Source organism: Lepisma saccharinum, chromosome 4, assembly GCF_977018435.1.
Source record: "Lepisma saccharinum chromosome 4, izLepSacc3.1, whole genome shotgun sequence".
Classification (NCBI taxonomy): Eukaryota; Metazoa; Arthropoda; class Insecta; order Zygentoma; family Lepismatidae; genus Lepisma; species Lepisma saccharinum.
In genome coordinates this window covers 52,648,316-52,709,439 of record NC_139232.1, presented here as the reverse complement: position 1 = coordinate 52,709,439, position 61,124 = coordinate 52,648,316, and the positions used below count along the sequence as shown (strand labels likewise).

The window sequence follows — 61,124 nt, the reverse complement described above, 5'->3', positions numbered from 1 at the left end:
GCCAACCCAGCAAATGCTCTGTCAGTTTTTGCCACGCAGCTTCAAGAGATTGTGCAACAATACAAAAAACTTGCTGTGCACATAAGAATCAAACCAGGCCACGACGAGATTGTTAGGACTATCAACGAGCATCTTGCATCTGTAATAAGTACAGGGTAAGTCAAAATGATGGACCCGATTACAGAAATTTATTCTGTGAAATCTAATAAATATATGTTATTGTGAGACATGCGCTTTGAAAGGTTAACTTTCAAAGTTTAGTTTCCACGCAGTGTTTCCACTTTCTATTACTAGGAGTCAGCAGGGAGCAGGAAAATGGCGTTGACTGGAGAACAGAGATCTTTCTGTGTGCTTGATTATCATGTGAACAAGTCTGTGATTAGTGTGCAACGGCATTTCCGTACCAAATATCGGAGAGAACCACCTACGTGGAAGGCCATTCGTAAGTTTTATGAACATTTCAGAGATTCGGGCTGCATCTGTAAACGAAAATAGACTGGGGAAGAGACAGTGGAACGAGTGTGCACATGTTTCGTGCGGAGTCCACAGAAGTCCACCTACCAGGCAGCGAGAGAACTTCAACTTCCACAGAAAACTGTCTGGCAGGACCATCTCAATGGGGCATTGGAACAACGTTGGATAGGCCGTGCATCTCCGGAGGATCGACCCCTCCTTCATTGGCCACCTTGTTCCCCAGACTTGACCCATGTGATTTCTTCTTCTGGGGTTTTGTCAAGGATCATGTTTACGTACCACCACTTCCAACAACATTGGATGACCTGCGTGCCTGCATCACAGCAGCCATTGCTGATATTGACCGCAACATGCTACACAACGTTTGGCAGGAGATGGACTCTCAGCTTGATATGTGCCGTGTTACGCGAGGTGCTCACATAGAACACTTGTGATTTGTTTGAAAAAAACTTTGACAGTTGACCTTTCTTAGCACATGTCTCACAATAACATTTGTTTATTATATATCACAGAATAAATGTCTGAAATCGGGTCCATCATTTTGACTTACCCTGTAGATTGCTTACAGCAGAAAAAGAAATAACTGGCCTAATCGAGAATACTAAACACACAGTAATCTTCGAATTGTACAGTATGCCCAACAAAGAATACGAATCACCGTTTACACCCGGTGGCAAACTGTATATGTTGTCCCCTGCACAATTTTATTATCAGTTCTTCGTAAGGGGCACACTCAAACCGGTCAAGATCAAATACTGGTTACAACCGTAGGCTCAGCACTACCCTACTTTGTCAATAGCCAATGCTGACAACATACCAAAAATCACCAGTGTGGAGTTGGAGGATTTTACAAATCCCGATACACTAGAAACAGCCTATGCTGAAGATGATGGTTCTTTGGAGTTTGACATACAAATAGGGGATAAGCTGTATTTAGAAAATCCTGTAGTATCAGCTGCTGAACACCCCATAGTTGCAATATTCTTGTTTACGTACTATGTCTAGACAAACCATAGTTAACGAGCTACACAGACCAGCCAGACGTAACTATAAGCGACTGCCAGTGGTCACAAAAGGCATAGACGATTTGTGGCAGATGGCAAGTGGACAGCTGAAAAACATACACAAGATCAACAAGGGCTACAAGTATCTACTTACTGTCATAGATACATTTTCGAAATATGCCTGGGCTGTGCCACTCAAATCCAAGACTGGAGCATGTGTTACAGAAGCTTTTAGAACAATCATCAATCAGAGTGGCAGATTACTACGCTATCTACAAACAGATAACGGTAAGAATTCTATAATTTGATGTTTCAACAATTTGTTAAGAGCCAGACAATACCACATTACTCAAGTTACAGCGATCTCAAAGCCTCTATTGTAGAAAGATTCAACAGGACCCTAAGAAGTCATATGTATAAGCAATTTACGCTTCAAGGTAATTATAAATGGGTTGCTATGATACCAGAACTTCTAGATCAGTATAACAACTCGGTCCACACCACAATTAATAAGAAGCCATCTGACGTAACCAAATCTGACGAGCAGCGATTGATCAACACTGTTTACTATCAGAGATATCAGCCAACAACCAAAAGACCTAAATACAAGGTAGGTGATCAAGTAAGGATTAGTAAATATAAACACATATTCAAAAGAGGCTTTACTAGAAACTGGAGCACTGACTTATTTACAGTGGTTCAAGTTATACCTGGGACCCGTAACACATATATAATAAAAGACCATCACAACGAAATCCTCAAGGGTCGATTCTATGAAGAAGAACTCAGTAAAACTAAACAGCCTGACACATATCTCATAGAAAAAGTCATCCGCAAAAAAAGGCAACAAGCTACTGGTCAAATGGCTAGGTCATCCGGAAAACAGCTGGATCAAAGCAGACAAAGTGATACTATGAACAGCTGGGATGTTATAAAGCGACTACCAGGTCCCGAACAGCAGACTAAGAAAAATGGCAATCTGCTACCTGATAATATTCGTTGTCTTATTGTTGGGCCGTCGGGTTGCGGTAAGACTACGCTACTGGTTGATAATTTTTTACTGGCACCTAACTGGTTAGACTGGAAAAACAGGCTCTTGTACGTTTCTTCTAAGAGCTTAGAACAATTAAAATATCAGCAGCTGATGAAGCTATACAATGGACTGGATATAACCACTTTTGAATCAGATGTTAAGCCACTCGATGACTGTCTCGATAACTCTGTTGTTGCGTTTGATGACATTATATTAGATAATCAATACGAGTTTCGAAATTTTTTTACACAGGGGCGGCACAAAGAGATAGATTGCTTCTACCTGGCGCAGACCTTTTCTAAAATACCAAAACAGCTGCTACGAGACAACAGCAATTTCATATGTGCGTTCGTCAAGATCATACTAACCTCAAACACATACATGACGAGTATGTAGGTGTAGACTTAAGCTACAACGATTTTTCTAAGTTTTGTGGTAGGTTCTGGAACCAGGACAGCTACGGTTTGTCACAATCGATATGACAAGGAAGCCCAATAGTGGTAAATATAGGAGTAAAATCAACGATTTTCTAGACGTAGAGACGTATATAAACAGCCATGAAATGACCAATCGTTGACGATCTTAAATTAAGAGACTATCTTGTAAACGATTCAAGGGATGGAAATCAGAGAACCGAGGTTTTTATGAACAACACAAGCGCACAGAACAGCCTATTATTGATGCTATTAGTGAACTGGGTAAAAATATCAAAACTGTTACAGAGCAGAATCAAAATTTGATCACAGAGCTTGTGCCGGTAGCTGCTCGGAACATATTAGATTATCCAATCACCCCCTTTCTTGTATTCATACACCTAGTCCTGATCGTCCTCAAAGAATCGAAGCTAGTCAGGATCCTATTGAATTGGGCCTTCTTGCTCAAAAATATTTAAGCACACCTAAAGACAACAAAGACGAGGTCTTCGGTTTATACGCTGACACAGAGCTTGACGGTGGCATCATACATAAAATTGGCAATTTTAGGGTAACGTTTATGGGCGATGATCTGATTGTATATTCAGAATCACATCTTGGAGAAAGAGGTGGTTTTGTTAAGTATCCTGGAACACCTGGATTGTGGGAACTGATGACTCGTAAACGGCCTGACAACTATACAGATCCAGACTATGAGTACTACAAAGAAATACTAATAAAATCGGATGCCCTGTACCTTCGCAACATCTTATTTGACCGCCCTGAAAAATTTCAAAGTCCGGAATTCGTAAATTTGGCAGCATAGCGCTTCAGAGCCAACTAAGAGTAGCCAACTTTGCAACATGTCTTCTTCCTGAATGAAGACGCTCGTCATTTTTTTTCATTCTTCACATTCCATAAAGTAAAGATACCCTAAAGCAGTAATAAAATATATGAGTAGACAAAAAAAATGTTAAGTAGAAATACGAATGTTGAAAATATTTCAAGATTCTTCGTTCTGAATTTGAAAATAGGAAAATGTATGTGCATTGTGAAACACTGAACAGGTTCTCATCCACCTGAAAAGAATTGCGGTCACATTTGAATGCAAGAAGGCAAATTTATGATGATTTTATGCGGAATGTTTAGTAAAGATACCTTGCACAACACCAGACGATTCTGCAAAGTGTGTATTTTCCTTGGTTCTTGGCGAAAAATGGTTCGAAACTCCGACACAATGTTGCTTCAACTGAGATTAACGTGTTTTACTGAGATTTTTGTTAGCAATCTCCTGGAGTAGTTGGTTAGATAACAGCATTTTCGTTTTTTTACTGTTTTCGTCAAGATCGAAACATCGTAGGTTCAAATCCCACCCTTTCCGTATTATTTTTTCCTTTTTGTTTACCGAGTACGAAGTGTTCTAATAACGTAACATAATATTATATGATATTACTGTAAATATTTATGCGATGCATGCTCAGTGGCGGCGATTGGGTTTCAAAACTGATGTGGCAAGTTGGGGGGAGGGGGGAGGGCAAAGACAGTTTATTTCCCTTGGTAGATAATGTTAAGCGTAGTGCGGGGTCATCTGCCCCTCCACACTCCATAATCGTCGCCACTGTGCATGCCTCAAGTAATGCTTCTACTAATGTTTTTAATCTTTCAGTGATTGGCAGGATTTTAGGAAATACTTTTCCTTTCATTCAGCTGTTATAAGTTAACACATATTAAGAACTTACATGTCAACTTTCTGCATCCGGAAATGCTGGTCATAAATCGCATAAATATCAACGAAAATATTCAAGAAACGTAGATAAGCATTCTCGTCCAAAGCCGTTTCCTTCCCGAAAAAGATTTTGCAAAGAAGTAGGTTTGAACCCATGACCTTCCATTCCATAAGCAAACGATCCCCCTATGCACTCGGTTTTTTTATTTTTTTTTATTACTATTATTACAAATTACATTTTATATGAACATGGTTAAAAATAAGATACCTTCTTTTTATTCATATACAACCTTTAGGAAATTTGCATAATTCTTTCTATTATAAACAATAGTGTTTTGCATTAATTCTTGTTGTAAGAAATCTTTAAAATTACATGCGTACTTAATATTTGTGCAGTTTAAAATATAGTAAATAGAATTGCTAATAAGCCATTGTACTGCATTCCATTTGGTTTTAGGATAATACTTAAAATCTGGTATTATTACAATCTGTGTCGTATAATTGGCTGTTGATGTACGACATATTCTACTTAACATGTTTCGTAATTGTTGCCACATGGTACTTGCGTGACTACATTTAGATATTCTGTGTTCTATTGTATCTTCCTCATTGCACACATTACATAATGACGTGTCACTGAATTGAAGTCGATGTCTTTTACTTTTGGTATCATATTTATCATGTACTAATATGTACCATAAGGATTGAACCTTGTTAGTTAAATATTTCGCCCAAACATTCGTCCACACTAGGTTCCATTCCTTATTGGGAGTTTGTTGCTCTACTTTCGTTGACTGCGTATTTAGGTCAAGTTCCTGGCGATACAAGTCATTGACTTGTAGGTTCGCTATCGTACTTCCTGCTCCCAGTCTGTACACACATTCTGCAATAGAAGGTAACAGATAAGCAAAGTTTTTCGGGATAGCTGCTGTGTGCATTGGCAAGGTCAAGGGGATTTTATCGAGGATCGATCGTAGCACTATCGCTGTGTAGCTATCTGGTCGTTGTATAAGCATCTGTAGATTACGCGTGTTGAACAATGCCGCTGCTTTCCATTCCACGTGCATTAGTCCCAATCCACCTGCCGTTCGCTGTTGCACTGCAGTGTTATAAGACACTCTGAAAACCTGACCTTGCCACAAGAAATACGTAGCTAGCGATCGTAAACGTGTTGCAAAAATTCTTGACAAAGGGAAGAGTGCTGCAACAAACCAAACTTTTGCGAATATGTATCTGTTTAAATAATGCACTCGTGATATAAGCGATAAATTTCTTAACACATTGGTTTTAATCAAACCTTGTATGTTATTTATTATTGTTTCAAAATTTATATTGATCGTCGATTGTAATTTATTCTGAAAAACTATCCCCAATATTCTTACTTTATCTTTAGTTACAATTTCACGTCCATATGTTAAGTTTGTTTGCTTTCCCAGTGGCAACAAATACGATTTTTTATAATTAATTTTTGCACCTGATATTTGCATGTATTCATTTAGACAGACTATAACTTCCTCATAATCAGTCTTCGAGTTAATGAAGGCTGTTACATCGTCCATATACCCATATACATGTAAATTATTTTCGCAATATCTCAGAGATGACAATTTTGTTTGAATTATGTTCAGAAAAGGTGATAACGATAACATGAATAGATATGAACTTAACGGGGATCCTTGTAAGACTCCTCTTTTCACCTGTATTGTCGATGTTAGGAACCCATTAACAAGTACCTTAATATATATATTTCTAGTTAATAGTTGTACCCAACTAATAAATTTGTCACCAAATCCAAGTTTTTGTAAAACTAATTTTAAGTATTTATGGCTAACACAATCATATGCAGATGCAAAGTGAAGCGCGAAAATCGCTGCTTCAGTGTCATTCTTCTCTTCATATGTTGCTATTATATCTCTAGTTATCATTAATGCTTGGTGTATAGTGCCAACACTTGGCATTCCATATTGTGTGTTACCTACTAACAATGACATATATGGTTCTAACCTATTTGATATTATTTTTGTTAAGATTTTATACTCAACATTCATTAGATTAATTGGTCTGTATTCATTAATTGTTATCGGTCTCTTTACCTTAGGTATTAAAACAGTCACTCCAGTACTACAATTTTTTCCTATCTTAATTTTGTGAAATACCTCTTGAACCCACTTGGTTACTGTGGGTCCTATAGTAGGCCATATCTTTTTGTAACCTTCACTTGTAATACCATCGATACCTGGTGATACATTTCCACGTAAACTGAAAACCGCTTTCGTTATTTCATCCTGAGTAAACTCTTTTTCTAATATATTTCTATCTTCATCCTGAAGTATTGTGGGTATATTATTTATTATTATGTTTCCCTCTATTATGTCGATCGTTTCTGTTTCAATTTTTTGTTGAAAATGTTCCTTTATTACTTGTTGTATTTCAGATTGCATTATAATTTCTTTCCCATGTTTGTTTTTAATTTTGTTTATAATTTTTCTCTGACCTCTATTTCGTTCTTGTTTTATATGATATAATGTGGTTGTTTCTCCGTAATCAAAAGGCTGTACCTTACTTCTTACTTGAATACCTTTTATTTTATTTCTATGGAATCCTAATAATATCGCCTGAACATGCTTAATTTTATCTTGTACTGAATTACCTTTCAATACTTGATATTTTAATTCATGCAAAACACTATAGTAAAAATTGTACATACTATTTCTGTCTTGATATTTTTGTTTTCCATAGTTTTTACAAAGTTTTTGGAATTCTACTTTAAAGCAACTCTCCCACCACTCCACAAGATTTGTCTTATAAGTAGTTTTTGTTGACCACGTCTTCCATTTTTCTTGAAAAAATACTATGAATTCCTTGTCTTGAATCAATGCATTATTTAAATGCCAGAAACCTGGTCCTCTACCAATATTATCTGAATCTATTTTGATCCTAACTATATATGCAAAATGGTCTGTAAAGCAAATTGGGAAAGTTTGCACGTTAGAAACATGGTGCTTAATATTATTAGATACATAAATTGTATCAATACGCGAGGCATGATTTGGTTTGATGTACGTATAACCTTCTTCATTTCCTTTAAGATATTCCCATGTATCAACTAATTGTAATCCATCTATTAATGCCTTTAAAGTTGGGGAGTAGTTGTAACCTGGTTTTTGATCAGTGGTTCTTAGAACTGAATTAAAATCACCTCCTAAGATGATAGATTTAATATTACCACTTAATTCCGCCGCCACGTCTTCTAGAAAGAAGTGGTTCCGCTGTGTTCTGTTTTGTGAACCAGAAGGTGCGTAAAGATTACAAAGTTTTATTCCATTTAATATTGCTGTTATTATTCTTCCTGAATAGTAACATTGTACCTGTTGTATCGGTATTCCTTTACGAATATAGAGAGCTGTACCATGATTTTGTGGAGTAAAATTATTATACACATCATATATGTTACCGTCTTCTAAATATGGAGTTCCAATTTCTTGCAAAAAGGCTATATCCACATATGCTTTTTTAAGGAAGTCTTGTGTGTTACGCCCTCCCTTGCCCGGGAAAGCAAATGCAACCACTACCTAGATAGAGGCGGCAAAATCTCCCTCGGACAAGCGAAATAGCGTTACGGTCCAGGTTAAGTTCGTGTGTAGGAACCGGTGACCGACAGTGCATAGTGATAAGCCATATCGAACAAACACAAAGACATATGCAGTTTCAGATTACCACCTCTTTACCTGTAGCCGGGAAGCGGCTAGCTGCCTACCTGAAAATCACGGGTAGCGACATGCATACGAAAATGATATAGCCCAAAATTAACATGAAAATAAAAAGTATATTCTATTCATAACCAACAAAAATGGAATCATTACAGGTCCCCACACTTGCACTCTCACATTCTCTCTCAGATTCAATCCTCATGGGGTCATCGACACAAGAAATTATACATGACATGTACAGGTTTTATGGCGACAAGCCCTAATTATTGCATTCTCAATTAATTTTATCTTACTTTTTGTCTAATCAGGTCATTTGTGATTTTTTGCTCCAGTGCTACTTAAATCCTAGCCAGCCCTTACTTAAGTTCACCTTTAGTTTTTAAAAAGAAACTAGTCGGCGCGGTGACAATACATTACTTGACCAGTATAAACAAAGGCGTCTCAACGGCAATTACATTCACGTGGGCGGACGCTTTCCTTTTACAAGACCTCACGTGGTTCCAAACATAACAAATAACCTCCGTTGAGCGACGCAAACATATACTCTCTAGCAGGCGGGACTTAAACACTTCGCCGCGACGAGCAATTCACATTACCAGGCAAATACTTTTACTAAATGATCACACATGCGGCCTGACATAGCTAGCATTGACACATAAAAATGAACAAACCTCAAGTAGATTATGCAATTAAGCGGGCGGCGCTTTACTCTAATAGTACACACTTTAAACAAATACAAAGGAGCACAAACAACAATGAATTTAAGATCATAAAAAAAATATCACAAGGAATAAGAAAAATTGACCTGAGACGAACAAATTACAAATGACAAGCGCGACGGGAGTTTGATATAAAATTTCGAGTTGAGTGGGCGTTTTCAAAATGTCGACGAATTTCAAGGGCGTTCTCTAAATCAATCGGGCCGTCACGTGCTGACAATCACACGGATGAATACATTACCAACTCTCAGCTTCCGAGGTGCATCCTGGCGTCGTTATGGGCGATTGAAAACACATAGTATCCACGCGAAAGGTTTCTTTGGTCGCGACGATGAAGATGCGAAAAGGATTCAAACACCTAGTTCCCCGGCTCCTCTTCCTCTCGGGATCGGTGGATCTTCGTGGTATGGCGCGGTTCGGACGTCGCATCTGAGCGGTCGTTGTAGGCGTCGTCGGCGTCGTCGGGGCGTCAACATCTCTCTGTCGCGGCTGGTAGGCGTCGTCGGGGCGTCAACATCTCTCTCTACGTCTCTCTGTCGCGGCTGGTAGGCGTCGTCGGCGTCGTCGGGGCGTCAACGTGGCGGATGGTAGCCGTCATCGGCGTATCAATAGGGCGGCGTTCGACGTTCTCTCTCTCTCCATGGCGGCGGATAGGCATCATCGGCGTAGTTTCTTCTGACATCTGGCGAATCGACGTAACGCCCTCATCTCTCTTCTTCTAGCCCGCCATAGTTTCCGGTGTTCCTCGTTTCTCAAAAATTATAAATGGCGTAAGGTAATCACGGAAACACGGTTTCGCTTCAACTTCCCCCAGCGGTTGAGGTAGGCGCACTCGTGTAGACTTACTGCCTATCACACACACTGGTGTTCGCACAACACAACAAAGTCCACTGTACACGAAAGGTAGCGCGAAGGTGCTCTCGTTCCAAGAATCGCGGCAAAACTGTATATGGAGAGTTAGCACGGAGCTGCTCTCACTACAAGGATCGCGGTAAGACTGTGTATCGAAAAACCATGTCCTTCGTTTTATTTGGATTTTGAAAAAGGACGCTAGGCGCACGTTGGAGCGACGCTTCAGGAGAGGTTATTCCACCACGCTCTATTGTCTCCAAACTAGGACGGACCGTGTCCGAAGTTTACTCAGACGGATTAAGCTTCCGCCTGGCTGTCGCCCATAGCTCAATTGCAATCGCTGCCCACAAACTGATCAATTAGAACCGATTTGATCTGGCGTCCGTAATTGTCGCTTGATCGTGACGAAACTCCACACATCTGTCCTTGCACACATGCCGCTGCGCTGGTATAAGTTTCACATGAATCTGACCGTTGGAAACCGAGATATTTAAATGTTTGTCATTACGGTCGAATTTCCTAAGCTTTACACGCATAGCGTGACCCTTCAGGTGCTCACCCTTAACATAAGCGAATGTCTCGTTCCTCCCGTCGGCTTGGCAAAAATCAAATATGTAATCTTACAAATTAAAACTCTCAACGCTTTGAATCAACGGGTCTTTTTACCGCTACATACATGAATAATAAGGATAATAATAATGACGGTAAATCTGACTGTCACAGTCTAGTAAAGCTTCTTGCTTAATTTTACTACACGACTTATTACAATTAATAGTAGCTACTGTATAGGTCATCATATTATGAATGTATAATGAAAAACTAAGGATTACATGTATATATATATAAATATATATAGAATGATAAGAAAATACTCTTTTCCAGTTCATTTTAACTTAATCTTATTCTGGCTATATATGCAATATTTCACACCAATTATCAAGGCCAAACTATCTGTTAAATTATTGTTTTGATTTACTTAAATCGCCTACCCTGCGCCTAGATCTTCTTTTCGCTAAGTTCATGTCGCTCACTTTCGCCGCACTTTTAGTCCGTTTTTTTGTACCAGTTACATTTTCCACTACCATTTTCATATTTACACTACTACTCTCACTATCTTCATCAGTAATCAACTCACTATCCACATCGTCTCCCATTGCGTTTTGTTGTTCTTCCTGTCTTTCTGCTGTCGTCTGATCCTTAATGTCATTGGTGCGTACCACGCCATCCTCTACGACTACTTCTCTCACTGATTCCGGGTTGGAGTTTTCTTCCTTAGTTACCAAGCATGGTGTACCATCTTCCTCTGAGATCTTTGAAGCCGCCACTGCCACTTCTGCTTCTTTCGTGGTGTCTTCTACGGGGTTGGTAGTTGTTCCGTCCTTCTGGGGGTTAGGGTGTCTTTCTGTGTGTATTTCAGTTGATTCCAGCCGATTCTCAAGGCTAGTAGAAGGTGTTTCACTGGATGGAACTTCTTGGTATGGTCCTTCTCGTTGTTGCACCACTTGACTGTAGTTTCGTCCTTGCCTGAGCGGAACTCTCAGGACAGTGGGTTGACGAAGGTCGCACATCCTACGTTCGTGACCAGGCTGGTGACAAATCTGGCACGTCCGTTGCTGTCCATCATAGATAACGTGACACTGAAACGAGCGTATTACTAGAAACGAAGGGATTAGTTTTGTGACTTCCATTTTAGCCACTCGCACTCCATTATACACTGGGTATCGAAAGTTGCCCGACCATTGTTCTTTGTCTACACTATCGACAGTTCCAAATTCTCGCAGTTTTTCTTTCACGCTATCATCGTCCATTTCCAATGGGAGATTAAAGACACGCACAAATTTCACTTCCCTTCCCGCATCTTCTAATGACACTTTCACACTATTGCCATCAGCGTAACGAAACTCCATGTCAGGCCCATGTTGTTCTAATAGTTTTCTCATTGTCGCTTCTCTCACAAATTTAATATACACACAACGCAAAATTGTCGGGAGTTGTATTCCCATCAATTCGTCAACATGCAGACGGAATTGTCCGTGAATAAATTCATGTATATCCGTTGCCCTCGGTTTAGGAGCATTCACTGGAAAGCTTATCTTTATCGTATTGAACCTATTCATTTTGTTATTCTTATTTGCCACTATAGTACTTACAAGTTTATCGATTTGTCTTCTATTTTACAAGTCCAATTTTTCAGACGTAGTTAACTCACTAGCTGCACTCGGGGAAACGCACTACCAGAGAACGATATCAGCACGTCCAACACCCACGGCGTCTACCGAGGAACTCACACTCGGTTCGGATCCCATTTTAAACTGTAGGTCCAGTCCCGATTAGCCTTACTATGCATAAAGTTGACTTAAAACACCAAATCAACCAATTCATCTCCTTTCAGAGTGGGCCCTCTATGATACTGTAGTCGGCCAGCATCCGAAAATACAGTTCTGCTTCGCGTATACCAGAGTGTAATTGCATTTAATATTGTGACTAATTTTACTTTAAAACTACAGATTAAAGCGATAATAGTGTCCAGAAAAAGAACCTCAAAGTAGATCTTTACACAATGTATTTTAATCCATTGCCAAACATTTCAGTTAAGAATAATATTATGCTTTTCCATTGACCGTATTTTCGATTCATGGTGAATTTGCTAAAAGGACCATGTCAAGAAATGTAAATATGTAAGTTTTACTAGTAAATGCATTTAAAATGCACAAAACAACAGGGGAGGAGAAAAATAAACTTCAAAAATAAGTAAAAATGCAACAAAAACTGTCAAATATACTGACAAATAAACTAAAAGCCAAAAAAGGCCGAAAAAAGCAAAACAAATTGTAAAATAGAAAGTGTTTTCCGGCTCTAACTAAAGGGATATGGACATGATATCAGGTTTAGCATTGTTTTAAGGGTCAGAAAAAAAGTTGGTCTTTCATCAACTTCCGGACCCTAATTAGTAATTATGACCATTGAAAAAGTTGGAGGTAGCTTACTTAAAATTTTGTTGCTGAGGGATCGTATCGTCCCATATCTCCACTTCATAATAAAGAAAAACGTCAAGTTCATATTTCAAAAATGACTTGGAGTTTTCCACCACGAAAATATGTTTTTCATAGTTTCATGTTCGTTAGTATTATCTTTCAAAGTTTCCATTGTTTTAATTTCACACATATTTTATATTTCATACGTTCCTATCGCTTTTCATAGAGTCCTTGGAAAAAAGCTGAAGTTTCTTGTCAAACGGGGTCTGGTTCAAATGACTCCTTTTCGCTCTCCTGTTCCTACTTTAAAGAAACAACAAAATACTTCGTACGTAAACGATTGCTTGTTCAAAACACGGAATTTTTAAACAATTTACAAAATATGACAAAACGCCAATAGACATGTTCATCATTTTTCCCTCTCAGCGTTTCTCGATTTTATCTGAATTAGTTTACTCATGAAAATTGCCATGAGGAAATTGTAGATATGACATTATGTGTGAATTGGTTTCTTCAAACTGGTAGCAAATTTTAACGTGAGATACCTGGAGAAGAGGTAACGTGCTTGATTCTTACGAGGGAAGTCGTAGGTTCGATTCTCCACCTAGGCAGGATTTTTTTTCAGGAGTATATCGTTGGGTGTAAAGTTTATCCACAGTGCTAAGAAGTTAACATTGGTCTCACGAGGTGAAAGGAAATAGTAAGAGAAAGTTATTTCGATGATAGGAGGAAGTCACATGCTACGTGGAATGCGCAGAATCAAGTTACATAGAGCTAAGTCTGTAATGGTGGTTTCGAATATTGCAAAGTTAGTGCGGAAAGTTTGTTATATCTGAAACTCGAACTTTCTGTTCAAAGAAGACAAACATTTTAGATACAAAGCAGTGGGGAATTAACGATCATTATGAGATTTTGAATTTTTTTGTTTGTCACTTACTATATAAATACTTATTAGTAGTTTCTTATCGAAATCGGCCTTCGTTGCAATAACAATTTATTTCTGTTAATTAGCGATTTACTATTAGTTTTAGACGCAGGGTAAGATGGTGGTGAGGGGATTGACAACAGTCATTACTAAGGAACGGACATAAAATTACCAATCTTAGCAATTTGAACTCAATAAACGCTCTCCTTCATTACAGTACTACACTACATCACTACTTAACATAACTGTATATCTTTTTTTAGTATATCGAAATCAAATAATCAATATTTTAGGTGTCAGTGAAGAACAAACAATACATAACTTAAATAACATTACATTTTGCTTCCTGAATACATATATGTAATTTGTGAATTAATCATGATGTGTGTGTTAACACAACATATGAACAATAACTAAAAAGAAAAGTTTTAACTTTAAGTCCTTGAAATCTCCAACTTCTAAGGGGAAATATGTGCAGAAGGGACATCCCTCAAGTGTGCATCGGATTCATTTTTTTAATATTCTAATATCAACGGTATCTTTTCATCAAACAAAAAAAAAAAGAGGAGAGGTTGGGATTTGAACCCGCGACCTTTCACGCTTGATAAAAATAAGGATAGCAGCGGCTAACCAACTGCTCTACGTTAACTTCATAATGTTATTCCCTTAAAAACATGTTGACGTTTATGAAGACTTCCTTCCACCTTCCTGTGTTTCAAGCAAATTTTCTCGACAAGTCGTGTAAAATATATGTTTTTGAGAACTGTTCGATATTATGCAAGGTATTATAAATAAAATGTCTCATAAACTCCTCACAAATTTGCTTCCTTCTGCACAAACGTGATGACAATTTCCTCCAGGTGGAGAAAAACTCTATTCAGTGTTTCAAACCCCCTAAATTTCAAGTCGAGCAAGCAGAATCGTAAATATCCTTCAAGGTTCTTTTTCCAAATTTATTATTTCTGTTTGATTGCGTATTATAATAGCGGTTTATAGTTTCTAAGTTCATGGAAAGTTTTAAATTGAAAACCTATCACCGCAGCGTTTTTCGTCTAGTGGAAGGACCTACTCAAAGTTGGCTACTCTCACCTGGAGCTGAAGTGCAATGTTGCTAAGTTTACGATTTCAGGACTTGGAATTCTTTCGGGGCCGTCAAATAAGATGTTGCGAAGTGTACCAACTTGCAAGTTTGAAAATCTGCATGTCATGCTAATCTTAGAGTTCGGATTATATTTCACTCCAATCTGAAAGGCATGGCAGGCCGTGCAAGTCAAGGAACCTGGGGTTAAGTCTAGGATAGAAGCTTGCCACTAAGCTAACGCCTGTACGGCATATAAATGGATGTGTTGAAAATTAGCGGTTCTACTCGTGGTGTTTCTAAATGGTAGAAACAATTTCGTTGAATGTTTTTCCTAGACATTTTTTAAATAATACAAACAATTAATAATAAACAATAATAATAAATTCAAAAGAAAATTAAAAATATTTAATAATAAGAAAAATTAGGCTCTTATGTTATCCTTCCAAGTGGAAAGGTGAATACACGTAATGGAAAACAATCAGATAGAAATTAATAGCACTGCAACCATGATATTATAATGCACAACAATCATCCACAAACTAACCGTTTCCATGGAAAACAACAAAAATCAGACCATTGGTCTTCACTGCCTTCAACAGACGTACTTTTTCAAAGCAGCCTATAGAGGAAAGTTAATAGTAGAAGAAAATCTGAAGAAGGAAGCAAAACATAAAGAAGGATGCAGTCTAAAGGTAAGTGGTGCCGGAAATTACTTGAAACCCTATCCCAGCCTAGTCCTCTGTACCTTTTGATTCTGTTTGCACTCACATGTCTAATAGGGTCAATCGAAAAAGGTCCCATTTCTTCATTTTTACAAATTCAAAAACATACATTATGCAAAAGTTGCATAATGATACCAAAACTTTGTACAAAAAAGTATAGCCCTTTTGAATGATTTGCGCCTCAAGAGTCTAGTACCGCTCTTTGCTTGATTCAATTTGCAACTTTTGTGGAGAAATGTATTGAAAGTGATTCTAGCTAAAAACAAATATAGTAATGAGACAAATATGTATATGTGTGCATGCATGTGTCGTCAGTGGCGTGCTCAGGATTTTCGAAAGGGGGAGTTACATATATTTTCTTAGTAGTCAGTTCTCATTTTTCCATTGTTTCATGCCTTTAGACGTTGTTTTTTTTTATGAATTCTGGACTAAAGTGCGTATTTATGACCCCCATTCATCCTATTGCGTACACCTCTGCATTTGTGGCATAACGCTGCATGTTACAAGAACCCAGAACTAACCACGTGAGAGTGCCAGTGAATTCCATCCCTCCCACCATCCACATGTCTCCCCCTGCGTGTTATTTTGCTTGTTTCATTGTGCAAAAAACAAATCAAGATTTCCTCTCATACGATGGTACTCGCTTCCTTATAACAGGTTTAGATCTCCCATAAGCATCGCTTTCTATTTCGAAGGTGAACAATCGCTTACTATACTAACCAGTCTCCCAACTGATTAGGTTTAACTAGCGAAGCGAGCATTGCTGTTTGACCATTTTCTCAAAGTCATAGGAATTCAAATAGCTAATTATAGGTGATAATGTCACAATGCACAAATCCTAGTCTATCAAATTGATGTAGTCCTCTACCATGAAATTTATGTCTAGCAGTTTGAACATATGTATCGGCCCTTTATCGGATATGTTCCTTGTCTGAGCATCTAAAATCCTTCTCACAGTCACTTCTCTTACTTCACGTGTATATATAATCTGTCAATATAGTGAGCAGCAAGTTATGTGTGAGAACAGAAGATGAATTCCTTATCCACTAGTTTTCAAAAGTTCTTCGAGGTACAGTCACGGACACTCTTGGGTTGTATCAATCTAATTTACTCCCAACAGAATCGTTACAACCCAGAAGTGTCCGTGACTGTACGTTGATAGCCTAACTACCAAAACAAATGCCTAACCATCTTTGCACATTAGATTCGGTTTTACAGAGAAGTAAACAGGAGTACACACACATACCTAGGTACACACACACTAAACAAACTTATCTGGAATTTTCAGTTATTCTGTTGCATTTTCTGTCAACATGTAAAGTAGTTAGTAAAAGCAAGTGACAGGCAATTGTAAGCCACCGAGCATCAGAGAAATTTCTGGAATTCTTGTTTCATAGAAGTGTATCGCTCTTACCATTGATGACAACTTGACATATTTGAGAAGGTACTGCTGATCTGAGCTAAAATCTTTTGTGTGTAATGTTGTAATTTCTGCTGACACAGCCCGAAAATTTTCAATTGGCCAGTCCTCACAAGTACGGAGCATTTTATCTACAGGACATAAAATGAATAAGGTCCTATTGTGTGTCCATCAATCGTTTTCAGTAGGTGTCGAAGTGGTAGATCATTGAAATACAGGAGACAAATGAATCAGCATGGTTATCTAATAATTTTATGAGTACCTCTCGAGATCCAACATTAACATTAGTTTCATCGCAACCAATAGCCCTCAGATCAATCGGGTCTACCGAGAGGCTTGGATTGTTTATGAATTTCTTTATTTTCAGTTTTTTTTTTTTTTTTTTTTTGACATGACTAGAGGCCTGCACAAGACCTGGAGCAGACCCGTTCGCGAGACATCGCTCCTAAAATGCCATGCAACCTGCGCAACACACTCGCTTGAGCACCTTGCCTAACCATATGCCCAGATCGTTCCTGGCAGGTATCGAAAACCCGCCGGGTACCCGCAGTCGTAAGATACCTAGTAGGTCTCAGTGCGTTCATTCAATCAACTGCACGCCCCTCCCTCTGCATGACGTAGTTGCTTCGACTAGAAACTGCACCGGGCGCACACCTGTCTGCAGTGTTGCCAACTGCAATAGATTTTCACTACTTAGAAAAGGGAACTCAAAGCTTCGTAAGCCACATCGCCAATGAAATTGAGATTTACGAATGTTGCTACCCCCCCCCCCCCCACACACACAGATTGAAATAGGTTTTCCGTGGCACAGGATCCATAAGTACATATCGTAAACAACCAATATACATATACAGGGAGGTTATTTCAGTCGTTCACCGCCAGCGTGACGGCCGTTCCGCGGACTCTTGATGCAACAGGTCCCGGCAAATTGCGTTCAGGAAGTCCGTAACAGAAACCGCTTGTTTTGTAATGTTTCCACTTTTCACAATTACAGTTACAATTACAATTGAAATAAGCACGTACCTTGTCGCACGGATGCAGGAAAAGGTGTCCTCCCAAATACAAATATTTCTGGCACCTTATTTCTGACATCTAATCTTAGATTAGACATCGCTACTTTATCCTCAGTTGACAGAAAGGGAAGACAGCATCCCGGCGCATAAAGCAAACCCGAAAGCGTAAAATGATATTTAAAAGTAATAATAATGATGATCACTAACCTCCTGTGTTATAAGAGATGTTGAAAATGACTTCCTTCAACAGCAATACAACACGTTTCTTAGGTTCAAGAGATCCTGTCTATCGTAATCCCTGACCACTTTTCTGCAAGAATTCGTTTTCACGTAATTATCGTACATAAAAACTCTCTGTTCAAGACTATATTTGTTTAACGACATAAGTAATGAATGAATAACAATTAACACACAATAAAGCACTGGCCACGAGTAAGCACATTACAATAACACAGTATAAGCAACACGCGTACTGATAAATGAACAGAAGTGAACATGAACGTACACTGACGTCTGGTAGCCGACAGTGTTGCTAACCATTTTTCGGCAATGTCCCTACAGACGTAGTCAAAATGTCCCTACAACTGACCAAATGTCCCTACGCCAAGTAAAGTGACTAAAAAAAAACACCTCATGAGCATGCAAACAGAAGATAAAATATACACATTTACTTACCAAATCTTTCTGCTCGGTGCTTCCACAATTAATGAAGGAGCGAATTTACAATACAGGACCTCTCTCCCCGATTTTTTGTAATATTTCGCATACTCACTAATTGAGGCCTCCTAATCACGAATTTGAAGTTAAAATTTGGGGGGTCACGTGTAGAAATTGCAAAATAAGTGACATTGAGTGGTCCGCGATCGGCACGATTGCTTATTATTTACCGGAAGATTTTGTGTTTCCAATACTTAAAAAACGAAATATACATTCCTGATATTACTACGACCCCAAATTTTAACTATGTTTGCCTATCCTAACCTAACCTAACCGTACCTGAATGGTTCGTGGGGCTATCCGTCAATGGTTTGTTGGGCTACCCGTGCATGTTTTTTTCGAGCCCAAATTTTAACTATGTTTGCCTAACCTAACTTAACCTAAACTTACCGAGAATGGTCAGTGGGGCTATTCCTGAATGGTTTTGCGGTAATTGTGATTACGAACCGATAAAAAATATTATTTTCGTAGCACTTTAACGGCAAACGTTCATCATCGAAGACGCCATTTTCGTATCCTGCAATTTTATGATTGATGTACTGTTGCCAAATTTACCTGTAATCAAATCAGTTCTTCTACATCGTGATTGTCGCTGTCACATGTAAGCACGTTCTTTGGGCAATATACTGAAATCCATAAGTTTATTAATTAGCCCACAGCCATCCTCCTGCACACTCCACCTAACAATCTGTACAACATTAACAACTTTTTTACTGTTCTCTTCCGCCATTCTTACACGATCCATGCTCTCCAAGTATGAAATCAACAGTGTGGCAACGCTGTAGACAGCGTAACTAATTTTAATTTGTTCATATCAACAAATATGGCTACCATACTTGTATACGGAGAATCATTGCGAGAATTGAAAAGCTTATTTTACAACTTCTACACGTTAATGAACATTTTTTCCCCCTCACCCCAACATGTTAACTTGAGATAAATAATCACGAATAATTATTTCGTGAGTATAAGACGTAGCATAGAAATTACAGAAGGGTCCGGTATTGTAAATTCTTGCCTTAATGAATAATAGGGGTGTGCTGGACAGAATTTTTTGGGTCGGGACGGGATCGGGACGGTAATTTTTTTAAATCCCGACATTCGGGACTGAAAAATTTGCAATTTCCCGACCAAGTCGGAAAATTTTCTGGACGGGAAATGTTCGAAATTTCCCGAAGCACTGGAAATCTCGAATTTTACAAGTCATTTTCACTTTAAGTGATTGTTTTTGCATTTCTAGAATAAAAACTTACAACTTTCGATAAGTTCCAGAAACTTACAAGGCAGAAAACGTCGAGAATTAACGACTTTTTAAAGTAAAGAATCCAGCACACCCCTAATGAATAACGTTGAGTCGTTTACTGTTGATTATGTTATTTGAAGTCATACATGCTGCTGCTGTGAAGAGATAGATGTTGGTTGGTGATGCTGTATTTCCTGCATTCTTTAACAATTTTGGCCCCATTTTATTTCCCTTTTTTGTTTTTGTATCACTTAACATTGAAAATATTCTTTCCGTTTCCGCGTTAGAATGCGGCAATGTTAGCACTATTTTCGCGAGAGTGGAAATGTTTTCAAAAAGGAACTTGCCTTGAAAGTTTTTGGTAACCGATAACATGTTCCAAAATTCTGATGGAGATCTGTTAGTTAGTTCTTTTTTCTCCTCCTCGCTAAAGTATCCAGATAAACTAATTCATAACATGTAATTTACCAAGATTGAAAAAAGTACCTACGTTTTCCCTCATTTGGCAAAATCTGTCCCTACGTTCCTACGCGGGCGAAATTTAGTGAAAAGTCCCTATGCGTAGGGACATGTCCCTACGGTTGGCATCACTGCCGACACGTGCAGTATGAAGCGCCCTCTCGCGGCTGACAACTCACCCAACCCCCGATAAGCTGCAGGCGCTGTCGCGACAACTGAGAATAAAGTAGCGATGACTAATCTAAGATTAGATGTCAGAAATAAGGTGCCAGAAATATTTGTATTTGGGAGGACACCTTTTCCTGCATCCGTGCGACAAGGTACGTGCTTATTTCAATTGTAATTGTAACTGTAATTGTGAAAAGTGGAAACATTACAAAACAAGCGGTTTCTGTTACGGACTTCCTGAACGCAATTTGCCGGGACCTGTTGCATGAAGAGTCCGCGGAACGGCCGTCACTCTGGCGGTGAACGACTGAAATAACCTCCCTGTATATTGATATAGGGCAGGACTGAAACATGTCACGTTCGACGCTGAGGTCGCGAGTCGAACAACACACTGTTCTACTGCGAACACCAGGGCCGTAGCCAGCCAGGGGCCAGTGGCATTGCCGTAACCCTCGTTTGGGGGGGGGGGGCAAGTACTTGGATAAACGTGCCAACAACAACAATCACAATAATAGTAATAAAAGTAGCATGAAAGGCATTATTATCCTCATAAATCATGCAAAAAGGGGGTAGAAGTCGGTTCTCACGCATTTGTGTTGAAACAGAGGATTATAAATATTTTTTTCAGCACGTCAATTTCACATTAGCTAATAATGGAAAACAAGCACACAAACTGTTTTTGAAACAAAGTGCATGATAAATGCATTCCAAATGTACATACATATAGCACGTAAAATTTCCATCTACAATATTTTCTTTTCACATGGAGCGACGTAAAATAAGAAATACATATGCTAACACTAAATTGTGTACATATTCAAAATTTCATTAAAGCATATATATTATATAAATACATTACATAATCAATTCATCCAACTCGTAACAAGCCAACATTAATAGCAAATAATATCACGGGCCGCCATGCCATTCTCTGTTTTAAAACTTTTCTCACCTAGATCGTTACGCGCCCAGGGCCGACTCCCGCTACCCCCTTGCTACGGCATTGAACTTGATGAGACTGTATAATATTTTATAATATATTTCTACTGCAATTACCCCTCCATTCCCCCTCTGCAGGTGCGCTTGACCGTCTGGAAGGAAAATGCAAGAAAAATATGAAAATTAATTCCATCTTGAGTACCCTTTAGCCCTGCTACTCTTAAATTCTGCTAGCCTGTTCTTTCTTGTACTTTAATGTTTGACCCCCGCCCTGGCCCCTCCGCTAGACTTAATTTCCGTCTAAGGTTGTGAGCAATGCCCCCTGCCCCCCTCTGGTTGCGCCACTGCGTGCCTGGTTAAGGCACCATGCAATGAAAAACAATTAGTTTTCAGTGAGGAGATTTTTGTTTGCTCGATCATTCATTTGGATAAATGAAGCTGTAATATTGCGTGCATTTCCTGGCAATAAGATAAAAACTGCTTACGCTGAACTGAAATCGCTAAGTATAGACGGTGTTAAAGGCGGAGCTACTGCGGAGCATGCGCACTCGTCTGGTCCCCCTCGAACATCCGGTTACGTTTAGAATGCTATGGACGTTAATATGAATGGTCAAAGTGGAGATTCTTTTACAAGGAAATAGGGTGTCAGCTGTGTAGCATATGGTTGCATAGTTCGATCGGGAACAAATTTATTAAGTCAAGTATCACTTCGTAGGTTTCTGAAGGACGTAGAGAGACGAAACCTGTTGATACAAGCAGAACGAGAAAGGACTGGTACCCGGAAAGGATTTTTACGACTTGCATTTTGTTACAAACATTTTGATCGCTTATCTGCGTATTGTGTTGTGGTGAAAAGCACGCCTCTTAGTGAGGTTTCAAACCAAACCGAGGCGACACACAACAGCAGTGGTTCGTACCGAAGTGACAAGCGACACAGGACCATTTAGTCTATACATAAGCATTTACCGCTCATGGGAAATCAAGTCTCAGGCGGCACAATACACGCCCATAGGCGCCGACTCCATGGGGCTTGAGGGGGCTCGAGCCCCCCCCCCCCAATGTTATCGATGTAGGGGCAGAGCCCCCCAAGTAATTTTGCTTAATATAATATAATGTATTATTTTGCTTCTCTTGTAAAGTTTACTCTGAATTGTGGCACATGAACTTAACTTTAAATGCACATTTGAAATGTTCTAGACCATCAATTTTGGGGGGCTGACACCGCTAAACCATCAAGACCAATAATTTTGACAAGTCGGCGCCCCTGTACACGCCATTGGGAATCTGAGCGACATGTGCGGCTTGTCGTGTTGCTTCGGTTCGAAAAATTTCATTGATCACTTTATTTTAAGTGGCACGGAGATTACACACCGAAGCGACAAGCAACAGCCCCTTTACTCTAAAGGAAACACTTCATCTTGCATACGAGTACAACAGAGCGAGGCGACACGATGTATGGTACTGAGAAAACAACAGTCCAGTCCAAGCGACACGTAAGGAAGCTTTCAGACTGCAGCGATACGTGTCTCTTGGAAATCAATATTAAAAAATATACAACACCTTCCGAACGACAAATTGCAGGTGTCGCTTGTCGCTCGGACTGTGCCGTTTTATCAATACCGTGCATTGTGTTGCCCCGGCCTGTTATTTGCGCAAGCGTGACTTGTGAATGGTTTGTTTTAGATCGAATGCTTCTGTGCGAAACTCCGATATCGCTTGTCGCTTCAATCTGAAAACTCCCTTGTTGCTTGAAGTAAATTTGTACAAGTGAAAGTGGTTTTAGGTTTAGGTTTTCCCTAAATCCCTCAGGTGGAAAGGCGACGTTGAAAGCACTGTATATTTACTAGCATTTGTTATGTGTCATTACTTCTGCAGATTTGTTGGCAAAGATTCACTTAAGCATACTTTATAATATAATGATATCACTTGTTTTATAGAATTATCTTTCCCTCACTTTTCCATTTACAAAATAATTGAATATATCTAAACGTTCGTCGTGCGTGTATATGAGATACTTGTATGTTCGTAGATTCTGTGGTACGTAGTGTGCTATACAACTGGCGGCCACAAAGACACGTCATATTTTAATAATCTGCTCTGCAGTTGATCATCCGACGGATTCTAGACGTCCACTGCTTCATAGTAGAACTTTAACAAATACCTTTCTTGACTATCGTCGCACAACTGATGAAAACAAGTGCTCATTTGTTACTTCGTATGCTAGTGAATCTGCACTGGGAACAACGGGGACTGGCCTAAACCGGAAGTTCCAGGGGGACCGGGCAAGACCTCACCAATGTTTATGTTTACATTTTTAACACGGTCTATATACATTCTCCTTGGAGGAGAGAGCTCCTCCTAGGACTTCGTAGGATTTAGGAGCTGCGTAAGTAGGCAACACTGGCTGAAGCTGTCCACGTGGTGATGAAACACCTGGAGCGACACGCTGCCGGAGGGCTGTTTCCTTCCAGCAGGTTTTGCAGGCGCCCGGGTCTTGCTGAATGCCCAGGTACCTTGTAAGCGAAGAGCGCCTTGAAGACCAAGAACCCGGGTAAAGACGCAAGTCGACTCGTTGCCGTGGGCAGGCGAGCAGGTATACCTGTCCTCGCGTGCAAGCGGGCAGCGGGTAGGTAAAAGGCAGACTATGCTGGCCTCTGGACATGACAGTTTTGTGATATTCTTCAATCTAGGGAAGCCAAGGAACTGAAGAAAGCAAATACACGTCTCCAAATTTTCTGCCACTTCTTCACAAATGAATCGACTTCCTGGTTCTTTGTTCTTTGACCCTTCTTTTCAAATCTGGATGAGCGCTACGACGCCAGGGGTCCCAGCTTCGAATCTCAGCCTGGGCATGGATGTTTGAGTGTGTCCATCTTAGAGTATAGAAGGCAATAGAGAGAGCGCAAGGATGTTTTCTGGGCGAGAGGAATGAAGCCGTGAGGGGAAGGGGGTGAGGTAAAACAGCCATCTTGGGATGTGCCACAGTTACAGCTGATACAGTTGTGGAAGTAGGGATTTGAGCGTGGAATGTTCGTTTATAGTGCAAACTATCTGTACATTTCAGTGACACTGCGAGTAGATAATAAATAGGAAGCTATGCCTCTGTGCGCAGATTTCGGATGCAACAATAGAAGTGGCAAGAAATGTTTTAAAAAAAGAAGGAATTGAGAGGTCCCCAGATAAACATGTTTACAACATATTTACGTTTATTATACACGCATTACTGTTGTGATTTTATTAGTGGTATTATTATTAACGGTATATATAAAAATTTAAATTCAAATTTGTGACATATTGGATTAGCGAAAATTGTTCGCACTTTTCATAAAGGCAACTATTGAAAAATGTTTGTGCGTGTTGAGAACTTTGTGGAATGTAAATTCATTGAACGAACAAAGAGAGACTTCAGACATGGGAAAAGAGAGACGTGTCACTTGCAAACAAACCATGAGAAATAAATGAGATCTTACGAACCGAAGCGACATGCCTAGCTGCACGTGTCGCTGGCACTGGGCCGTTTTCTTAATACAGTCCATCGTGTCACCTCAGCCTGTTGGTGGCGCATGCACGGTTAATTTTCTTGCTTCAGACTGAAGGAGCCCGTGTCGCTTGTGGCCTCAAATAATGGAGTTTTCAGATCTAATGTACAAGCGACTCATTTCGCATCAGAACAAGCAAGCCAATGTTTATACCTGGCTTAGCAGCAAGACAGGCCAGGTCGCACAAGCCAGCATTGGTGAAATCCTCAAAGCGGCACGTATCACTTCATGTTTTGGTATGAAATCTCTCTATTCAGACCGAAGCGACAAGCAAGCTTGGAAGCGAACCCTCAGAAATCAATACAACTTTTCGAACCAATGTGACATGGCTAGCTGCATGTGTCATTCAGAATGGTTCGTTTTCCCAATAGTGTTTATCGTGTCGCCTCGGTCTCTTTGTAGCGCATGCGCATGAATGCTTGCTTTTAGGGAGATTTTACACCAAAATGTGACACGCGGCATGTGTAGCTTGAGGATTTTTCCAATCGAAGGCAGGCTAGTGCGACCTGTCATGTCTCTATGGTGTGAAACGTTGCTGTTGATAGGCTCTTTCCCAAGCGGCATGTGTCATGCGAGTACCAGAGAATTCACACCAGAGTGGCAAGCAACAAGCGACACGACATTTCACTTGAGGATTTCACCAATGCAGCCTTGTGCGGTCTGTTTTGCCGCTAAGGCAGGTGTAAATGTTGGCTTGCTCGTTCCGACATGACACAAGTTGCTTGTACATTAGACCTGAAAACTGTGAGGCCACAAGCGACACGAGCCCCTTCAGTCTGATGCAAAAAATTAACTGTGCATGCACCACCAACAAACCGAGGCGACACGATGGACTGTATTAAGAAAATGGCCCAGTCCGAACGACACGTGCAGATTGGGGTGTCGCTTCGGTTTGAAAGGTCTCATTTATTTCTGATGGTGCAGCTTGTCATGTCGCTATGGTGTGAAATGTTTGTTCGTGATTGGCTCGTTTCCAAGTGACATGCATAGCCTGTCGCTTCGGCGTTAATTCTCACGAAAGCAAAATAATCACCGTAGATGCTCGAACAACACATCGAAGCGACACTATGTATGGTATTGGGAATTGCTTGTCGCCTGTTGCTTCGGTTTGAATGCTTCCATTGAATGAATGGGCTCCTGTCTTTTGTCGCCTATCGCCTGATGTTTCGGTCTGAAATCTACCTATAATCTCACCATAGGCTTACTTATTGAAGTGGCGTAAATTGTGTTATTAAATAGTATTAAACCTTTGTACATAACTCATATTTTTATATAATAATGTTTTGTGATGCATTTACGAGTGTAGGAGTTATAATGCTATTCCTATTTTGAACTGGAATGCACAGGCTACCTTTGCTAATCATAGGGAAGTCTAAAAATCCACGGTGCTTTAAGGGAGTTGCCAGTCACCTACAAGAACAACAAGAAATCATGGAATTATAGAATGGTATGACACTGTATTTATCCCTGAAGTCAAAAAGCATCAGCTTACAACTGGAAATTCTGGAAATGTTTTGTTGTTGATTGATAATGCCCCAAGTCATCCCTCAAATCTTTCACTGGAAAGAGAAAACGGAAAGTTTACAGTTGTTTTTTTTGCCTCCCAACGTAACTTCAGTCCTCCAACCGATGTACCAGGAAGTCAATGAAAGCTTCAAACATTATTACAGAAAGGCATTGCTGCGTATGGTTCTGATCGGGGAAGAATATGAAAAAAACAATTCAGAAGCGGTTGGAGCAGATGCAGTACAACTGCTTAGAACTAGAAACTGGAAGAGAGCAGCCTTGGATAGGATGGGATGGAAGAGGAAGATTGGGGAGGTCATGGACGGAATACAGACCGGAGCGCCATAGGATAAGAAGAAGAAGAAGAATCAGTCAATGATAGATACTGTGAACAGACTGCTCCAAGTGCAAGAGAGAGTGATTTCAAGAGTGCCTTCAAAATACAGACACATCTTTATTCTTATTGTGAAGTGGAGTTGTTATGGAACAACTGATCATTCCCATATTAAGCAGTGGGCAGCCAAGCAAGTGGGATTTTGTCACAAAGGGTCTCTTGTGCTCCTTCTGATATACTATCAACATAAGAAACTGGAAAAGTTGATCTTTGGCAAAATGTTCCACCTTCATTGACGAGATTATACTGGTCGATCAGGCTTCAATTTACAGGAAACAGTAGCCCTCACACAGATGAAAATAAGTTACATAGAAATATCAATGTTAAAATCTCAATCTCACAGTTGTTAAAGATTTAAATGCTCACTTGTCGCACTTTTTAATATTAATGATCATAGACAGGAAAGCGTGAAATGTGATACCTTCGACCATATCTGCTCAAAAGTGCAATGTTGTGGCACAAAGGTTAAAGATTTGACCAGGAACAAATCATCCAGAAACATTCCAGCTGGTCTCTCCATGTTGCATGCGTAGATACGCTTCAGGAATTGTTGTGACATACCGCATGGAAATCAAAGAATGTCACCGATCTCAGTGGTGGAGTGGTTATCACAGCGTGCTACAAAACCAAGGGTCTAGGTTCGAAACCCAGCCTGGGCATAGGTGTTCTATGTGAGTGCCCCTTCATCAATTTCATTACTCATCCTCACCTTGGCGATTAGCTAAAGTAGATGAAAAGCAAAGTAAAATTAATCAAATCAATCAATCAATCAAAGAATGGCAGGGATATGGAGAGACAAACAAGCAGTTGAAAACAGGCAGTAGATGATACGAGGGGTGTATCATAATGATTTACACTTTCAAATGCACCGCAAGCCAAGGTTGATCATTGGGCTTGTCATGGCAGTCACAGGTAGATAGTACCTTGGTCTGTCACCTGATATCAGGACTGGACAGAAGCGGGCCACTCCACGTGAGCCATGGTGAATTTCCTGGACAACATGGAAGGACAGCACTGGACGACGTGAATCTTTTGGAAAGAGGGCACGAGTACCGTAGAAAATCGCAGCCAATAGTTAGGGGAATATGGTGTGTGTGGCAGCATCTGTAACCCCATCTTGGCAATGATGGCGGTTGCTTTCAGACTGGTATCTGGACGTGCGTTATCATGTCACAAAAGCACATCATTCGCCCATTTCCCTGGCCACATCTTTTGAATGGTGTGATGCAATCTGCTGAGAATGACAGCATATGCTGTGCTCTTAAAGGAGGTTCTTTCCAAGAAAACCACGTCATCAGGTGCTGTCCTTGCTGAGAGCTACAGTGTTTTTTTGTACTTTAAAAAAAAAAAAGCTGAGTCATGATGGTTCGTGATCGACTCGCAAGAGGTCCAATGAACACAGGGATTTTGAAGGACTGATTAAAAAATTTGACAAGGCATGTATTTATAATGAAATAGGCTGCAGTTTACGATGATCCTTGAGTACATGATAGACTTGACTTCACCTCTTTTCCACTGGCTAATCGCGAAGATGAGTATGAATGGTGATATAATGAAATTGGCCAAGGACAATCACAAATGCACATGGTCAGGACACAACGCCAACCCCAACTGGCGGCAAGTCAATACACCAAAGCCTTGTTAGTCTGCAACACTGCAGTCCAGTGAGATTGTCATTTGTACTATGATTGTACATGCAAAACAGAAATCCTTCAGTTCTTGGAGCAAAACAAGAAAGTGACTTGACCAGAACTCTTGACATGATAAAACGATTTTTCAGCATGTATACGGATGGTAGTTCAGAGGATAGAGGAAAACCATACGTTCGAAATAATATGTTTCAATTTTTCGTGAACAATATGAATTACTGGTTTGAAGACTTTTGTCTCTCTCTTGATGTAGTCGTATTAAATACAGATACATGGCCTTCCGATGAGTATCAACGTGTGTTTTATGGTAACATCCCTTGTTTTTGTGAAAAGTTGAACATAAATGTAAGTGAAAGCATGTGTGGCGTCACTAGTTAAAGATTTTCGCATCTACAAAGAAAATCCATGACACATTCCCACCTCACTCAAAGACTTTGTATAGTATATACAAGCGAAATTATACCAAACAGCTGAATGTGAAAGTGGTTCAGGTTTAAATTAATGGAAACCTATGGTTCTGGAGAATGATTGGCAAATATCAATAAGCTTATGAAGACAGTAAACCCACTAAGTAACTCCTCCGCTAAAATCACAGATCACACCTTGTTTTTATGTCTAGGAAATATTGCTGCTTCATTTCAACTAGGATGGTATCGAGATTGGACGAGTTGAAACTTGTCAAAGTCTCATCTCGTCTTCTGTGTGATGAGATCATTCTCACCCTGTTTGTGCTTGTTCTCGTCTCTATTCAGAAGTTTGTCAGAACTTCTTCTAGATTCACTTTGTGCTCAGATAGGCTAATCGAGATTTACAGTATAAAAATAAGTATGTGATAAAATCTGATAAAATTATGTGATACTTTCAATGCATTTATGTATGCATAAAATATGGAAAATGTAAATTCTGATTATAGTGATAGAATATGGAAAGTTATCATTTATATAATTTAATGGGTAGTAAAAATTCCCATAATTTCTATTGTGAGAATTATGGAAGCATTTAGTTTTTGAAAACTACATATTTGAAAAATTCGAAACTAAAGAAGGTCAGTGGTATACCCTTCTGAATCAGATTTATATGTTATCGATCAATCGATCGACTACTTCTTTTGGAAAGCATAGCCCCCTTATAGCTTGATTGATTGAGTTGGTTTTGTAAGTCCAATTTATGAACAGTAAGGCTAATCAGGACTGCACCTACAGTTTAAAGTGGGATCTCAACCACTATGTGCCTCCACCGGGTATCGAAACTGCGATCCCTTCATTACAAGGCAGCCCCTTACAGGAAGGGGCATTAGCTTGCAGTGTGATTTCCTGAAACGAAACAACTTCATCTTCTTCCATCGTTTCACAAACATTTTAAAGAAATTTCATCTTCTTAAAAAGGTTTCCAAGAGCACTGAACAAGTAAACTAACTAGGAGCGGAATGTGATTTTAATTCTTTTGGAATGGAAGACAATATTTGTAAAAAATATAAACTTTCTGTTTTGAGGTATTAGAAAATAGGTTATTTTAACAGCAGCACCTGTCAAATTATTTTAGGGGGTGCAAGGGGTACAACTTCGATCTATGGAATTAGTGGGGTACTGTACCCCCCTCGCAAAATTTGAGAGGGTACAATGTACCCCTGCGCCATTGTAGACACCATTGCTTCCTTCCCAGCAAATGAGCATACGACATACGGGACTATGTCAGCGAAATCCAATCATGTTGGTGAACAGACAATCACCTATGCCTAAGGGAGATTTCACACCGAAGCTACAAGTGATACACGACACATACAGCTCGGAAATGAGCTAATTGTATGCAACGTTTCACACTGTATCGGCATGACGGGCCGCACAAGCAGGCGTTCAATTAGTGAAATCTTCAGGCGGCATGTGTGGCCTGTTGCTGTAATGTAAATTCTCCCTAAATATGACACACCCTTCCTGCTTCATATCTTCCTTTCTTAGCAGATGACGCGAAGTGCATGGGCAACAACATCCGCGTATTTATTTACTTTTTTCTGGGATTACCGCTTCAAGCAGTTATTCCCATATCTATGTAACTTAAACACTGGGTGCTGCCAAAATGCAATTACAATATGCAACAATCATTTGCAAACTAACTGTTTCCGTGGAAAACAACAAAAATCAGACCATCGGTCTACAAAGATAAGAACACACTCAGTTTTAAGAAGTGGAGAAGAAAATAAAAAATAAAAGGAAGCAGAATGCAATCTAAAAGTAAGTGGTGCTCATGATTAGCATCTGTGAAAGTATCCAGTGGCGTAGTCGTGCTAGGGTGCACCAGGTTCCTGTCCTGTTACTTTTTTATGTAACAAGGGTGGCAGTAAACAAAAGTTAACGTACCACAGTGATTCCTATCTTGTATAACAGCAAAGTTTTGTCTTATTTGGAGACACTTGAGGTGAAAGTATGAGTTTGATAGTTTATCTAACAGCATGGGCGCACCGAAGGGTGAGTGGTTATTGGCAGGGGGGGGGGGGGAGGTCAGAACCCCTTCCTTGCGCTATCATGTTATTCAGAAAATTACCTCTTTTCACAACTTTAATATGGAAACTTTCTCATCCTTGTGTCATTTTTAAATAACAGGAACGGCACAACGGAATTTATTAATCGTTGCATCTTTTTGTAGAACTTTCAATTCATTCCATACCAAAGTTGTTGCTTGAGAATAAGAACCAAACAAGTTTTCTTTTGACTTGTCATCACTTTCATTTGGTTGAACACCCCCCCACCCTGAGAAAATTCATGGGTGCACCTCTGTCTCGCAGGTTGCATGTGTGTGTGTGCATTCTTTCCTGTTTCCTTATGCTATGAAGCAGAGGATGCGTATGTAGCAACAACAACAGTCACGTGACTTCACACTGAGTGACTGGAAGCTGACATGCTAGTTATGCCCAATGCAGTATAAAAACTTGATGGGGGGCTCCGTTCGTGTACCACTGATTGTTAAATAGTCTCTCTCTGTTTTAGGTACAAAGGAAGCTAGTGTATCTGCTGAGGCTTCAAAGGAGCTTCGGAGACGACGGAAGATGCAACTTGCCATCGCAGCTGCAAATGCTAGCTCCTCATCATCATCCGAGTCATTCGTTGCAGAGCAAGGTAATTCATCTCTTAACTGAATATCATTGGAGTCGGGGCAAGTGGGGCATCTTTCCCCTAGTCATTATCAAGAAGAGATTTGACTAGTTTTGAAATGAGGGGATATAAGTATATTTTTCGGGTATTCTAAATGTATATAGTACCAAAATATTCATAAATTGTGTGGGTATCGTGAAAAATATAGGATAAATAACTGGGGCAGTATTATTTTCACGTCTTGGTGAGGATAGAGGATAATACTCTGTCCTCTCAAGCTGCCCGTGGACTGTAGAGCTTCATTTTACAGTCACAGACACCTTTTGGTTGTTCCGCAGCCATTGAAATGGCTACTAAATCATCTTGGAAAAATAATTAAAAAGGAGTTCCTTCAATAATGACAACAGTTTCTAACTTCAAAAGCAACTTACACTTCCTTCCAGGGCCAGTTTTAATAAGGGCATGGTACAGTACCAGGCATCCATCTACGCAATTCCACATGCACGCATGTAAATTTGAAACTTTGATTTCTGTATTCTTAAAACTAATTACATGAAGGCTTTGGTTTTCCTTTACAAAGTTAGTATTCAAGTGGATTTTGCACAATGTTTTATTTACGGTATATAAAGTGGTATTATAAGAAAATAAATACAAGTTCTCCACATCCAGAACATGTTATGTGCAAGGTGGTAAACAAATTGTGTTATGATTATTATACTAGGAAACAGATTTTTAGGTGCTAAAAAAGAGGGATTTAGGACCATTAAAACTCCATTTTAGCACTTTTAGGGGCTTGTAATAAATTAATAGCAGTAATTAATTAATAATAACTTTATGATACAACTAGTTTTAGATGAAATTTGTATACAAAAAGGAACTATTTTTAGTGCATTGCATTATATTATTTGAGTATAAGAATATATAGTATGTCCAATACAAAATCTTCATCATATTTTGAAGTACTGCACCACCCTATGCTTTCCATGTTCTCCGTGATGAAGTTCTTCCAGTTGTCCGTGAGTAGGCAACTGTACAGTCATGGACACTTCTGGGTTGTAACAATCCCATTATCTTTCAATGTGTCTGTGGCTGTACATGGAGAACCTTCTCTCCACACTGCAGAAAGTTATTGGTGCAAACTTCATGACTGCAATGCAGCTGATTCCCAAGGCAGCTTTCGGGCTCCGCGAGGCATAATGGTAACATGGTCGCCTTGTAACAAAGAGATTGAAGGTTTGATATCCGTTGGACGCACATAGTGGTATGGATTCTCCCACTTTAAACTGTAGGTCAAGTCCATATTAATTTATCTGTGTATAAAGTGTGCTAAAAACAAACTCAACCTCAAAACTCAAACAGCATGCAGGTTTGAAGTAGTCTTCTCTCCTTAATGAACAGCCTCTATACTAGGGCAGTCGTAGTTTCTGATGCATCCCCCACATTTCACCTAACTGTTGTGTCAATGAGGGAAACAGGCGACGTGATAGGTAACTTGCTGGGTTGCCTTTCCTACTCGTCACAGCAGGCACTCAAAACCACCAATCAAACGGAGGTATTCTTGGATACTTCATGTGTTCTTACACATGAAGGCCGGGAATAACGTCGGGCCTGTTTTAACAACTGAATGATTTTGTACCTACGGTTTAAACTGGGATTCTAACTGCTGTGCAATCTGCCTCCACTAGGTATTGAATCCTATGCACCTTGATTAAAAGATGACGACATAACTGCACCATAGGGGCTGCTCTGAAATAATTGTAAATAGCACGCAAACATCTCTACGTAATTAATGCACAACTTACTAGTTGGCCACCAACTTGAATTAGGTGCTGTACACAGTAAAGGTTAAATCAATGTATAATATTACATATTTCCTAAAGCGATTGTGTGTGTTCTTGTTTGCCCTGGTGCAATACGATAGCATTCAACATTCAATATTATCGATAGAAAAAGGATGTTATTATTCGCTATGTACAGGGTGTCCAGGCTAGAAGTATACAAGAATTACTGATTCTAATGCGAAAACAACTCCTTACATCATCTCGTAGTGAAGCTCAGTCGAAAGGTCATCGATTCCAGATTTCAGTAGTCCATTTGTAATATCAGTAAAGCTGTTAAGTCACGAATGTGCACAAACAGCATGAGAACAGTTCTCAACACGACGGCCATCAAGAGCCAGAGATTTTACACCATTAGATTTTTTTTTCCAAGGGGCTTCACGATTTAGGTGATTTGAGACAGTGTATCGTTGCATTAATAATGCCTCAAATGTGGGTCAACACTTGGCAGGAGCTTGAGTATCGTTTGGATATCTGTCGAGCTACCAGTGGTGACCTCATTGAGGTACAGCAGCGTACATAAAAACTTTCCGAGTTACTTTGAACAAAAACGAGAGAAGAAAGTTAAGAAACTTTGCAGACGCTAAAATATATGTGTATTTTAGTATACCTCTAGCCCGGACACCTTGTATATACATATACATATACTTATACAGGGTCCTTCTTTGCCCTTTCGGCACCTGAAAGCAGCAGGCTTCACGTTTTACGAGTTACAGTTACAAATACAATCAAGCACACTAATTGTCATGGGGGATGTTGGAAATGTTGTCCTCGAGCATCCACTCTTTTTTGGCATGGTTTTAGGAAATTTGTAGGCTGATCCCAGAGATTTGTTTCAAATTTTATGCAATAATAGGCTAACGATTTGTCATAAAATGTATTCTCTTGTTCCTTGGCCAGATAATGTAGGCGTTTATGTTTAAAAACCGTATCGTGACATTTCTGAGTGGCATTGATTGATTGAGTTGGTGTTTTAAGTCCACTTTATGCACAGTAAAGCTAATCGGGACTGGACTACAATTTAAAGTGGGATCCGAACCACTATGTGCCTGAGTGAGTGGTATTCATGTTTCACAAGTATAGTGTTCTTTTGTGACTGTTTTAGTCACAAGTGCTTCTTTCGAAGATAACAGCTTCTTCAGTGCCTAATCAATGAAAATGATGAAAAACGTTCAGCACGTTTAGTTTGATTTGATTTCATTTTTTTTTACTTAGCCCTTTGTGCTACTTTTGACTAATTTGCGAAGTTGGAGATGAGTGATATGATGAAATTGATGAATGAACACTCACAAACATCAATGTCCAGGCCAGAAATCGAACCTGGAACCCCTGGCGTCGTAGAGCGATGTGCAGAACGATTTGTGCCTATTTTGTATTTTGTTCTTATTTGCCTGCTTATTTTGAGAGTTTTAGTGCCTATCAATCCTCAACCTGTTTATAAGCTCTTATTTAACCTCCCTTAGATTTCTAATAGCGATGACCGTGGATGGTGTAAATAATATAGGACACTGAAAAGTATCATATAAAAATTATGTAAAATTTTGAAAACAGTTTGTAATTAAACTTGCGAGAATTCTTTCAGTCCATAATGATGAAAACTTTTCTTAATCGCAGAGACTATATTTCTAAAAAGAAAAAAGATAACAGGCAAATTATTGCGTGGGTTCGAGCCCCACAGGCTCATTTAAGTTGGCGCCACTGGCACTGTCCCCTATTTTTGTTTCACTAAACTACAATCATTTCTTTATGCTGAGTGTACTTCTGGCTTCATGGCAATACCAGCGTTGAAAGTGTAGAGACGGGAGGGCACGGCCCTTAATAATTGAGAAAAAATATTTTGGAAGGTGGCAGATCTGACTCTCAGAGATGCCAATTTTTACTGTAATGATCATCTATGTTATGAAAATTATTGCAAATTCATTCCTGCAACAAATACAGTTACAATCATTAAAGTGTCAATTACAATTACAATCAAAATAAGCACGTACCTTATCGCAAGAGATGCTGGAAATGTTGTCCTCCTGCATCCACACATTTCTGGCATTTCTGGCAATTTTCATTTGCACGCAACAGTTTAGCTTCAGAAATTGCTTCAGTTCTCTCATGATATTCTCCTTCAGTTCTTCTAATGTGTGGGTTTGTTGCAGAGACTTTATTTTTCGATTTCCAACATACATAAAAATCGCATACAGTGAGATCAGGGGACTGTGGGGGCCACAATCCTTTGCTAATAACCCAGTCTTCAAAAATTTCCTGAATGAAATCCAACGACTCTTCAGCTGAGTGTGAGGTGGCAGAGTCTTGTTGGAAAACCCGGACTGGCATTCAAAATATCAGTTAGTTGTTCGAAGAATAGTGTGAGTATGTCGTCACTGTATCTTTGTTCATTTATGGTATTTTCATAAAATATGGGCTCTATAACTCCGTATGCATTTACTGCGCACCAAACACAGATTTTCTGGTCATGCAAAGGAGTTTTGTGTATAAAATCGGGTTTATCTGAGCACCAATACCTGTTATTCTGTGACACAACATGGCCCCTTAATGGAACCATGAGAAGAATATTAAACGTGGATCAATTACCCCACCATTAACATTCCCAATATTCCAGTTACAGAAATTTACCCGACTCTTGTTATCGCGTGGTAGCAGTTCCAGGACATCAGTGACCTTGTACGGTTTCAGTTTCAAAAATTTGGTAGCTCGCCATGCTGTTGTTACGGAAATTCCTATTTCCTGTGCAAGTCTTCTGAGCGATTTTTAAGGAGTATGTTCTAATCTTTCTCCGACTTCGTCCAATTTATCCTCGGTAAGTACACGCCGTTATACACCGTTTGCTTCTTATCGAGAATAGATCCTGTTTCCCTGAATTTGTTCACAAGGTAACCACTTTAAAAATATGACTGAACTGAGATCGTGAAGTTACTGAAATGGAATGGGGTTAAGAAAGAAATTCACAAGTTATGCGCAAAGCCATATGTTTCAGTTGCCACTCTTGCGCCGCGAGCTGTTAGGCATGACTTGTTACCAAAGCTCCGCGAAATTTCCTAAAAACATGCCAAAAAGGTGTGGATGCACGAGGACAACATTTCCAACATCTCCCGTGAAAATTAACATGCTTATTTTGAATGTAATTGTAACTATAATTCTGGGAACTTGAAGTCATTTAGAAGCTAGCAGTTTCCATAGCAGAGATATCACATGCAATTTGACAGGAGTTGACATCCGGGCGGCCACCAAGTGTGCCGCCGTCAGATGCCCAAAGGGGAAAGAAGGTCCCTGTATAAGATGATTCGGCGTAAGATGGAAGTTGAGGGAAGACGAAAGTCATGTAATATTTCGTTAACCTGTAACTTGATGGCAGTAATGTCCACAGTCTAGTGTGGTGGCATCTATGTGAAGGCTAATGTTGTGAATGCGTTTTATGCTGAGTTTAATAAGTGTCAAATCAAAAACTAAAATCTTTGAACGTGGTGAGTACATGTATGATAATATTTCATTGTCTATACGTAAGGTTCAGCGGTCGATGTATCACATAAATTTTAATCTAGCCATGATATTTTGCCACGTGTTCACTTGTTAACACATGGTAGCGTGGAGCATTATGGCAAGATACGTATAGCAAAAATATATCGTGGTGACATCATCCTCCAAATTTTAGGGGAAGATGGAAGTTAACTATATTATTTTATTCATTACATTTTTCTGCAATTAATACTTAAATAATTAAAAGTGATATACTCAATGTGTTCAGAAGAATCCAGACACCCACCTGAAAATGAAGTACAAGTTTGGGCTGCCCTGTATCGGGAACACTGGCAGGCAATATGGTGTTGGCCCACTCTTAGCCTTGATGACAGCCTTCAATCTCGCAGACATACTTTCAATCAGGTGGCATAAGGTTTCCTGGGGAATGGCAGCCCATTCCTCATGGAGTGCCAAAATGAAAAGAGGTATCGATGTGGGTCAGTGTTCTAGAACAAAGTTGGCATTCCAAAACATCCCAGAGATGTTCTATGGAATTAAAATCACGACTATGTGCAGACCAGTCCATTAGTGGGACGTTGCTGTCATCAAACCACTCCCCCACAAGCCCTGCAGGGGCTCAGTCGTGTTGAAAGACACATAGGTCATCCCGAACTAGTCTTCGACGGTAGGCAGCATGAAAGCATGAAAGATTTGTGCCATAAAGCAACATGCAGCCCCCTCCAGGAGAAACATGACCACACTGTAACCCTGCCACCCCCAAATTTCACCATCCGCACTAAACAGGATGGGAGATGTCGTTCACAAGGCATTCACCACACCCATACCCTACCATCGGATCACCATATTGTGTACAGTGATTCATTACTCCACGGAATGGACTTCCAGTGTTCTATGGTCCAGTTTCGATGCTCCTTGCACTACATGAGGTGGCATTTGGTATTTGCCTGTATGATGTTTGGCTTATGGGCAGCTGCTTGACCATGGAAACGAAGTTACCACACCTCGCGCCTAACAGTCACGGTGTTTGGAGTAGACCCTGATGCAGTTCGGAATTCCTGTGTGATGGTGGCGATGGATGATTGACGATTGCAACGTATGACCCTCTTCAACACTCGACGGTCTCTGGAGGTCAACATGGGAGGTCGACCTGAACGCTTTTGGTTTGCACACGTTCCTTCACGTTTCCACTTCACTATAACATCGGAAACAGTGGACCTACGTATGTTTAGGAGGGTGGAAATCTCGCGCATAGACTTCTTACACAAGTGGCAACCAACCACCTGGCCAAGTTGAAAGTACACTTCGCAACATCTTATTTGACCGCCCTGAAAAATTTCAAAGTCCGGAATTCGTAAATTTGGCAGCATAGCGCATCAGAGACAACTAAGAGTAGCCAACTTTGCGACATTTCTTCTTCCTGAATGAAAACGCTCTTGTGATTTATTTTCATTCTTTCACATTCCATAAAGTAAAGATACCCTAAAGCAGTAATAAAATATGTGAGTAGACAAGAGAAATGTTAAGTAGAAATACGAATAACAGGTAGGTTCTCATCCACCTGGAAAGAATTGCGGTCACATTTGAGTGCAAGAAGGCAAATTTATGATGATTTTATGGGAAATGTTTAGTAAAGATACCTTGCACAACACCAAACGATTCTGCAAAGTGTGTCTTTTCCTTGGTTCTTGGCGAAAAATGGTTCGGAACTCTGGCACAATGTTGCTTCAACTGAGATTAACGTGTTATACTGAGCTTTCTGTTAGCAATCTCCTGGAGTAGTTGGTTAGATAACAGCACTTTCGTTTTTTCACTGTTTTCGTCAAGATCGAAACATCGTAGGTTCAAATCCCACCCTTTCCTTATTATTTTTTTATTTTTATTTACAGAGTAGTTACTAAGTGTTCTAATAACGTAATATAATATTATATGATATTACTGTAAATATTTATGCGATGCATGCTCAGTGGCAGCGATTGGGTTTCAAAACTGATGGGGCAAGGTGGGGGGGGGGGGGGGAGGGCAAGGACAGTTTCTTTCCCTTGGTAGATAATGTTAAGCATAGTGTGGTGTCATCTGCCCCTCCACACTCCATAATCGTCGCCACTGTGCATGCCTCAAGTAATGCTTCTACTAATGTTTTTAATCTTTCAGTGATTGGTGGGATTTTAGGAAATATTTTCCTTTCATTCAGCTGTTATAAGTTAACACATATTAAGAACTTACATTTCAACTTTCTGCATCTGGAAATGCTGGACATAAATCGCATAAATATCAACGGAAATATCCAAGAAACGTAGAAAAGCATTCTCGTCCAAAGCCGTTTACTTCCCGAAAAAGATTTTGCAAGGAAGTAGGTTTGAACCCATGACCTTCCATTCCATAAGCAAACGATACCCGTACACCTCACGGTTCACGTTATTTTATGCACTCAGTTCGGATCCCACTTTAAACTGTAGGTCCAGTACCGATTAGCCTTACTATGCATAAAGTTGACTTAAAACACCAAATCAATCAATTCATCTCCTTTCAGAGTGGGCTTTTTTCTATGATACTGTAGTAGGCCAGCATCCGAAAATACAGTTCTGCTTCGCGTACACCAGAGTGTAATTGCATTTAATATTGTGACTAATTTTACTTTAAAACTACAGATTAAAGCGATAATAGTGTCCAGAAAAAGAACCTCAAAGTAGATCTTCACACAAAGTATTTTAATCCATTGCCAAACATTTCAGTTAAGAATAATATTATGCTTTTCCATTGACCGTATTTTCGATTCATGGTGAATTTGCTAAAAGGACCATGTCAAGAAATCTAAATATGTAAGTTTTACTAGCTCTAACTGAAGGGAAACGGAAATGATATCAGGTTTAGCATTGTTTTTAAGGGTCAGAAAAAAAGTTGATTTTTCATCAACTTCCGGATCCTAATTAGTAATTATGACCATTGAAAAAGTTGGAGGTAGCTTACTTAAAAAATTTTTTGTTGAGGGATCGTATCGTTCTATACCTCCACTTTATAATACAGAAAAAAATCAAGTTCATATTTCGAAAATGACTTGGAGTTTTCCACCACGAAAATATGTTTTTCATAGTTTGAAGTTCGTTAGTATTATCTTTCAAGGTTTCCATTGTTTTAATTTCACACATATTTTATTTTTCATACGTTGAATAAAACAGTCTTTGGAACAAAGCTGAAGTTTCTTGTCAAACGGGGTCTGGTTCAATTGACTACTTTTCGCTATCCTGTTCCTACTTTACAAAAACAACAAAATACTTCGTAACTAAACGATTGCTTGTTCAAAACAAGGAATTTTTACACAATTTACAAAATATGACAAAACGCCGATAGACATGTTCATCATTTTTCCCTTACAGCATTTCTCGATTTTATCTGAATTTGTTTCCTCATGAAATTGCCATGAGGAAATTATAGATATGACATTATGTGTGAATTGGTTTCTTCAAACTGGTAGCAAATTTTAACATGAGCTATCTGGATAAGAGGTAGCGTGCTTGATTTTCACGAGTGAGGTCGTAGGTTCGATTCTCCACCTAGGCAGGATTTTTTCAGGAGTTTATCGTTGGATGTAAAGTTTATCCACCGTGCTAAGAAGTTAACATTGGTCTCTGTATTTCACGAGAGGAAAGGAAATAGTTGGAGGAAGTTATTTCGATGTTAGGAGGAAGTCACATGCCACGTGGAATGCGCAGAATCAAGTTACATAGACCTAAATCTGTAATGGTGGTTTCGAATATTGCAAAGTTAGTGTGGAAAGTTTGTTATGTCTGATACTCGTACTTTCTGTTCAAAGAAGACAAACATTTTAGATACAAAGCAGTTAGGAATTAACGATCATTATGAAGTTTTGAATTTTTTGTTTGTCACTCACTATATAAATACTTATTAGTAGTTTCTTATCGAATCGGCCTTCGTCGCAATAAGAATTTACTTATGTTAATTAGCGATTTACTATTCGTTTTAGACGCATGGTAAGATGGTGGTGAGGGGATTGACAACAGTCATTACGAAGGAACGGACATAAAATTACCAATCTTAGCAATTTGAACTCATTAAACGCTCCCCTTCGTTACAGTAATGCACTACATCACTATTCAACATAACTGTATATCTTTTTTTATTATATCGAAATCAAATAATCAATATTTTAGGTGTCAGTGAAGAACAAACAATACATAACTTAAATAACATTACATTTTGCATCCTGAATACATATATGTGATTTGTGAATTAATCATGATGTTTGTGTTAACACAACATATGAACAATAACTAAAAAGAAAAGTTTTAACTTTAAATCCTGGAAATCTCCAACTTCTAAGGAAAAATATGCGCAGAATGGACGTCCCTCAAGTGTGCATCGGATTCATTTCTTAAATATTCTGTTCAGCAAACAAAAAAAAACTAAAAAAAAGAAAGAGGAGAGGGTGGGATTTGAACCCGCGACCTTTCACGCTTGACGAAAAATAAGGATAGCAGAGCCTAACCAACTACTCTCCTTTCACTGAATGACGTTGCACCCTTAAAAACATGTTGACGTTTATGAAGATTCCCACCTTCCTGTGTTTCAAGCACATTTTCTCGACAAGTCGTGTAAAATATATGTTTTTGAGAACTGTTCGATATTATGCAAGGTATTGTAAATAAAATGTCGCGTAAACTACTCACAAATTTGCTTCTTTCTGGACAAACTTGATGGCAATTTCCTCCAAGTGGAGAAAAACTCTATTCAGTGTTTCAAACCCCCCAAATTTCAAGTCGAGCATGCAGAATCGTAAATATCCCTCAAGGTTCTTTTTCCAATTTATTATTTCTGTTTGATTGTGTATTATAATAGCAGTTTATAATTTCTAAATTCATGGAAAGTGTTAAATTGAAAACCTCTCACCGCAGCGTTTTTCGTCTAGTGGAAGGACCTACTCAAAGTTGGCTACTCTCACCTGGAGCCGAAGTGCAATGTTGCTAAGTTTACGATTTCTGGACTTAGAACTTCCTTCGGGGCGGTCAAATAAGATGTTGCGAAGTGTACGTGAGTTCCTCAGACCGTCCCATACTGCTGTCTCTCACTGTCTGCAGACTACTGACCATGTGTTCCACTATGATAAACACACATTTTACGATGTGTCCGGATACCTTTGATCACTTAGAATACATAATATTTTTATCAATTCATTAACTTGATTAGAGTATAATGTGCATTTTATTTTAATTAATTCACATGAAATTCACATAATAATTAATATGCATTCCAATACCGAACATTAGAAAACCGAAGCCAACAGCTAGAAAGAAAGACTCGACTGAAGTACTGACAAAAAGGTTAGAAATGAGAAGGAAGAAAACCGTTCCAAGAAAACAGAAAGGGAAGAAGGTCCAGAAGAAAAGGAAAAGGAAAGTGACTTCGTGATAATTTTCCTTGTCCACTTCAGTTCAGAACATAGACTATAGTGAATGACAATAACATTGATGCAAACGATGACTTTATGCTGAATGTAATAGATTCTTTTTTGATAAAAATGGACGAAAATGTGCATTACATTAAATAAATGGTTACATGAAATTTGCAGCAAGGACAATCCAAATTGTAAAAAATGCTAAACTAAATTATGTTGTTTTCTTCAGTACTTCATGTCTCAGGATATGTTCAATTTACATTGGATAATGTATATTATACACTGTAACACGAAGTGTTCAATTTACTTTGTTCTTCTTTCTAATATTGCAAACCGTGTATTGTTCCATCTTCCCTGTGTTAACTCCAATCTTCCACATTCAGTTTAATTGCATTTTTCACCTTTTAACATTTAATATGATTAATTATTACATTTCCAGTACACAAACAATATATTGAAATATATTTATGTTTTCCATTTTCATGTTAACGTAACTGTTAACTATGACATTTTCCCCCGAGTTTCTTTCCTTATCTATATATATATATATATAAGATAAAGTGGGGTCCTGTAAAAGAAAATAAGTTCTATTTGAAATGAAACATTTCGAGAGTGGAGGGTGTTAAAATGGATGGTTCTAAAATTGTGATTACAACTTTAAACTATCCTATTTTAACAATAATCAGGTTAAAAGTTTTAGTGTGTGATGTGTACCAGTTTTTTGTATTGGTCAATTCAGAACTTGACCCCTCACAGTCTCACTGTCACTGAAGAAACTTCTGATGACCCTGCAATATGCACAGAGGGGATATTCATGAGGGGAACTATATATAGTTTAGAACTAGTGCAGTGGTTCCCAAACTTTTTCATTTCACGGTGCCCTTGTGTTTCAAGATCGTTCAGCAGCATCCAAGTCCCTATCTAACAATAGCAACGCTCAATTAGTGTAGTTAGGGTGCTTGCATTAAGTTAAAAATGAACACACATTTCAAATTTGGAAACATTTTATATTTAAAATGTTATAAAAACCATGTGTAGCCTAACAAGTAAATGCCATTTCAGTGAAAATATTTGAACATTTCGCGACGCCCCTGTAAACCAGCCAGCGTGCCCCAGGGTGCAGAGGTGCACACTTTGGGAACCACTGAACTAGTGGTTTAACTAACAATTTCCTCCTCTCGTGCTGATATGCACAAGGAACATTTTCTCCAATACTTTAACAACATCAAATTTTATGAATTTGCGCTTCCCTTAGCTTTGATTTAACGCTTTCAGAAATGTAACTGCAAGATAAATTAACAAAGCTTAAAAGAAAATATAATTCCTCCCTGTCGACCAGTTCACCCCTTACAGGGAAGAAAGATTCTAAGTCAAAATGTTCTTTTTGTTGCTATATACGGGTATAAAAAACATTAATGAGCTCCCACCAGGAATTATAACCCCCACTTCTGTCTTATACTCATTATCACTAGTGTTACTGTCTGCTAATCTACAAATTTCTATAAATTTCAAATCCATAAGAAAGAAAAGTGTAAAATTTTATTTCATGCTTCAAAGAGCTTGAATACAATATATGGATCAAATATTCGAAATTACATTTAATGTTAATATTTTCTTAAAATGTCTCTTTTTTTCTGTTCACTTTTCTGTTCATGCGCAAATCGAAATTTTCTCTCATGTGACACCACTACACGAAAGCGACAGACAAGTCCTCCTGCTTCTATCCCACCTTCTTTGCAACCTTCTTATAATGCTACAGTACCGCTGCTAGGTACTGGTATATAATAATATTACTTTTCTACACCAGTAAAGAATGTAACCAATACGAGCTTTCAAAGGTAAGTGGAGAATCTTTCATTATCTCTTATTTGTTCTCGAACAGATGAGAGGGGAACGAACCGCAAGTACCCTCAAGAAGCTACCAGTTCTCTGAGAAGGAAGACTCAAATACAATTACTCCCTGACCGTAAGACCTTCTCTGACACGGTTTACAGCACACAGCTGCAATCATCGACAAAAGGTAAGAAGCCTTTCTCTTCAGACCCAGGCTGTCCTGGAGTCCTCAATGAAGAAAACACGAGGCACCGACACAGGATGCTGGCTAATGAAGCGCCGGTTGCAACACTTTCTCCTCACAATCAGAGGCACTTGGCTGCTGGTGACGGAATCAACTCTGGATCCAGCAGTTCATTATTCATCCCAAGGCAACCACAAGGAAACACTACACCCAGTCTATTGATCAACAAGGCTTCCAATCAGTCGAAGCATTACATGATACTCCCATATGGTGAACAAAGCTGCCAAGACGAGAGCAGTTATTCAAGTTCACTCGAATCTTCTCCTCGAATCCATGCACAAGGCGAGGAAAATATTTCAAAGTCTAAGCAGCGAGAACCTCAATCAAGTCGCTCGCATGTGGCCTTTACGTGGCCTTCAACTCGCAGTCAGAAGCATTTGGCTGCTAGTGAAGAAAGCAGCTCCGGAACCAGCAGTCCCCTCTTCGTCCCAAAGCGACCACAGGACTGTCTGTTGGACAACGTGGCTTCTAATGAGTTGCAGCACCAAATAAACATACCATTTCAAGAGGAGTGGTACCAGGAGGAAAGCGAAGAATCAATTTCCCTCCAATCCTCTCCTCGACCGTGTCAAGAAAGCGAATACATGGTTGCAAAGACTGAGCAGGCAGAAGCTCAACCAGGTTTCAAACATATGATTGTTTCCAATGAACCTTGTTTAAGGAAAGGACAATATCCTTGTGAATTATATCCAAAAGCTCTCGCTGTCCGAATGTCAGGATTGAGAGATGCTTCAAGTGTACCCGAATTACGATATCAACCAGAAGCACTGCACCCAGTGCAAGAAAACGATGACTTTGTAGAGATTAACCAGATCTCGGTGAAGAGAAACTTCGCACAAGAAGATTTGATGCACACAGACAAATACAAAAGCACGTCAGACAATCTTAGGAACATATGCGAAGCAAAGAAGCAGAGTCACCAACAACATGATTCGAATGAACGATTCGGTGACATAATGTCGCCCTCAAGCAAAGAAGATACCAGCATTGCTTCTCATGGTGAAGCAAGGGCTGAATACAATAATACACAGAATGAAATAGAAGTCAGCCAAAGAGAAAGATTGGTTAATAAGAATTCCGATTTTGAGCATTTGAACAATATTGCTGATCAAGACCAAAGCACAACATCAACGTTACAAATTGACAATGATAAAGCAGAATATCTTTCATTTTCGGAAAGTTTAAAGATGTTGATGGATTCATGTAGTGAATTAAAAAATGATATAGAATACAAAATGACAGAACATCCAACAATTTCCAACATGTTGCTAGTAGTTGATATGCTGAGAAAGAAGGATATTGACACCCAACTCGAATTCATCTCTTTACTAGATGATCTTATGAAACTTACGCTTACACTTGGACGTGCTGTAGCAGAAAACACACAAAAAATTGCACAATTCGAGAAACTTATTTTTCATTACACGAAATATACTCCGAAAAGAAAGACAAAGAAAAAGCAAAGATTTTCTCGGTTTACAAAGCGTTTCCCTTCCCACAAGTCAGTCACATCCTCAACGCCAGCAACGCTGCAAAAGGGGCTTAGTTGCAGTACACTGAGTAATGAGGAAAATGAACAATGGGAAGAGCAAGATAGTGAGGAGACAGGGAAAGATCTCGAAAGTTCATCGATGTATCATGAAGAGTTGGAGGGTAATCGTCATGAACTGTCGATAGAAAATTTACGAGGAAGTCTGGATTCAGATAAATCCATGTTAACCAGATTAGGAAGTGACAGTAGTTACGATCATAGTAAGGATGAAGTAGCAGAAGCATCACATCAGAAAGGAAGTTCTAAGGAAAGCAAAATGCGTAAAGATTATGTACAAAATTCATCTAATAAAAAGGACAAAGACTACCAACACGATCACGCACAAGGTAGAATATTTTCAGGTAAAAACTGCCTTTATCAGCAGAAGTTCAAGTCATCAGGGGCAAATTCAGACTTTGAAACTTCAGCTGCTTACGAACCTGTGCACCCGGAGTCAAAGCCGTACAAATGCTACAAACACCAACATCTTACTAAGGAAGAAACCGTAATTACTACTCATGATGATGACGATGATGTCATTGTGGGCAAATCATGTAGTAGGAAGATAAACGGGACAATGCAAGGAGTTCTTAAAAACAGATTATCGCAGGAATTACTAACTTCACAATATACAGACTTACTTCAGAAGAACAGAAGTGAACCTTCGGATGAGAATGAGACTAGATCCGTAAAACACGCAGAGGTGAAAAAGCATCGAATGACATTAGGGGGTGTCTATTCGCTGCAAATTTCATCGACAGAACACGAGTATTTTGAAGACGACAGTTCTCATCAACCGAAAGAATATTTGCGAAGTGTGGATGCAGATAAAACTTCAGTGATCAGTTTACCAAACTACGATAGTCTTGAACCATATCACAGTAACGATGAGGAAGTAAAAGAGACATCAAAAAAGATAACAGATTGTAACAAAGATGAATTGTGTACACAGATAGATCAAGATGCATCTAATAATAGGGAAAAGTCTAACTATGAAGATGATCACGCACAAGGTAGACTAATATCAGGTATAAACTGCCTTTATCAGCAAAGGTTCAAGTCATCAGGGGCAAATTCAGACTTAAAACCTTCTGTTGCTGAAACACCTGTGCATGTAACATCAACAGAAACTAGAATGGAATCAAAGATGCATGGGGTGGATTATAATAACTCATATCAACGCAAATGTCGAACTGAGGAAAATTCCACCATTACAACCGATGATGATGTTGCTGATGTCATGGTAGACAAATCCATTAGCAGGCACATGAACGTGACAAAGCGAAGAGTCCAGAGAAAGGTTTTATCGCAGGATATAATGGCTTCACAGACTACGGATTCTGTTCAGAACAACAGGAGTGAAACTATGGATGAGAACGAGTTTAGATCCGTTAAACGACCAGGGATGGAAGAGCATCGAATGGCATTTGGGGGTGTCAATTCGTTGAAAAGTTCATCAACAGGTCATGAGTATTTGGAAGGTGACCGTTCTCATCAACATGGAGGAAGTTTACGGAGTCTAGATGCAGATAAAGTTGAACCTTATCACAGTATTTCCATCATTAGTACTGATGATGATGTTGCTGATTACCCTTTTGAGTTTAGATCTGTTAAACACACAGGGATGAAGGAGCAGCGAATGGCATTAGGGGGTGTCAATTCGTTGCAATATTCATCGACTGGTCATGAGTGTTTGGAAGGCGACTGTTCTCAACAACCGAAAGGAAATTTACTAAGTCTAGATGCAGATAAAACTTCAATGAACGGATTACAAAATGACAATAGACTTGAACAATATCACATGTTCTATGAGGAAGTCATAAAAGGGGAAGAAATATCAACAAAGAAAAGAGATTACAGTAAAGGTGAAATACATAAAGATTTAGATCAAGATGCAGTAAATACGAAGGACTCAGACTACGGAGACAAGAACGCACAGAGTAGAAGAAATTCAAGTACAAGAAGCCGTCATCCGCAGAAGTTCAAGTCATCGTGGGCAAAATCAGACTTTGAACCTGCAGATGTTGAAATACCTGTGCATCTGGAGTCAACACAGAATGTACTGGAATCAAAAACGAGTGCAAAGGATTCTTCTAACAAATATCAACGCATACTGCATACTGAGAAAAAGTCTGCCCCAGCTGCCGATAATAATGCTGAAGTTATTCAGGACAAGAATTTGAATGTGACAGAGCGAGACGTCTATAGAAACGAGTTGTCACAGGAAACTCTGGTTCCACAAACGACGATGTTCATTCAGAATAACAAGACTCAAAATTCAGATAAAAGCGGGATTAGTTCTCGTAAAAATACTGAAGGGACGATAGGACGAAGGATGGCATTGGATGCTCTCCATTCATTGCCTCGTATTGACAGTGATGTCCAGCCTGGAGTACAGACGTGTATCTATACTCTCCGACAGCAAGGGCATCATATTTCTCGTTTCAGAAAGAACTTGTATAAAATAACTAGTGACCAGCTTGGGTGTCAAGTTCCTGAACAACCATTGCCTAAAATTGAAAGTCTGAAAGGAATTTACGATGATGCCAGAAGAACACGTAACAGACAAAGGGCACTAGTGAAGGTCCATACGTTGCCACCTATCGAAAAGGCTGACAGAAGATTGTATTCCTTAATGACCGAATTTAAGAAAAAAGAAAACCTGGACGTATCTCAAACAGTACAGAAGGATGACCAGATTCACCGTGATGATCAATATCACCCATCACAAGCAGATGCAGGTCAGATAGGTAACATGCATGAGAAGTCTAAGACATTTACCACTGGCACCACCTTGAGAGGTGAAGTACAAAAAATATCTTTGAAACCTTGCCCTAATGAAGGCACAAAAGGTAGCACACATGGACCATCTTCCATTACACCTATTATGAAACCTGTAAGTCAGGTCAGGAAGAAAATTTATCAGAAGTACAATGCCTTGCAATCGAACAAGAACGAACCTTCTTCCGTCAGTCTGGAGAAGAAAGATGATGGTGACAGAAATCATGTACAAGAGGAAAGAACAAGCGAAGACATTTATGGTGTGACAATGATAGAATCATTAACTCCGCCAGCAACAGATGAGGAAAAGATTTTTGATCTCGTCCACCACAATCTACACAAATTCGGAGCAAATTCTGATAGAAAGGAAAATGAGACACATTTGAATGAAACTTTCAGTGTTGAATTCGACATACCAGGACTAGTGCCTCTTGGCACGAGCTCTGATAACGCAGCAATGAAACCGAAGAGTTTCTCTTTACCAGACCTTCACGCAAGAAGCAAATGTGGTGAACTGTATTCAGGAAGGATTCCCTTGCATCCGCTGCGAAAAGATGAAGGTAACAAAGAGGTGCTTTCTATAAAGACTGATCCGGTGGTTAGACGGAACACCTTCAGAGGAAAACAGTTGCCAAAAAGGTATGAAAGTGCATCGAGGATTATAAGGAACAAGGAAAGTGGTGCTACTAAGAGAGACTCGGAGCCACTCCAAATGTCGCAACCATCAATGAGTAATAACCACAAGGAGGACAAGGAAGCTGCAACAGACATTAGAGACAAAGATTGCCAACCAAGAAGGACCACACTAAGGAGTATCTTGTGCCCTTGCTGCAATGCAGCATCGAGTCCGGAAATGGCTCGAAAGAGCTAATACGCTCAAATATATATATATATATAATAGTGATGTGATTTCAAGCATGTGATGCCTTCTTCCCACTTGCAAAATGGTACTACACTTTAGAATCTCTGAATGATTTATAGATGAAGATACAAGTGAAATTACAAATGATGATGGATTAAATTTTTGTTACTTTATGAAATTACATTTGGAACTGTTCCTCCTAGAGGGAAATGTCTAACGGTGATTAACATGTGATGTCTCTTCCCATGTGTGCATAAGTTATATAAGTTTGGAACTTACATGTAGAAAATTGTGCTGAATGTTGTTGACAATAAAAGTTAATTACTCAGATAAATGTTATTGCAATTCATAAACTTACTTTTGAAGGTATGTAGTGTTTTTATTTCAAATGGTGTCCTTTTTCATGTTGCAATGTGGCATTTGAAGTTTCCTTTTATTGATGCTTTTTTGTACATTACAATAATAGTAATGAGGAAAATGACGTTTATATGATAGGACAAACACCCACATTCTGCTCACCTATTGCAATATGGAACAATAATGTCCATATAATATAAATTGCCTGGTTCGAGCCAAAGTCAGGCCTGGATATTGGTATTTGTCTCATGGCTCATTTCATCCTTCATATTCATCGAGGTTAACCCAAGTTGTAAAAAAGGAACTTAAAATAAACAAATAGAAATTTGAATAATCCATGTACCAATTGGTGTACATCGCTTTATATAGTCTCCACCTACATATTCTTGGCCCAAATAACTCTGTTACAGTTACACATTTTATAGACTAACTCACCTAACATGTTTTATGCATGAATTGCAAGAAAGCTGTTTTTGCACGGATAACAATCAGGAAAATATCAAATTATAATTATTTTCAATATAACAATGTAATTAAGTTAATTAAATTCTAAATGTATTTTAACTTCTAATTTATACATCTTAATTTTTCTCAGCAAAATGGAAGCTGTGGCATGTTCAGGCTGAGTGCGTAAGATTATATGCATGTATTATGTGGTACATGTTCTAGAAATAAATACACTTGGGGTTGCAATTTAGTTGATGAGAGTGTAACATTTTTCTATGTTCATGTATCCGGAAAGAGCTTAGGGGACTCGAGCCCTCTAAATTTGTCACCTTACTCTAGAGGAATTAAAGTACGGACGCGATAAGAAGCAGTATGCAATCAGAACGCAGAATGTGACCAAATTCTGTCCCCTCGTTGGCTGCCATGTGGCTGGGGGGTTTCTACGTTGCCACGTTCGCACAAACACACGGACAGGCTAGTCAGCTGTTGGCAAGCTCGATAAAAAAGCATCACGCGAAATTAAGAACGTACGTATCAGTATGCTAGTATATGTTATTTCAATCTTAAATTGATAATTTAACGAATCTAGAAGTTTGAATCTGAAGTTTCTTGTAGGTTGACGTTATCTTCCAGTGTGAATTTTACATTCTGGCAAGCATGAAACATTTTATCTTCCTGCTCTGCACAGCAACCGAAAATCTTTAATGAAAGAACCTTTGTCGTGTTTTTATTATGGTACATTGCAAGCATCAGCTACCGGCATCTTTTTACTTAATGTTGTATCGTATCACAATTACCAACAAAAGAAAATGCATCTTGTGTTATGAACAACTGTAGCAAATCGTTCTCCTTTGATTTCATACCGCCTCTCTTTGCCTTCTTTGTCACGCCGCGATTGTTGAACCTTCAGAACTTACAAATGAAATGTATTTCTTGAAAATTAGGGCAAATTACGTATAAAGAAATAGGATCTACTTATTAATCATAAAAATAAAAGTAAAATAAATAATTTTCTTAACCCACTGCTATACAAATTACGTACAACTTCGTTTCGTTAACACGTTTTTAAATTATATTTTGATGAACCTACAAAAATTCACCTCTAAAACAGAATTTTACAGAACTGAGTCACTGTATTACGGAGAAGAATTTATGAAGAACAAATCAATTGTGTGTGAATTGATTGATTGAGTTGGTGTTTTAAAGTCCACTTTATGCACACTACGGCTAATCTGGAATGGACCTACAGTTGGAAGTGGGATCCGATCCACTATGTGCCTCGACAGGGTATCAAACCCAGGACTACTTGATTACAAGGCGACAACACTTACCCTACCACTGTGCCATCGGGGAGGCACATGTGGGTGTGTGAAGTGAGATAATTTGGGAAACTAAATGAGAATACAGGCTCTGGAAATACAGAGTTCAATAAATTACAATGAAACGCTTGGCAATGGCTCGATTTCCTTAACATTAATGATACATTTGGTACATGAGTTATTAATGCTTTGAGCTACCTGTATGTAAAAACAAAAAATGAATGAAAGAACAGAAGTAGTAGTTAAAGAATCAGTTGTTTTTGCTTACCAGCTAGCATTGCAGTGGCGCTATCCCACGATCATCTTCATTGTTGGTTGGTAAAGAAACATCTTCGTCTGAGTTACTACTGTCACTGCTGTCTTCCCGCCCAAGTGAAATTACAAAATCCTCCATTTGCTGGTCTTCAACTCCCTCCTTTTCCCATGCTTCGGAAATAATCTTCCTTGTGTGTTCTATAGCCGAACGCCACCTATCTGGTGTCACATCCCCGATAGCCTGTTCTGTCAATTGCAAAATTTTAGACGGTGTAAAAGGTGGCAAAGTATTCCTCTGTGCTACCAGCCCTTTGACCTGTGCCCAAATAAGTTCGATTGCATTGTACATACAATGATAAGGCGGGAGACGGACCACCGTATGTCCCGCTTCTTCTGCAAGCTTGTCTATTCGATATATGGGGAACTGGGGTTTGTGGATCATAAGGAGCTGCAGTAGTTCAGCCTTCCTCATGCTCATATCACATGCTACGTTATGGCGTTCCAGCCAGGTTATGATATCAACTTTGCGGGATGACATCGTCGGGGGCTTGTCGAGTTGTGTTGAATGGTATGGCGCATTGTCAATGATTATTGTCTGACCAGGAGGAATATTTGGCAGCAGTTTGTCTACAAACCAAGAAATGTAACCCTCAGTGTCCATTTCTTCATGGTAGTCACCGCTTTTCCTGGATTGAAATGCCCACAAAGCTCCTTCCACAAACCCGTGAACCGAGCCAGCATGACACACAATAATACGGCCCCCTTTACCGAGAGGTTGTTTCACGGAAGACGAAGCACTGCCATCAGTCCATATTCGTGGATTGCCATGATTTGTGTTCACCCAGGTTTCGTCTGTGAATATGACATTGTTAAAGTCGACATTAATCATTTTACGAAGAAACTGGCAGCGCCAAATAACAATGTCTTGTCGCTCCATCAGTATTTTCCTCCCATTGAATTTTTTATACTTAAAATTAAGTGCGCGAAGAACAATTGCAAGCGATGTCTTCTCTCCACTGAACAATCCTGCTTCTTTTAACGAATTCACTAACTTTATCCTATTTGGGATTTCACCGCGAGCGTAATACTGGTAAATGTGTGCTCGAATTGCGTCAAAGTCAAACGTGTCTAGATTTGTCACTGGTTTCGGCCTTTCTCGGTGTTTTCCTGGAGTTCGAAGTTCATTTTCCTCCTTGCCAGACTTCCCAAACTTCTCTGATGTTATCCTAGAAACAGTGCACTTATTAACCCCGGTAGCATTTGCTGTTCTTTTAACAACCTGTGCAACAGGTAATCGAGGTCCATTGTTTTCACGTTCACATATTTCAAAATACTACCGTACGTTCAAAATCATTTCTCTTCCCTGTGTACCAATTACTTTCTTTCTTCTTTCCGGCATTGCAGTACAATTTATCCAAACAACTCTTACTGACAAACACACACACGAACGCCCGCTCACGCACAGAAGTTAACGTTGTTCCTTCAAATACGAACAGTCGGAATGAGAACAATGGAAGTGTCCCGTTGTTTACTGTTTAACCAGATGTTTAATCCTACACGTGTTCCTGTGGGCTCGCGAAAATCCTGAAGTAGTTAAATCCGGCAACAGCGCGTCGCTACCAGAGTGGGTGGTTCCACGCCGCTTGCTAGCGCGTCCCGACAATAGGGTTCATGATTTCTCGCATGTGAAATGATACATTGTGGCCCCAACATAACAAGAGAAATAACATTAATTGAAGGGCTCAGGTGTAAAACATGGTAAGTGACATTCAAGTCATTTATGAGTTCATTAAGACAAAAGGCTATTAGAAGGTATACTGTATATAAATTGTTTTCATGTTGTGTTTACCAATTCCACAAGGCTTCACTGAGTTCAATGCAAATTGTATGAGCTGGCAATTTCACTCGAAAATTAAAGAATGGCACATTTTACTTTGTAACTCAAAAATTGCCAAAATGTCACTTGCCATGTTTTACACCCGAGCCCTTCAATTGATATTTTTTTATTGAGTATTCAACACCAGCTGCCGCTTCAAAACATGTACCTCACCTTTTAGTAGGGTGGAATAGGCCTGGTCAAAGCAAAATATTGTAGGTGGCAGCACCCGTGTTGTGTCCCCATGCTTTTGATGAGCATTTGTTCTCCCATTTAAATACATGGGGAATTTAATGCTGAACGTACTCCTATTACATTAAATTGCAAGTTGAATTTCATCTTATCCTCAGAAATTATGTCGGAACATGATAGATAAATAATCAGTGCTGTGAAACTAAGATTTTTACTAAGACGATCGTCTAATTTGCAGAGCACTTGTTTACGTCACTTTCAATTTTCACAATTTAAGTACATTATTCTTGTGAATCTGGTAAAGAATAATACATAATAATTCCACTCAACTGTACTTTTATTTTTATAGTTGTTATTAATAACTGACTCCTTTATTTAATTGATATCATACTTTTCCTCATGACTAGTAAATATGGTTCTCTATTTTATACATACACATTTATCGAGAAGAATAGTTATTACAAAAAAATATTTTATATTCTGTTTCATGTCTCGCAACCTCTAGGGCTTTCTTATTTACAGGAATTATAATTTTAAAATTGTTGTAACCCAAAACAAAAAGTACAAAAATACTGGGGGGGGGAATGTCTGCTTAATACAAAGAAAACACGTGTTAATATTAAGTTATCGGATAGTGTATAATAATAAATATGATGCGCTCACTCACTTAATACATTTTTTCTTTGTAACTTGGCGAGATTCTACGATTCCTACTCCCACTGTTGAATTACATATACACGCAAGTCACAACAAGAGGAAACATAAAAGCGTAGTGTAAAAATCTAAATTCTTGTATTACAGATCCATGGCAGCTAGGGACGACCAAAATTACATCAAGGTTAGTGCTCTTTGTGCACAAACATACTATACTTAGCCCGTCTGAGCTACCCTGTCATTGCACTTTAATATATTAATTCTTAGTTTCAGGAGAATGTAATTTTCGGAAACTTATGACTTGCTACATAATCTTAAAAGTTTGCGAAACACATTTTTGTTATCGATTTACACGAGAAATTCTAATCTTAGTTGAAATTAACGCTTGAATAGCCATCCTATCGTGCTCCAATGTAAAGCTTAGGGTAACCAGATGACGAACGAAATTCTTTAGGGACACAACAGGGGTGGTGTCTCTAGCGGAAAGGTTTGGCAATGAACAGCCCCGTTAGGATGGAACCTGGAAGTAATTAGTACAGAAATGATCTTTGGTGGTCTTGTTCATCTACTTTAGGGTAACTAATAGGGAGAATGCCAAAACCGTACACCTTGGGGAAAAATAGATATCTAAGGAACAATAAGAGGAATTAAACAGACTTTGTCATGAATATTGTGTAAAATACTTTTTGCCACAAATACTTATCAGAAGGTTATTACGTATCCATATATTGTATCAGTAGCTGAAATTTGTTACATTTCAATGTATGAAGTTATAATAGAGCATAAAATTTGTATTCTAGAAGTACTGGGTGGCGTGTACGTTACCTTACACATTACACATGGAACTAACAGGGTGACTACAAACAAGAAGATATGAAATTCCCTTACTTTTCAATGTTTTCCAGGACAAAATTTACATTTTCCCTGACAATTACAAACTAAACTAAATCGATGTTTTTGCAAATGGAAATAATAAACTCAAACAGATCCAGTTATGGATTTGTTAAGTACCAATATTATCTTCTATGAAATTGACTTAATTTCTTTATTCTCTATGATTTGATTTCAAACAGCAAAATAGTGAATTTTGGTTTGGTATGCAGTAAGTTTAAAATAAAATACTTCTCTTTTTTTAAAGTTAGGACTAAATCAGATAAGAGTGAAGAGTGATTGATTAAGAAATACAATTTGTAATTAGTCTCCTTATACGAAGGGCGCTAGGAAAGTTTTGCAATGTGACACAATCAATGGTTGCACGTTGCCACAAGTTCAAGTGTGTTGAGACAGGTTCTAACCTGCACCATAGATGGCAGGACGAGCTCTGATTGCTAGTTCCCACTGAGCTGTGGTAGTAAGAGGTAGGCAAGATGTCGACCTGGTCAAAGGCACAATACCGTGCAATTTAGCGGTACAACTTTGAATGTGGTTTAAGTGTTGATCAGTGCTTGGAAGAAATGGCACCTATGCTAGGAGATGATTGTCCTCATCGTACGACTACATTGAGGTGGTATCGGGAGTTCAAAATCATCATCAGCTTGGAAGATGCTCCAAGGGAGGGACGTCTAGCCTCGTCTGTCACCAAGGAGATCATCGCTGCTGTCAGGAAGATGCTGGAGGTAGACAGGCGTGTGACCTATCGCAAAATAGAGGAGTGTTTGAATATTCCTGCACCTGCAATTCATGCCATTCTGCACAACCATCTTCAAGTTAGAAAAGTTTGTTCCCTTTAGGTACCCTATGCCTTAACAGACGAGCAGATGCTGCAACATGTTTCATGGTGCTGGGAATGCTGAAGAAGTTTGAAAACGGGATATTGCCCTATGTTAAAAGTATTGTAACACGTCGTATTATGACGTGCCCACTAAAGCCCAGAACAAAGTCTGGGTATTTGAAGGTGAAAACACACCAGTGTCAGTGCAAAAATCACGACCTGTGAAAAAGAGAATGGTGTGCATGTTCTTCACCACTAGGGTGGTTGTGGAGCGCATGGTGCTGGAAACACAGAAGACAGTCACAGGGAAGTGGTACACTGAGGAATGCCTGCCCAGAATTGTTCAAGCACTCAGAAACATCCGTCCATGATTCTCAACACGTGGTTTTTTTCACCATGACAACGCTCCTGCACACCGCTCCAAATTCTGCACTGCTTATTTGGCAGGTTCAAGGATGAATGTGATGGAGCATCCTTCCTACAGTCACGATCTTGCTCCATGTGATTTTGAACTGTTTCCTCATGTGAAGAACAGGCTCAAAGAGAGAAGGTTTGCCAATGAAGAAGACCTTCTAAGGGCATAGGATGAGGAGTGTGTCCAGCTCCCTCAGGAGACGTGGAAGAGCTGGTTCAGCGATTGGTTTCAAAGAATGAAGTGCATAGAGTGTGGTGGAAGATACTTTGAAAGATTGTGAAAATATAAGCAGTATTGCAAAACTTTTCTAGTGCCCTTTGTACATTATCGGTATTATATGATGATATTTCCACTGAGGTTTGGAACCCTCTGCTTGCAAGAGCCATGAGTGCGGACTCATTTTTCGATGCATAAAGCTACTTCTCTTCTCTGTAAAGCAAACAACTTGCATATAAATGAAACAATTGAATTGTACAAAAGAGAGTGTCATATTTCCTTACATTAATCAACGGGATTTCTGCTTCAGTACAGTATATGCAAGTGAAGTACTGTGAAACTGACAACATGCAGTTATACCATTCATTATTCCTGACAAAAAGGGTATGTAGGTATTAGAAATTTAATGCAAGGAATTTATAGAATTGCATTGTATTGTATAGGTACCGGATTTAGCTAACCACACATTAAAACAGGAACACTCTGTTCATAACAGCTTCTGAAAATTCATATACGAGGGACATCCTGAAAAAAGCTCCAATGGTGCCTATATGCAACACAAATGGTCGGAGAGCGACATACACACATGAAGGCAGGCACGGCCCCGACATGTCAAAATTAGTGGGGGGGGCTCTGATCACTGAAATAAATTAATGAATGACTCACTCTCTCCCTTTTTTAAGTTTTGGCCTCAGTGTTCGGAATCTCATAAAAGCCCATGAATTACTCAAAGATATCAAAACTTTTATTCACAGTTCGAATGCAAGAATATTAATTGTCCACGGATGGATATGTCACAAGTTTCGTCAACCATAATAGCAAAATATTCCCGACTTTTAATATCTGCTACCACGGAGCGCAAAACAGATCTTCCTAATATGTCAATAATCTCATTCTGAATGTCATGTGAGAGCCATTTGTAGCCTGAATGTCCCATCCACTACCCTAGTTCATGCACATCGTCTTTTGAAACTTTTTAGTAAAAATTTTAACAATACTCATAATGGGCCTGGTCAAAGCAAACTATTGTAGGTGGCAGCAGCCCTGTTGTGTCCCCACGCTTTTTATCAGCAATTGTTCTCCCATTTAAATACATGGGGAATTTGATGCCGAACGTGCTGCTATTACATTAAATTGCAAGTTTAATATCATCTTAACCTCAGAAATGATGTCTGAACATGATAGTTGAATAATCAGTGCTGTAAAAGTAAGACTGTTGAAAAGACGATCGTCAACAACAGAAAAGATATCGGAACTCAAAGAACCCTTAAAATTTGCACAGCACTATTTTACGACACTTGCAATTTTCACAATTTAAGTGATCTATTGTTGAGAATGCGGTAAAGAATAATGCATAATAATTGCACGTGACTTAAACTTTTATTTTTATAGTTGTTTTTAATAACTGACTTTTTTTTCACGTGATATTATACTTTTCCACGTAGCTATTGTCGTTTTCACGTTCAGAAGACACAATGGGCTCTTATGGGCAATGCTTTTCTTATGGGAAATACGAGCGCGCTGTTGTGAAATTTCTGGATTTACAAATTTAGCTTAAGTAAAATCGGTTCCTGCAGTTTTGCAGGAAATTTTGTAGAGAATACGATGGTGAACACAAAAAACTGGTAACTTGCTTACATAATTTTAGATAAATTAAAATTTTCTGTGAAAACACAATTTTTACATTGTTTTCATTCCTAACGTTGAAACATGCCGTAAAATTGAAGCATTCATTATTAAAAAAATTGACACTGTTTTTTAATTGTTATAGGTGACGGTGGTACTCAGAATTTATCAATACTTTAAAGCATATTTGCATTAAAAAATATTCAAATAAAGTATGTGGAGATTTTTTATATTCGTGCAGTAGAAAATGTCGTCGCTGGCCATTTTTTGTTCTGTAATTCCAAGTAAAAACTTCCAGCGACAAAGTTGTGGATAAAATAATGAAATTATTTTTTATAACCACTCAAAGGTTCCCAGAAATATTACTTCCATGCATTTGGAGTTTCTATTTAACCCGAACCGCGCGCGAAGTAAGGAGACGTTGTCTGGCCATCTTGAGCTGGCTCACCGCAGCATTCTGGCTAATCACCACCAAGTTTTCGAGTTATTTTATTTCCATTCCGTAAAAATATGAACTTCATGCAGTTTGTTATAATATAATTGAAATTACTTAAATGTAATAATTGACAATTATTTCCAATGCTGCTGTTGTGAGCAACATTAGTGCTGTCGCAAATACACGTTGTTTTTGTTTACATTACTGTCGACATTAATACTGAAATGAAGATCACCTTTCAGTTTCCAACGTACTCATAAATTCATAGACACCATATTAACCTTTGAAAGGCTTTCCAACACGTGACAAAATATGGGGCTTCAAGATAGAAATATGACATGCCTTGCTTGAGTCATTCATGTCTTATCAGTTCAAGTGGGCCATAACTCATTTGTTTGTTTGGGTTGCAACTTGAATCTAACCCATGTGCCAGGTTCCCCTTACTTGAGTGAGAGATCTGCTTTGGTCTGTTTAGACTTTTTTCCTCTCTCGAAAAAGTGTTTTCAGTTGTGTGAGCGCTCAGTGATTTTTACTTTTTTAAGTGATTTCTGAAGTGTCATATTCGTGCATTACACTCGCGTGTGTAGTGATTGCAATGAATCATAGTAAAAAGGGCAACTGTAACGTTCACAGTATAATATTAATATTTACATATAATTATCATTATATATACAAAATACGTAACACCTTCATTGTGAAGGAAGGTCATCATTTCCCGGCGACATGAGCTAGCGTTGTATTGGCAACACTGTGCGGTTTCTCCATAAGCGCCGTTGTGTCTTCTGAACGTGAAAACGACTATAGTAAATATGGTCCTTTGTTTTATATACACACATTTATCGTCAAGAATAGTTAAAACAAAAATATTTTTTCTGTTTCATGTTTCGCAACCTCTAGGGCTATCTTATTTACAGGAATTATAATTTTAAAATTGTTGTTACCAAGAAAAAGAAAGACAAAAATACAAGGGGAGAATATCTGCTTAATACAATGAAAACATACGTTAATATTAAATTATCGGATAGGGCATAGTGTATAATAATATATATCATGCGTTTATGCACTTAATATATTTTTCTTTATAATTTTGGGAGTTTCTTCGATTCCTACCCACCGCTGAATTACACATGCTCGCAATCAGAAAAAAAGCAAAGCATAGTGTAAAAATTTAAATTTCTGTATTTTCGACCCATGGCAGCTAGAGACGACCCAAATGACGTCAAGTTTAGAGTTCTCACTGCATAAACATACTATTTAGCTCATTTTCGCAACCATTCCGTTGTGCTTTAATATATTAATTCTTAGGTTCAGGAGAATGTAATGTTCGGAAACTTATGACTGGCTACATAATCTTTAAGCTTTGCTAAACCCACTTTTATTATCGATTTACATGAGAAATGTTTACCTTCATTGAAAATAACGTTTGAATAGCCATCCCATCGTGCTCCAATGTAATGCTTAGGGCAACCAAATGACGAACGAAATTATTTAGGGACACAACAGGGGTGGCGCTGCCACCGGAATAGTTTGGCAATGAACAGCCCCATTACATACTTAGTATATAATAATAAGTCATGTGTTTTGCTGCCTCTGGTCATACCCCCCCCCCCCCCAAAGTTGATGGTTTAGCGGTCTCAGCCCCCAAAGGTGGTGATCTAGTCAAGAACATTTAAAATGTGTATTTAAAGTTAAGTTCATGTGGCACAATTCAGAGCAAACTTTACAAGAGAAGCAAAATAATACATTAGATCCTCTTAAGCAAAATTATTTGGGGGGCTCTACAGCCACATCGTTAACATTGGGGGGAGCTCTAGCCCCCCCTGCCCGCCCAAGCCCCATGGAGTCTGCACCTATGTAGCTGTAAT

General features: G+C 39.0%; 1 protein-coding gene across 1 annotated transcript; it reads left to right on the top strand.

Annotated features, from left to right (window-relative positions):
* Nucleotides 1-15,497: 15,497 nt before the first annotated feature.
* Nucleotides 15,498-49,764, top strand: LOC145986933 (uncharacterized). The gene is made up of 3 exons (XM_083121397.1): nucleotides 15,498-15,604; nucleotides 31,663-31,791; nucleotides 44,387-49,764. Exons 1-3 carry the CDS (start codon nucleotides 15,592-15,594, stop codon nucleotides 49,762-49,764), a joined length of 5,520 nt encoding a protein of 1,839 aa, XP_082977523.1. The 5' UTR covers nucleotides 15,498-15,591.
* Nucleotides 49,765-61,124: the final 11,360 nt, after the last annotated feature.

Coding starts and splice junctions, on each gene's coding strand:
- LOC145986933 (XM_083121397.1), top strand. Junction 31,792..44,386: donor GTCATTCGTTGCAGAGCAAG/GTAATTCATCTC, acceptor GTTCTCGAACAG/ATGAGAGGGGAACGAACCGC.